Source organism: Adiantum capillus-veneris, chromosome 9 (assembly GCF_014529385.1).
Source record: "Adiantum capillus-veneris isolate H3 chromosome 9, ASM1452938v2, whole genome shotgun sequence".
NCBI classification, from domain to species: domain Eukaryota; kingdom Viridiplantae; phylum Streptophyta; class Polypodiopsida; order Polypodiales; family Pteridaceae; genus Adiantum; species Adiantum capillus-veneris.
In genome coordinates this window covers 63,805,614-63,877,702 of record NC_140939.1, presented here as the reverse complement: position 1 = coordinate 63,877,702, position 72,089 = coordinate 63,805,614, and the positions used below count along the sequence as shown (strand labels likewise).

General features: G+C 45.1%; 2 protein-coding genes across 2 annotated transcripts; both read right to left on the bottom strand.

Moving 5' to 3' along the window:
- Positions 1-13,699: 13,699 nt before the first annotated feature.
- On the bottom strand, positions 13,700-67,052 carry LOC147450579 (uncharacterized). The gene is made up of 8 exons (XM_086519756.1): positions 66,410-67,052; positions 65,823-65,901; positions 65,654-65,749; positions 21,843-21,893; positions 21,710-21,759; positions 14,437-14,508; positions 14,249-14,325; positions 13,700-14,092 (listed from the first exon to the last, which is right to left on the bottom strand). The coding sequence occupies exons 1-8, from the start codon at positions 66,908-66,910 to the stop codon at positions 14,044-14,046; spliced, it is 975 nt and encodes a 324-aa protein (XP_086375882.1). The 5' UTR covers positions 66,911-67,052; the 3' UTR covers positions 13,700-14,043.
- Positions 51,817-54,238, bottom strand: LOC147450580 (uncharacterized). Its single transcript, XM_086519755.1, has one exon. It carries the CDS (start codon positions 52,609-52,611, stop codon positions 51,820-51,822), a length of 792 nt encoding a protein of 263 aa, XP_086375881.1. The 5' UTR covers positions 52,612-54,238; the 3' UTR covers positions 51,817-51,819.
- Positions 67,053-72,089: the final 5,037 nt, after the last annotated feature.

The following is a 72,089-nucleotide window of genomic DNA, read 5'->3' as shown; positions in this document are numbered from 1 at the left end:
CAGTGCAATGGGTTGGTTGAAAAGGTGAATGGAATGATATGTAAGATCATTTCTAAGCAGGTTGCAGATCGACCAAACGACTGGGATCGTCATTTGACCGTAGCTCTATGGGCATATAGAACATCTTTCAAGGTATCCACTCAATTCACTCCTTTTCATTTGGTATATGGACAGGAGGCACTCCTTCCTATTGAGGTGGAGATTGCAAGCCTACGCATTCTCTCACGGGGAGCAAAGAGGCCAAAAGAAGCTTTGCAGGAAAGAATTTTAGATCTTCAACGCTTGATAGAGAAGAGTCCATCGACTATTACATTGCCCAAGCCACAAGCCAAAGGGACAAAATCAACAAGAAGCTCAAGGGGAAAGGATTGAAGGAAGGTATGTTGGTTCTTCGCTATGATAACCGACTTGATACTCGACTTGACAAAAAGTTTTTGCAAAGATGGGAGGGACCTTTCATGATAAAAACAAAGTTTGGGAATGGTAGTTACAGATTAGTAGATTTATCAGGAAAACTCCACAAGACTAGAGTCAATGGATGGAGATTAAAGCCCTACTTTCAACGTATCAATCCGTTGATAGGAAGTCATCTACCTACATCGTCTAAGCTCCAAATTGGCATGGCTCCCTTTGGCTTGGCAAATGCTCCACCTATTTTTAAAGCTTTGATGTGCAAAGAAGAACCAGCCTTGGAATCTCAACATACCCAAGGCAACCCTCCCATCTCCGATTTATGGGATTGAGGTAATGAAAAGCAGGTCTAATGGAGTAAAAGAGTGTATATCACTCCTTTTTTTAGAAAAATAAGAAAAGAAGAAAAAAAAGGAAGAAAAAAAAAAGAAAGAAAAGAAAAAAAGAAAAAAGAAGAAGAAAAAAAAAACTCTTTTGTTTCATCTGGGAGCATGAATGATCCTAGATGAAGGGGGAGGGCTAATATGAGTAGCGTTAAATGGTAACCTTGCATTCGCACTACATTTCTACTTAAATGTATATATTTTTTATCAAAGTTTTAACCTAGTGTTCATTCTCTCTTTCCGTAATAGCCTTTTTCCATACAAACACCTTACCCTTCTCAGATCTTTATGCATTTACATCATATTTCTCTCTTCATGCTAAATGTAAATAGTAAACTTAATTCTACTCTCCTAGTTTTTTACTGCACATTCTTTTAACTAATTACCTCTACTAATTTAAATAGCTATCTACATCCCATAATTTGTAAATAAATAATTTATGGGCACTTATCTTACCCATCTTCTCTCAAGGGTAGGGTTAACCTTGTAGGCCTTCCCTTCCCCACCACTATGTGACCCAAGTCTTGGATCATTTACTTGTGTTGGTCAACAAATCTTAAATATAATGTATATCCCCAATAAATCAAACTTTATTGGAGCCTACCTCATTTGTTTAAGGTGGATTCTCTTTTGAAAAAGCATGCTACACCTTGGATGCATGCTAAAGGGCCCCCTACAAGGAGACTTGGTTCAAAAGGTGTTTTGGATGCATCTTGAACGCCTTAGCTCGTGGGTATACTTGAGGAACACTCCAAAATCAGCTTAAACACTTTGAGAAGGTCAAATTTTCCTTTTACAGCACCCAATTCTGAGTTACAGGCTGAAAGTTATGGTGAAAACAAGGTGCTGTGGACACTGTTACTGCAGGTCAAAGTTACAATCAGGTAAACCACAAAGGTGAAAAGTTTTCTTGACTTCTCCAACATTCTAAAATACCAATGGGGAGTTAAAAACCACTTGCATGTGGAGGGGTCGGCTCAAGATGCTTCCAGAGACACAACAAACAGGATGGGGACACTCTGCAGGAGCCACTGGAGGGACATCATGGTGGGGCCCACATACATTATCAACCCTTATGGAGCCTCCACGACCTAAAAGGCTATTTTTAATGAAAAAATAAGTCCCTTATTTGCATAATTGAAGGAATGGTCAAAAGGGAACCTAACTATGGTTAATTACCTACCCTAGTCAAGTTTAACCTAACCCAAGGTCTTGTACAGCTATAAAAAGGACCTTTGGCAAGCACAAAAATACACACACCTACTCCATTGCTGCAAATAAGCTCCTCTAAGGTTAGGGAAGCCCTAATCTCTCTCTCCTCTTGTCTCCCTATCCATTTCCTAAGCTCGCTATCATAAGCGGCCCCATAGAGAGAGCATCAATATGCTATTGCTACCATTCTCTTGCAAACATTTCTCTTATCATACTCATCCCTAAATAAGGATTGTAGATTCTATATGAGATCAAGGATATCAAGTTCAATGATCTATCTCATGGTTTGATCAACAAATTGTTGCAATTGGGGTGTCGTCGTCACACTTTTGCTCTAAACGCATGTAAAATTAGTAAGCCTATCTTGGCAGCTTTTCATATTTTGTGCTCATTGGGTTGCTTGTTTGTTGAGAAAGTTTTTTGTGCACCATGGTGTCTATTTGCTTGGCTTCTCTCCTTATGTTGTGTGTAAGTAAGTCTTAGGGCTGCATAGATGGAGAAGAGCTCTCTATGCATGCCGCCTTATGTGTGTAAGTAGTCTCTTCTTTTGGAAAGAAAAGGAGTTGTCAAGTATTTGTGCATTGTGGTGTTTTGAGTTTTGAGGTTTTGTGATTGCTTTTCTTAGAAGTATATGAGCACTAATACGGTGAAGGTCAATCTTTGCATGTGAGTTTGTGCAACGTTCAAAGGGATTGCTTAAGGAGTGTGTGTTGAATGGTTGAAGGGCATTTTGTGTTGAAGCACATAAGGAAGGTGTGAGTGTGTGTGTGTGCGGTTTGTTTTGGTTTCCTTCTTTCTCCATAAAAGAGGGTGGTGCCCCTAAGAAATATGTGTGTGTAGGGTCTCACAGAGTGGTTGTCTGGTGGGAGCCTTGAGTTGAGCCCTATCTCAAAAAATCCGCTCTCAGATGGCTTAATACTTTAGCTTATACTAAGGGTTCTAATGGGAGTATTCTAGCTACTTTTTGAACATACCACTCTACAAAACTTTTTTCTTGATACCATCCAAATACTTTTGGTTTCAATAGGTGATGAATAATCTCAGTAAGTAAGCGGATTTTTTACTTAGTATATTTTTATGAACCTGGTTATTTATAGGTGGTGTTGGCTATCTTGTCGATATTTCTAAGTAATAATGGTCATCTATTAGCATGGAATGCTTAGTCCATATGGTGCTATTAAGCTTGTTTCTACTTCTACTGAAAGACATTAAACAGAACATGCCACTTTTTCTGGATTGGGATGACTACATGGTATGAGGTTAAGAAACTTTTTGATTTAGAAATGTTTTGGTGATATGGTTAACTTCTATTCACATACTGGTTGTAATTGGTTTTACTTGCTAACTTACCTGGCTAACTTATGTTGCTTACTTTGGTGATGGTGTTGGGAATCTGCAAGGTGCATTAGGACCCTGGAACAAACTAAACTAGGTTTCAGAAACGATGCACGTAGCTCTTTTTGCCAATCAGAATCATATGCTTATAGGCACGTATTAGCCCACACATGAGACGGTTCATATCTGCTTCACGCTTAGAATATGTTTTCCCCTTCACACACACACACACACACACACACACAAGGACTCAAACAAGGAGCACTCTCCCCTCATCAAAGGTTGGCTACCTTGCCCTCAATGGTCTACAAAACCTGGGTGACAAGCATTGATACCTTGCCCTCAATGGTCTACAAAACTTGGGTGACAAGCATTGGAGCATAAGAAGGCTTTCTCTACTACACACATGAACAAGGACTTGTATACAAAGCATCTTATGGAAACATTTTTCTCCCTTTAGAGGATGGTTGCCCTATCCTCTAGGGTTTGCAACACTTGGATGCTAATCATTGAAATAGTACACGAAGAAGCTCTTCTCACTTGGGCGGCCGCCCTACCCCTTACAATCTTCAACATCTGGATGACAACATAGACATTTCCCCACAAGGTTTGGTCTATTATGCAACAACTTTGGGTTAGGCTATTAGGATGAAATGACTTTGTTGCAAGAAAAAGTTTCATTAGAATATTGTGCTAAGTATATTTTTGGATATGCTTGCGAAGAGGGCGTACTTACATGTGTGGCATACTATATTCTGCAATAGATGTCAGATTCTCCACATCAACAGGTTGTATTCTAAATACCTATATGTTGTACATCATCAATAGAATTATGCTTGTGACGATTCAAACTCGGATATTTGAATGCTATACGCACTAACCTAGGTATGGATAGAATAGAAGTAGCAACCCATTTTTGGACCTAGAATCATATTCATCAGGCTTTGAAACCTCTGCCAATGGTGTTTTGAATATTTCTTGATAACTAACAAGTCATTGAGGACTATATTTTAATAGATGGGTTAACTTCAGTAGTTCGTTTTTGATAATACAATGAAACACTGTTTTTGGTGCTACTTTAAATGCTCATGGAATAGAGGTATGGTTGATCATCCACATACAATGTATAGGTATTACCCATACGCTCACCCAAATGCATTTCATTGGAAGAAGAGACAAATAAATACGCATATCAAATAGATGTTCTTACACACACACACACTCTCTCTCTCTCTCTCTCTCTCTCTCTCTCTCTCTCTCTCTCTCTCTCTCTCTCTCTCTCTCTCTCTCTCTCTCTCTCTCTCTCTCTCTCTCTCTCTCTCTCTCTCTATCTCAAGAGTATCACACACTAAATTAGGTTACCTGCACATATCAACATTGGTGCTATTTGTCCAAATATTTTTATAAAATCCTTTTAATTGTTTCTATATACATAACCATATGCAGGTTGGGTAATGGTGTGGCTTGAACCCTTGTCCACTCGTAGCTTGATGCTTGCATATTTAGATTGTGTCTTGAGAGCATGATGGTTCTCTTGGCTATTGACATTTGGCACAAAAATTTATTACAATTTGGTTTATATAGTCTGGCATTTTATTTCCTACACTTATAGTTGTGGAGCCGGAGTTGGATATGAAATCTACAGGTGCAAATTAAAGGAAAAATATGTGTATAGATTGGGAGATCCTAATTTAAATGGTTTGGAACATTGCATGAGATTGCTCTTATTGTGTGAGACACTTCGGAACATTGCATAAGCTTGCTCTTATTGTGTGAGACACTGTGTGGGAGAATATATGCCTCGAGTTTTTGTTTATGGATTTGAAAATTCATCATGATCTTATGGCTTGGGACAAACAAGGCGTGGACTAGTGGGGCCTTCCTTGGAATTACGATGGAAACTACAACATTAGCACTCGGAGATAAACCATCGTTTGGCTATTTTTTCTAATTTACAGATAGCCCTTGTAAACTCTTTGATAATTAAATATATTCACAAGTAATACAATTCGTGTCTACTCTATTTTGTCAATTGTACAAACTTATAACTGTCATTTTTTAATCTAGTTTTTGTCTATTATAAAGACTTAATTTTGTATATCTGTATACCCATTGTCTAGTCTCTAGTCCCATTGTATGGTCCAATAGTTTGTGAAATCAAACTATTGCTAGATAATCAATCTTAAACACACACATACTTGTCTCTAGCTAGCCTTTGGTCAAGCTAGAACCATACAATGGGCCTAAACTAGCTTTATGTTTCTTGACTTGACCTACCTGATCCAATGGGATGGGTTGGGGCCATGGCTGCTAATTTGTTCAAGCACATAGAGCATATAGTCTCCCTAGTTGCTTGCATATATATTGTTTGACCTATTGTACTTCGGCAAGACTCCTACCATCGGGTAGGAGAACTTTAGAGAGTGATGGGTTGGTAGGGTATTTAGTGAATTCAGGGGGTAAGATACCAACATGGAAACTCTTGGGGAGTATAGGGTCTACATGAGAAGTGAAAAGAGAATCTACCTTCCCATCACCTTCATTTACTTCACTAGTTGCAGGCTCAGAACGAGTGGCTCAACTAATAGTTTCCATTAGGTGACTAAACACACTAGCACTTGGTTGTGGGGCCAAGACGGGTACATTTTTATTCGTATTTTTTGGATATGGGGTAGGGTGTCCCTCCATCATGTCAGAATTAGAAGAAGAGTCACTAGCCACCGCAATGTGTGGGTCTTGGGTTGCACTACATTAGGTCCCAGCCGAAGGCCCGAAACTTAATGTGGGTTGATAATGGGTTCCTGTGTAATTTGAGCACTCTCTAATTGTTCAGAATCTAGCACTCATCTAGAGCGTAACTACATGTGAGGTGTGTATCCCAAAAGTGTTGACAAGTACCCTGAGAGGCCTCACCACTAGCTATTTCGGTCTTTTTGCTTGTTTTTTTTTTAAAGCCCCTTTTTAATGTGTGTGATGTGGTATGGGTCCTGTGATAGCTCAAAACAAGAATATTGATTGGAGGGATGTGGTGTCTTGTAAGCAAGCACACGGTTCTACTATCGAAAACTCTCAAAATCCCCAAAATAGTTGATTTCGACTTGGGCGTGTAGGCACAAGAGAGAAAGTTTGAAGGAAGCTAGTGGAGGAAAAATGTGAAGCCTAGAATCCACATGCTTCTTTTTTCCCTTGAAAAGTGGGGTATATATATAACATGAGACACACCGTTACTTCACTTGAAAGGAAGCTATGGAGGACCCTACTTCCTATATATATAAATCAACATCAAGACCAAGGCCGGGGCCAATGGGGCTCTTTCTTTTTCTCGCCTAGGGCCTAGTTGGAGTCGGGGGTTTTTTTTTGTCAATTCAAAATCCCCAGCCAATTGTAAGGCGTTTATGTTTTTTGGTTTTCTTTTTATAAAAAAAATTGACCTAAACAAGATCCTAAATTTACAGAAAAACTAAAATACCTTTACAAAAAAAACCATGCTTTAAAACAGATTCGCAGAAAACAAAAAATAGACAATCATTGAAATACAAATAAATAGTGAAAAAAAGGGAACAAAACAGTGCACAGCAATGAAGCAGAGCACTAATTGACCAAAAACAACACACTGTCTGATATCACCATATTCACATGTGCACACACAGACAACACACACGACTTCCCAACCTTTCTAACATGTAAAAAAATGACCTCAACACAGCATGCATGCTACGGTTGGAGCTTTGCGCAGAGCTGCTCCTCAACAATGGTGCCAAAAATGTCAATTGTGAGGAGTTTGCCCAACGCCGTGTGTGAGCCACGAGGGCTGCAGGCACACAACCTATACACATAGACAAGCTCTATGACTATAGATGGGGTGTCACTCACCTCCTACATTGCTGCCGCTGAGGGAATCTTGCGCACACCGAGAGGAAGAAGCCATCGTGCTACTGATCGCCCTCCTCACTACCGTTGTACTCCCGCTGCTCGATCGCCTACTCTCTCTCTCTCTCTCTCTCTCTCTCTCTCTCTCTCTCTCTCTCTCTCTCTCTCTCTCTCTCTCTCTCTCTCACACACACACACACACACACACACACACAAAAGAAAAAGATAAGGCAAGAGCAAGCTTCATACATTACGAATAATGCCAAAAAACTAGTTTTACAACCTTATCTATGGGTTGGGTCTATCCCTTTCACATACGGGCACCCACATTCAGTCAATTGGCACTAAATGAGTTTGGTGCACAATCTAGTGTGCCCCTCATTAACGATCGCCAGCCCTAGACTATAGACCTATGGGACCGACAAGCCCGGCCCATAATTGAATACAAATATTAATAATAATAAGGATGACACACAAAGCTAACAACGGATCACCCTCCCTTTATCGTCGCTTGCTTACCAGCTTGCCCATCAACCACATGTTGCTTACGAGACTTCCCATCGACCACAAGTTGTGGTAGATCGCTCTCTCTCTCTCTCTCTCTCTCTCTCTCTCTCTCTCTCTCTCTCTCTCTCTCTCTCTCTCTACCACACACACACATCGACCACAAGTTGTGGTAGATCGCTCTCTCTCTCTCTCTCTCTCTCTCTCTCTCTCTCTCTCTCTCTCTCTCTCTCTCTCTCTCTCTCTCTCTCTCTCTCTCTCTCTCTCTCTCTCTCTCTCTCTCTCTCTACCACACACACACACACACACACACAATCATGCGCATGCGAACAAACATAGAGTCCCATCGTCTACCGAACTTGTTGAATTGGAAACACTGCAATTAGTCCTTTTTGCCAATCAACATCATATTCTTGTAGGCACATATTTACCCACACATGAAACATTTCATATCTGCTTCATGCTTACAATATGTTTTTCCTTCACACACACACACACACACACACACACTCACTCAACATTATCTTGCCCTCAATGGTCTACAAAACTTGGGTGACAAGCATCGGAGCCGAAGAAGGCTTCCTCTGCTACACACATGAACAAGGACTTGTATAAGAAGCAGCTTATGGAAACATTCCTCTCCCTATCTCGATGAAATGACTTCGCTACAAGAAAAAGTTTCATTAGAATATTGTGCTGAGTATATTTTTATACATGCTTTCTAAATACCTATATGCCGTACATCTTATCATACAAAATGATGCTTGTGAAGATTGAAAATGTGATATTTGAATGCTTTATGCACTAACCTGGGTATGGATAGAATAGAAGTAGCAACCCATTTTAGGATCCAGAATCGTACTCATAGGGCTTTGAAACCTATGCCAGTGGTGTTTTGAATATTGGTTGATAACTAACAAGTCATTGTGGACTATTTTCACATATACTCTAATAGATGGGTTAACTTCAACAGTTCATTGGCAAAACAATGAAATACTGTTTTTGGCACTACTTTAAATGCTCATGGAATAGAGGTATGGTTGATCATCCACATACATTGTATAGGTATTATCCATAGGCTCACCCAAATGCATTTCACTGGTAGAAGAGACGAATAATACGCATATCGGATAGATGCTCTCTCTCTCTCTCTCTCTCTCTCTCTCTCTCTCTCTCTCTCTCTCTCTCTTTCTCTCTCTCTCTCTCTCTCTCTCTCTCTCTCTCAAAAGAGTATCACACACTAAAATAGGTTACCTATCAACACTGGTGCTATTCTGCAAAGATTTTTAAAGAATTCTTTTATTTGTTTCTATATACATAACCATATGCATCTTTTGGCTATTGATATTTGGGGACAAAAATTTATTACATTTTGGTTTATATAGTCTACCATTTTATTTCCTAAACTTGTGGTTGTGGAGCCAGAGTTGAATATGAAATCTACATGTGCAAATTAAAGGAAAAATATGTGTATAGATTGGGAGATCCTAATTTAAATGGTTTGGAACATTGCATGAGCTTGCTCTTATTGTTTGAGACACTGTGTGGGAGAACATGACTTGAGGCATATGCCTTGAGTTTTGTTTATGGATTTGAAAATTCATCATGATCTTATGGCTTGGGACAAAAACAAGACATGGACTAGTGGGTTTTGAGTTTTCTTTTACTAGGAGCACATTGAGCTAGTTTTTTCTTTTTAATAATAGCCTTAATCCTCAACAAAGGGTCTCTTTTGAGATGTCCGTTATTGAATTTTTTGAAATATTTTCCAAAATACAAACAAAATGCTGACCTATTTTTTTTCAAATGGAAGTCTATGAAACCATAATTTGTTCAAATTATAGCATAACTATTGCAAAATTCCACCTTATCACTCGTCGCTCTTATAAAATCCCATTCTCAAACCATAATGTGGTAAATAAGGTGTATGTACCATATAAACTTGTGTTTTTCAAGAGTAGGATCCTTTTTTTGCTAGTTTTGGCCTATCAAGTTAAACCCTAGATTTATTAGCCCAGTTGTTATAAACGAGCTAGTCTTGTCATTTTGGAGCTCCAACTTTCTTTGAGCTTAATGCACATGTCATAAAATCTAATATCTAACTATCCCAAATGATTTTCTCATACTAAACTGATCATTTAATATGGGAAGATAAAAGGGAGCAAGAGTTAGAACATTAATATGTGATGTTAGATCTATTCTCAACATGGGACCGAGAGGAGAGAGAAAGCTTATCTCAAAAAGGGTCCAAATGGAAAGAGGTCTACCAAAGAGCAATGTGAACTTAATGGAGCTTTAAAAAACCTTGGATTAAGCTTCATTAAAGCCTCCAAAGGTTAGTGTTAAAAGCCTTTAGGCCTAGGACCAAAGGGGTGACTATTGCCTATGGTAGGTATTTTAAACCTTTGTAAATGTGGACTATGGTCACCAAGTGGATGGAAGTGGCCAAGTGGATACTCCCACTTGCATGGGGCGAGCCCTCATTGTAGGGGATGAGAGAGAACACACACACATACACAGACATATAGGATACATGCCAGGCTCCTAAAAAGGTTGCCCCCAATGAAGCCTAAATCGTACTGGATGGCCTATGGCAAGGACCAATGAGAATTAAGCTTGAGTAAATTGAGCTTAAACATATTAGAAAATCTTGCTAAAAGAACCGACGATAAATGAGACCCCCCTAATTCCTATTGGTGGACAGTCTACCAAGGGGTCTAATGAGAATTAAGCAGTCCATAAGGTAGCTTAATTCCTATTGGCCAGTTGATTTAGAGGTCCAATAAGATCTAAAGGGGAAAGCTTGGACACTTGTCACAAGGCTACACACCTTGCTTGTTATCTCTCATTGGCTAAGCCTTGGCATGGACCAATAGGATGCAAGCATGAGTAATTGCATGAGGAGGGGTTGACCAAAGCAAGGGAGTCTCTCATTTTTTGCACTCAATCACACACACTCACACTTTCTCATGTGTGGAGCAAGAACTCTATCTCCTCTCCAAGCTTGAGAAGTAGAGAGCCTACACCAACACCTCTTCGCTATGGAATGCAAATCCAAGCAAGAGTCAAGCTTCAATAGCATACTCGTCTTCTCTACCATCTTCATTAATATGCTAAGCTAAGCTCTACGAGTAATCTATGGGAAGGAGAATACTTCTTTCTTGTATGTTACATCTTCTTCCTCTTCACTTTCCTCACTCCCTGCCAACTCTCTTCACCTTTGAAGTTGTTTGAGGTCTTGGGATTGAAGTTGAGGATAAGTTTATGCTATTGCAAGTAAGTTTAATTGTTGTTTTGGGCATAATATTGGTGCATGAACCTTTCCATCTTCATGGCATCAACAAGGTCTCAAGGAACACAAAGAATGTATTGTACCAAGTCTCTTTATGGGAGAACATATAATACAAAAGCCTTTTGGAGGGGGGACCGAAATCCGGTCCTCAATTGTTCTCAATTTCTCTAACTCTCTCTTTTACAAGTATTGTTCATGCCAAGCTAACTAGGTGTCATATTTATATTGCTATCTTTAATCAAGTAATCCCTCTCTATCTTCATTAGGAATTCTCTTAATGAAAAATGCTCACTACTGTCATTTTAATTCCGCTACAATCAATGTTATTAGCCTAATTCCGTTACAACACACATTGCCTAGAGTTCAAATATTGATGAGCACGGAGGAGCTACTCTTACTCTATTTTTGGCTAATCAAGTGTAAATCTTATATGTATTAGCCCGATTGGTACAGAAACTCTTGTAATTTTGGGATTCCAAAGTTCCTTCAGCATAACACATACCTAGTGCCGAGAGCTTGGAGCTTTGTGAGCACTAAGGAGCCTCTCTCTCTCTCTCTCTCTCTCTCTCTCTCTCTCTCTCTCTCTCTCACACACACACACACACACACACACACACCATTGTAAGGTTATGTATGTAGCTACTTCTTGATCCTTTATGCAAGGAACTAGATAATTTGCAATTATTTTGTCTCTCATTTTGACTATAGTTATTTCCAAGATCTTGTTTATGTCATGGATTAAGTAGTGCATAATTTTTTGTATGTCAATCTCATTTGCTTGTGCATGTGAATTTTTATCTCTCAATTGGACTAGGTTGTGCGTAATATCAAACTAAGGTTACCATCTAATTGGAGAATACATATGTCATGCAAGCGTGCACTCTTCTTTGCACGAGGGTGATGCTACATCTCACCTTGATTGAATTGAGGAGTGTTCACTATCTAGAAATCAAAAATTACGATTCTTAGGATTGAGGGAGGAACATGTTTTAGCACTTTTGGCATTAAGCAGATGAAATTCAGCTAGAAAGTTTTCCATGATAGGACTTACTCTCGAGTGTATTGTTGCACCAATAGAGCAATTTAGCTTCGACATTCTAGATATGGGCTATACTATCCTTCTTCGTTGGTTTGACAATTTATAGCTATCAAAATTGATTCTTGTTGTGAGGTTGAGTACATGGCAACTTTCACAAGTACAATTGATTTTGTATGGCTTAGACACCTTCTTGTTTCCAATTTGAGTGTTGCGTAGAAACCTACCTATGAAAAGCAAAACTCATTGATAGTTTCATAGAACCTAGTGTTCCGTGCTTGACAAAGAACAGAGATGCATTATCTCCAACTCATTAAGAGATCCTTAAGAGGGAGAAATGAGCATGAATTGTGTGTTGACATGGGACATCATGCTCACCTATCTATTTGCAAAAGCAATGCCTTGTGACCTTGTCCGCTCATAAGGACATTTGCTTCCTATCGCACGAGATTTGTGCGATCGGGACAAGATTTTTGCAAAGCTTTAAGTTTGCTTACCTTTATCATTTCCTCACACTGTTTTCGCATGCTTTTGTATAGATACAGTAGATTTTCACTCACGTATGCCCTTGGGCTTGATCTCCTTCGTCTAGTTTTGTGCGCGTCTAGTTTTATAAGAAAGGAAAGGGGATGGCAACTAGCTTGGTCACCTGGAAGTGAGCAACCAGAAATTGATATTCAATAAAAATGGGCCTCTCTCCCTCTCTCCCTCTCTCAAAGTTGGTGACCTTTGGTTCAAGGAATGCAACATATCATCCCCCTTAAGCATGAGGAGCCTTTTCCAATGCAATTACAAGGTAGCTAATAGAAACTAGTATGAAAACCATCTTCATACGACTCATGGTAGCTTGTTTCCATTACCTTTATGGCTTTTGATCAACAATTTTCAATATTATCTTCTTTTTTGTTCTAGTGAATATATCTCAACTCTTTCTAAAATTGGCAACAAAGATCTTAATTTGCCACATTATCATTGCCACAAAAAATGATCAGTAGATTGATAAGATGTCTTACATATATGCAAAGGGCTCTTCTCCATAGTGAAAGTTGCTCACAGAAGTGTAACTAGCAATGATTGTACAACTAGCCCAAACGGAGACTAGAAGGATGACGAGTGCAACATAGAAACGCCTGCACGAGTAGTTCAAGTGGTGTCTGCAAGGTTGAGACAGTGATAGTACAAGGAGGGATTTTTGCTATGCATACATGTATGCAATATATATTTGCACAGATATGAACGCACGAACTCCATGAGCTACGAAGAAAATGCATGCATGTATGCAATATATATTTGCACAGATATGAACGCACGAACTCCATGAGCTATGAAGAAAATGCATGCAATGACATACCGTCTATTTTAGCACAACACTCCCATTAATTTAATAACTCTTTCTACTTTGGCCACACTCCCTTGTAGAAGTAAACACAGATGTTGCTCTTAGCAGTTTATATTGTGATCTCAAAGTTCGACATGTACATCCACATGTAGCAAGGCTTGGAAAATTGTGAGAGCAGACTTGAGATGGCACAAAATTTACCAATCCTTGTAGGGACAAGAAATGGGGATGCCAATGGTGAGACTATCCCATGTGGCTTATGAAAATTTCCTTCACAGGAACTACTTCTGCAAAATTTCTTGTAAAACACAGACAAATTTCACATATCTATTGCATTTGTCATTTCTCTGGAAAAAGCATTCAAACCCAAAGAAGTTCAGCTATATACAAATTTGTGTGCGCGCGCGCACACAGTGTGTGTGTATAAAACAAGTAATTATGGACACTCAGCATAGAATGGAAGGAAACAAATTGAAAATAGGGCCCTTCACTAGAAATGCAAAAACTAGGAGTATTGCCATATGGAAGTGACCAGATTGCAAGTGCACAAATAACTCTTAACTCGATGACAGAAAATGTACAGAACCCTAACTGAGAACATCCTGCCAGAAGGTTGTATTGGTTAACATCTAGAAAAATGCTGTTTATATGCCACTTTATCTTACTTTTCGAGGATTGTGGTCCTTCCCATGAGCTCCTCATAAATAGTCCTGCATATTAACAGCATGAACTTTGTGAGTACACCATTTAGCAGTATGTGGAGTAATGGAACACTTTAGAGAGAGCGCAATCAATGCATGAGCATGCATATCCTTAGCATCCCAACTGCATTCCCACCAGGCCAAATCCAAAAAAGCAGCACATACCAAGCAAATGCCTGATGTAGCGCCCTCCTTCCAGCACGTGGGAGAACTCCAGCGAAAAACCCGCGTATTCCGTGCACCTAAGTGAAAAATAGCCACACAAGCATTCCAAGTGCACATATCAACTGAAAGGAGAAAATTCGAAACGTGTAAATTCTGATGCAATCAGAGTTCAGAGGATTTAAGAAAACCTGATAAACATGGCGAATTGACGAGATGATACTGCTATATTCTCTGTTCTCCAGTTGCAGCTTTGTTCGAATCTAGTATATGCAAAACATATGAATGACTATTATCATTTCAACCAACAAGCTTCCACAGATGCAGAAAACAACATAATGAAAAGTCACAATGGCCCGCATAAGAAGAGGAGAACAAGAGTGTGTGACCCACTACTCAATGTCTCTCTTTAAAAAAATTAAAAAACGAATGTCTACCATCTCTCACAATGGCCCACATATACATAAGACTATATTCAAGACAAAAATAGAAAATACATTTTCCATCATAAACTAATCAACATGCTTGATCCGATGGTCCACAATTTCTCCTAAGAGTTCCATGCTTTACTAAGGCTGTATGTAGACCCGCTTTTAACATTTTTTCGCTGTATGTGCACTGTTCACAAAGAAATAGTGGCCTTCAGCTGATGTAAAACAAAAAAGGATGATTTTCTGGCCAGACTGCTCGCTGCTGCTGCACGCTCCCCCCCCCTTGCGCCATCGCTGCCCCTCAACCCCCCTCTCTCTCTCGCCCTCGCGCTGCCCCCAGCCCCCCCCCCCCCACGCTGCTCCCCTCACCCTCGCGCTGCCTCCCCCTGCCCCCTCTCGCCCTCGCGCTGTTTCCCTCACCCAGCCCAGCCCGCCACCACTGCCCCCTGCTGCCCGCCGCCCTCACCCCTAGCTGCCCCCTAGCCCGCCCGCCCGCCCCCCCCCCCCCCCCAATTCCCTGGCTGTTTTCTCCATCGGGACTGTCTTGGAGACACCTCGTACGGCAGCATCAGTAGCTGCCAAGGCGGCTGGCATCCCTTCAGTTCGAGTTTTGGTCAGAGATACCCACACGCTCCCGAAGGTCATCCTTCTGCCTCGGGTGAGTGGGGGTTGGTTTAGACAGAGTGTGGAGTACTCGGGTCTCCCGAACCAATGCTTCATTTGCAGACAGATGGGCCACCTAGCGAAGGCCTGTCCACGGAGGAGGCCTCGACCTGCACCTCAGCCTCAGCCTCAGCCACAGCCAGCGGCACAGCGCACAAATTCTGAGCCACCCTCCAAGCCTGGGGCTCCAGCGGAGGAGGGGTGGCAGCAGGCCCGTGGCCGTCGACGCCAGGGACCACAGCGACAGCCTGGCACTCAGAGTGGCCCTCAGGTGCCTACTCAACAGCAGTGGGTTCCCACGGGGAACCGCATTGGTCCTCTTGAGCAGGAGGAGCCCCCTACGCCAGCCTCCACTTCCGCTTCACCCTCGCCAGCCACCCCACCTCCAGATTTTCCCTCTTCCTCCTCATCCCCTCCCCCGCCCTCTGCTCCCGCCCACTCCCCACCTCGCCCCCCTGTCTCTGTCGCCCCACCCCGCTTCTCTTCTCCTCCGCCCCCCCCTGCTCCTTCTCCCCCTCCTCCTGCTTCAGTACCACCATCGACTCAGGAGACTGGTCCCTCGCCGACGGCTAGGAGATCTCTTGGCAGCGCCTTTGCCACGAGTCGCCTAGCGAGAGAGGGTCAGCCATTCTTGCGGCCCCCTCTGCAGATTCAGACATCTTCCCTTGCAGCTATCCCTCGTGGTCTAACGAGCATTGACCTCCGACGCCGCTGGGATTTCTTTGATTACGGATTCACTCGCTTTCTCGGCGATTCCGCAGCAGACCACGAGACAGCCTGCTTCAGGGTCCACGCTCTGTTCCTCGCCGCTAGGGGGACGGAGGCCTTGGACTCAGCAATTGGTTTCTCCTTTCCCCTCTGTGGTAGGACCGAGACAGAGTGGTCCCTCGACTCAGTGGTGGGATGGGTGTATGAGTGGTGGGATGGTTGCATACACAGGTTCTCGAGTTCTCTCACCACATGGGAGAACTTGGAGTTACAGATTTGCTGCAGACTTTGTGGCCACTGGCCAAGTTTGCGGTGACACCCCCAGACTCAGCAAGATGTAGACACATTGTGGTGTACTTTTTTGTTGATACGCAGTGTTTGCCTTGCTATGTATACATTCATGAGGACTCCTGGTCAGAGGAGGTTGCTTTACGCACGGCTCGCTCTGCTTGGGCTTGGGCCAGGCACTCACTACAGGCTCGCCTATCTAGAGGACGCTCGGATGCGGATTACTCCCCATCCAAGCCTGCCTCGAAGATAGCCCGTCTTGCTGCTACGGCAGCATCTGTTCTCTCTCGCTCCCCATGAGGATCGTCTCGTGGAACGTGCAGGGATTAGGTGGGCCCCAGTTTCAGCGACAGCGGGGCCGATTGCGTCAAGAGCTTCAGCGTTGCCTTGTGGGAGGAGAGATTGATCTCCTTATGCTTCAGGAGCACCATTTGTCTGAGAGCCGCATTCGGCGATGTGGTCAGATTTTGCGTGGACGTTATGATACCTTTTGGTCAGCTGCTTTTGGACCTGGAGGCATCCAGGGTGGGGTATGTATGACTATTGCGGACTCATTGCAGCAGGCCATTGTGGACAGAGGGATTATTGTGCCAGGCAGGGCTCAGTGGATTACTATGCAGGTTCAGGGTGACCTTGTGGGCTTCCTGAACATCTATGCACCCAATGTGGTGAGTGCTCGTGCAGAGTTTTGGTCACAGATTGTTGAGCCTTTGCCACAGGTTGACCATTGGTGTGTAGGAGGGGACTTCAACATGTTGGAGGACCCTTCTGACAGGATCGGAGGCAGCCATGCTACTGTGCATGGAGTCGAGTTAGCAGCTTGGGAGAGGTTGTGTATGACTCTGAGGGTCTCGGATACATGGCAGCATTCTGGCTTTGTGAGGCCTCCAGAGAGTCTTGCCTTCTCTAGATCAAACCGCAGAGTGGGAGGAGTGAATCTATCGCGGATAGATCGCTTCTACACTAGTGACCACTTCAGTGACTTGGGGGGATCAGTGGGCATCCTGGCAGGGACATCCTTCTCGGACCATGCACCAGTGATCCTCACAGTGGCAGACAGGCAGAGGAGTGGGAGCACGATGCTTCGCATCCCAGAGCGGGTCTTGTTGGACTCAGCACTCAGAGAGAGGGTAGAGGCTCTCTGGACAGAGGGCATGGACAGCCAGGCTCTACCTGCAGACAGAGTGGCCTTAGGCCTAGCTCAACTTAGCCACTTTTTTCTCCAGGAGTCTCTGACTCGACGGGCTGCAACGAGAGAGGAGGAGCAGCGTCTCAGACGAGGCATTGCTTCACTACAGAGGATGCAGGAGCAGCATCCAGACAGTCCCTAGTTGGAGGAGCAGTTACAGCAGGCTCGACAGGAGCTTGCTTGCACAGAGGAGAGGCGCCATGAGTTTGCCTTTCACCGACAGGCATCTCAGTGGACTCAGGTGGGTGACAGAGTGACGGTGCCTTTTTTGAGGCAGTGGGACCTCGGCACTCGCATGCCAAGGTCAATCAGCTGAGGAGACCCGATGGGTCAGTTGTTTATGAGCCTGAGGATATGCGTGTAGTTGCTACTGACTTTTACCGTGAGCTACTGTCGGCTGAGCCCCAGTCAGAGAGAGAGGATGCATGCAGGGAGCAGGTTTGGGCGCAGATGCCTTGTCTTGTGACTGAGGAGATGCGCCAGAGGCTAGAGATACCTCTTCAGCTTGAGGAGCTGCACACGGCTCTTAGGGCCCTCCCGCGTGGTAGCTGTCCAGGTGAGGATGGGCTGACTCCCAGCTTTTTCTTGGAGTACTGGGACCTGCTTGGCCCATATCTGTGTAGTGCCTTTCAGTACATTCTACACACAGGAGTGATGCCGGATAGCATGAGTGAGGGCCTGATTTACCTCATCCCAAAGGAGGGTGGCTCCTTGGATGAGATTCGACAATGGCGCCCCATCACCATCCTCAACTCAGCCTACAAAATTCTTGCCAAGGCTCTGAGTTTGAGGATTCAACCACTTTTGGAGAGCCTTATACATGGGACTCAGACAGGTTTTGTCAAGGAACACAGTATCCTTGACAACATCTTCACTTTCTGGGAGGCTTCTGCCCTGGCACGTCTCCGTGGGGAGGACCTTGTGATTCTTCTTCTCGATTTTGAGAAGACATACGACAGAGTTGACTGGGACTTTCTAGAGGGCACGCTTCACAGGATGGGCTTCTCAGATGCTTGGATCAGAGGGGTGTCAGCTTTGTACAGACAGGCTCACAGTCAGATGCTTTTGGCAGGAGGTAGAGGTGAGCGCTTCATGCTCACACGATTGGTCAGACAGGGTTGTCCTCTTGCCCCCTTTCTCTTTCTGTTCTATGCGGAGGCGATGAGCAGATTTTTGGTGTCACAGCAGGTTGGTTTGAGGGGCTTAGCACTCCCTATACGGGGAGATGAGCTTCTGGACGCTGAGTTTGCCGACGACTCAGCCTTGTACTTAGAGGGCCAGGAGGCCAATTTACACAGATGTGGGCAGGCTTTGGAGACCTTCAGCTGTGCATCGGGTGCACTGACAATGGCTTTCTCGGTTGGCAGTGCTTCTGTGCCAGATTGGATGCCAGGAGAGGGTTTCAGGTGGATTCCTCCAGGTACTGCAGTTCGGTAGTTGGGTTGTCAGGTTGGTTTGGATTTGTCCCCCGAGCAGCAGATTGCTCCTCTTCTCCTGTCCATCAGGAGAAAGCTGTTACATTGGAGCTCAGCACGACTTTCGCTGGCTGGTAGAGTAGTAGTTGCCAACCAGGTGTTGTTGGCGACTATGTGGTACATCACTTCTTGCTGGATCTTCTCGAGTTCTTGTATCAGCCAGGTAGAGAGGCTGATCAGGAACTTCCTTTGGTCAGGTCGCGACACTCAAATTGCCCGAGCCAAGGTGGCTTGGTCGGTCATCACACTTCCTTGTTCTCAGGGAGGGCTTGGGATCATTGATCCAGCACAGCAGAGCAGAGCCCTTCTTGGGAAGTTCGTCGTCAAAGGACTTCTTCCAGGCGAGCAGCCCTGGAAGGAGTTCTTGCTGCAGAGGCTTCGTGCCAGGGTGCCTCAGTCAGGAGGCCCTTGGCAACCTTCGACCAGATGGATCTTTACAGAGTTGCGCCGAGTTGGTTTGAGCAGGAGACTGGAGGACCGATTCGCTGTGAGTTTGCTTCGTTCTTGGGAGCTCTTACGGCGTGGCCTAGAGCAGAGACAGCCGATGTGCACGGAGGAGCACCTACGGCAACCCCTCGTCTGGAACCCCATGGTTAGCACTCAGAGAAGCCACTTGGTTGGGAGTAGGCCTCATGTTTCTTGGGATCCCATGGCAGCAGGTCCAGCGCGCTCTCTAGGTGACTGGCTAGAGTTCACAGGTTTGTCAGAGGAGGTGCAGGTTGTCCAGCTACAGGGCATGAGAGGGGTTCAGAGCATGTGTCAGGACATCTCAGAGTCAGTTCCAGCTGAGTGGCTCACGCTCTCGAGCAAGTAGCACCCCGGTGGATGGGAGCCTTCACACGACTGGAGGTTCTCATTTCAGTCAAGGCTTGCTCAGAGACTATCCCAGCCCTGTTCTTCGAGCCTCAGGGTGGGGGACGATTACAACGAGTTGCAGTAGAGGCCCCGCAGGTAGCAGAGTGTTGTTTCCAGAGGATCCGAGTTGTGGGCATCTGTGGGAGGACTTGCGTCATAGACCTTGACCCAGCAGCTCTTGAGACAGGACATTGGAGGCTATGGGCTTGGGAGTGTTGTCCATTGGCACGAGTACAGTGGGATCCTGGTGAGTGGCTATGGAGGGACCTAGAGGGGCCCCTTCTCTTCTGCAGACCGCCCAGGAGTCCCTTTCTTTCAGTACACTGTTCGGCTTGGACGTCATATACTTGCAGCACAAAGAGAGGCCCGCCCCGCTGCAGCACGTCATTGGCAGGAGGAGGGCCTCAAAGTCGAGTTCTTGGCAGCTTTTTAGCAGAGGCTGTGGGACTCCAGACAGCCGAGGCGCGTCACTTTGTTCCAGTGGTTGGTTGCACACAGAGCCACAGTAGTAGGGAGCTGGCTTGTGCATAGTGGTCTCTCGGCCGCATGTACAGCCTGTGACCAGTTGGTGGAGAGTCAGCGTCACTGTCTTTGGGACTGTCCCTCAGCCCAGCAGGTGTGGCTACGAGTTCTTCGGCTGATGCCTGCCCTCTCCACGGCTCGATAGTACACTTGGGGGGCAGCGGCTTGGTCCACCCTCACGGGCCCGGCACTTCAGTTTGAGCTATCTTCCACCAGCAGGATGATAGTGATACAGGGGGGGCAACCTACACTCCAGCCTGCTACAGATCTTACTCCACAGGAGTGGTGCAGTGAGAGAGAGGAGTGTTGGGAGCTCATCAGCGGCCTAGCTCTCTGGTTCATCTGGCGGGCCCGCTGTTTCCGCATCTTTGAGGCTCGCCCTGTGCCACCAGCAGAGACTGTTCGTGACTTTTGGCTAGAGTTGATCCATACTCTCAGAGGACAGCTTAAGGGACTACAGGGCAGCTCCAACCGCATGCGGGAGCGCCGCGAGGCTTTCCTTCGACTCTGGCGCCCTGGGCCTTTCTACACCATGGTCCAGGGGGTGCGGTGCTCAAATGGCACTACTGTCCACCTGTGTGGCTCTTCCCTCCTCCCATGTCTTGATTTAGCCCCATTGTATATATGCTGTTTTTTCATTGGGTGAGTCTCCCCACCATGCTTGTTGTAGCCCTCTCCTGCAGAGGTGGATGTAGCCCTATGGGCAGTTTTCATTAACTAATAGAAGGATCTTTTTCTCGGAAAAAACAAAAAAAACAAAAAAGGATGGACGAGTCCCTATCATTAAGCATTAGTGACAGTCCACACAATGACCACCCCGCCCCCGCCCCGCTTTCCCCATTTAGTTGAAAGCCCGCCTCAGTTTTAAAGAGGATCACTCCTCTTCCATTTATAGGTATTACCTGACCCTATTTGGTACTGTTTAACCTACTGCATAATCACTAATAGTTATGTCGAGAAATTTCTCATGAATCATCTCTTTGTGCTTCCATGCATTTCAAACCCACTTTGCATGCCAATCAAAAATGCTTGCATGGAAAGCCAATCATTCTTCATCAAAAAAGGCACACGAAATAGAGAAATAAAAAAATCGACCATCAACAAGAATCCCAACTGGAATGAACGCCGCATATTGTTTAAAATGCCTTTTATATACTGTAACCAGAGTGCTCCTAAGGCTTGCAAATCATTACAAGATCTATAACAAAGCTCAAAACACATTCCAACTTGAAGGATGAAAAATTGGAAATTCTCCTTTTATTACTTTGTCGATGGATCGGCACAGTTGTGAGCTTGTGACTGTGTTTTTATCACTTGCTTGTGAGCTACTCACCACATCAGGAGGATGAGTCAGAATGGTTGCGCTTGCTCCAGCTACAGCTCCTGCAGGAAGAATAAAGTTAGGCAAAATCTAATCTTGCTGCAAGCTATAAAACGACTGAATTATGTAATTAGCGAGCTTTTACCAGCAAGAAAATTCACGGGCATATGAGGGCTCCTCCTTGAATCCTGCCATTCTGTCACATTAAACATCTGCTCAGTACTCACAGTTCAGTCTGAACTAAAAAGGCCATACATTCATGAAGAGTCAAGTAGATAGTGAAGGAACGAAGAGGAACAGATAGAGGAGACGAACACTCACGAAGTGTCACGTGCACACTGGCCTGTGTACCTCGTGGACATGCTAAACCAACTTCCACAGCCCAACAGTGTCTATAGATCCTAGGGGATTTAGTACGGTGATTTTGGGAGCCTGTTCGCAAGACATGCATGCCCGGAAGAGTCCATTAGATTAGGCTTTTGTAGTCGGAACCCTCTTGTATAAATGTTTTGTACACGTGTTTCAGGTATTGTTACATTTCGGAGGGCATCAAGAAACACCAGTATGTAGTAGCCTACGATAATTGCAATGAGTGGTCCAGTTCCCAAGTCAAATGATTTAGGTTGTGAGGTACGGGCCTCATGGTACCTCAAAATACTGTGCGCACATGCGCACATTTGAGCAAATTTGAAGGAAAAGTCAGATGACACGCTTTTTGAGGTTTGGGGCCGCACAACTCTAGGTTTTGCTCTTGTGAAGCTCAAGGCAAGTGTGCTAAACTGAAGGGCTACATTCTCACATTGTGGCCCCATGATTGACGGAATTCGAGGTCTGGCTCTCATGCACAAGGAGTGTGATGACTTGAGTGCTCTAGGTCACAAAACTCTCTAAAAGCAACTCCCCTTAGCCTCATTTGGCAGGTTTTGCTAGTGCCTTGCCATCATCCCATCTCTGGAGATTTTTTCCTAATCACCCTCCATCTCTTTGGCGTTTCCATCAGCCTGCTGGTTGCCCCCTTTGCAGCCCTTCCTCTGCAGCCTCCCCCCCCCCCCCCGGGCAGGTACAGCAGAAGTCAGCAGATATCGGGAAAATTGCAAAAACTGCAGGAAATTGCAGAAATTCAAATTTCTCAGAAATTGCAGAAATCAGCAGATATCAGGAAAATCGCAGGAAATTGTAGAAAATTCAAATTTCAGCCTTTTTCTCAGAAATTGCAGAAAGCGGGCATTTGTTGTAATTTGCAGAAATTGCAGAAATTGTACGCCATATATGCTTCATGTAGGAGAACGTGTATGCATAATGTGGAAGCACTTGTGCGTGTAGTGTGGTCTCCTTCCACCGCAAAAATCCTCTCAGCGACCAAACATGAGGAAGCAGAATGATAAGCCCGAAACCTTAGAGGATGCAGTTTAAAAGTGCAAAGAAGAGATGACCGAAATCATTAACAAGATCAACCGCAACCTATTAGGGACAATAAAAATACTTGAAAATCGCGTTTTGGCCCAAGAAAGCAAGATCATTGCAATGGGAGAATGTGTGATGGCCCAAGACGAAGAGATTGCGTCACTCAAGAAGGAGCTCGTTGAGGCACGATCACGAAACATGCTTGAAGAGGGAGAATTGCAACCCTCTGTAATAGAATAACTCAACACAATCAAAGAGCAAGTGCGAGCCATCAAAGAGGGGGAAGAGCAGCATAAAGAAATGACGACTTCTTGGGTGGACGTTATTACAAAGACTCTACAAAAAAAAGCAGATGAGGCTGAGAAATGGATTGAGGTTGCCAAGAAAGGGAAAAGCAAGGAAACGTCCACACCCACCATTATCAACCTGACACTAGAAGAGGAGCAAAGACGACGTGTACGCTCTCTATATGTGAGAATTTGCGGCCTTAAAGACAAAGATAATGTAGACGAAGAGGTAAAAGAACTCATGGCTTTGATGGGGGTTCATGAGCCGATGCACTCAAGAGCCTGGAGAGTGGGCAGCATGAAAAATGGGAGCAAGGGGGAAACCTCGAAAGAAAGGGCACTCATCCTTCGTTTTCCCTTCATGGAAGCGAAGGACTTTTTGAAGAAGAGACCAACTCTTAAGAAGAGGGGTATCTTCCTCGGGGACGACCTTACCCTCTCACAGATCGCCCATACGCACGAGGTGATGCCAGAGATTAGAGCGGCAAGGGAGAAAGGTGAGATTGCTTTTTACCGAGATGGAAGAGTGGCGTGTCACAAGACGGACACCACGTGCCAATAGAAAAGAACAAACTGAACAGACTTTTAGCACTTCAATAACAACTCAACTGAAAGACAGAGACGACACGCGACACGGAATGGCGGAATTCCACCCCAGAGAGTATTGGCCCCAAACCTTGGCGCCCCTTTCGGTATTTCTTTATATTGCATCAACCCAGTACAAGCCGGAACTCCAGACTCTGCACCTTCTCCAGGAAGCATACACCTTCTCCAGGAAGCATGCCAGAGAATGAGATATTTAAAGGCCCTTGGCTTGAAAAGCAGTTTTTCATGAAAAGCCTTTTAACTCAAAAGCATCTGGTGCAAAAGCAATGCCAAAAAGCTATCAGCGTAAATCACGAAAATCCGTACAGTTGCCACGTCATCAGCCAATGCAAAACGCGGAAATCCGTACAGCTTGCCACGTCATCATGCCAGCGCAATTTTCGAAAATCTGCCACGTCATCAGTATTTGTGTGTGTGCGGCTTTATTTGAATCCTTTATGTCACTTGGGGCCCCATCGGACGGGGTCCCCATAAGTTGGTAGGACTTCTTTTATTACTTGCTCTTCTTAGGGTTTAGGCCCCTCGGTCAACATCTGTAAGTTGGCTCCCTTCTTTAGGCTTTGACACGTCAGCAGTTTGTTACATCTCCCCTTCTTGGAAGAGAGTAATCGTCCCCGATTACAGCATATCTGCAAAACAACTCAAGTTACTCAAAAATTTCTAAGGGAGGGACAATCAGTTTGCTCTTTTTATTAAGGAGTTAGCTTCTCCTTTCTGCGCTTTTGAGTTAGCTTCTCCTTTCTGCTGTTTTGATCAAGGAGTTACCTTCTCCTTTCGTCTAGATCGGAACTCTTGATATTCCGGCGTAGTAAAATTAGCCATCACACCCAAACCGTATTAATCTTCCACGTGTGTCTTGATGTACTAAAATTACATACCCAGGCAATCTCATCCAATTAGGAATATTCAGTAGTTGGCACATCACAATGCAACACAAATGCTCACATATGCATGTTACAAGACATAGAAACATAAAGTCGCCGATGAACACTCCTCCCGCATAACCTAACAATGTCCGGGCCGAAAGATATTCAACGACTCCCTCATCACTCCTCCCGCATAACCTAAAAAGGTCCGGGCCGGGAGATATAGAGGCCTTTTACAACCAAACGCCCCCCAGACCGTAGCCTGCGTCGTTTGGAGGTGCTGAGAGTAACCACTGCTCAGACTTCTTAATACTCCTCCCGCATAACCATCCAGGTCCGGGCCGGGAATCACAACAACAATACTCCCCCCGTAAATAACCACAAGGGTCCGGGCCATGAGTAAAAACAACACTTTTCAATCATTCAATACTCCCCCCGTAAATAACCACAAGGGTCCGGGCCATGAGTATGAACAAGCATTCTCAAACATTATTTCTCACTACTCCACCCAAGAGTAAAATCACCAATCATTGAAACCAGTATTAAAACCAGAGTCAAACAATTCAATCGGCACCCAGACAGGTTCAAAACAGATACCATCCATTTCAAACAAATTCCAAACAGGATCACCAAACAAGTTCTCAAACAGATTTCAAACTTAAAAAGCAATCTCAACATCAGTCGAGCTCGAAAAGTCGACTTACTTTCCATCCTGAAACCTGCACTAAAAATTAGGGTTAGATTCTTTCCATGAGGTCGTAGCCGAGCAAAGCATGGTCCAAGCATGGTCCATCAGCTGTTGGACAGAGAGTGTTTTCTTTGGCGGCGATGGTAGTCCCAAGATAGCAATCACACTGGATCTCCAAGTTCATCTAGTCGTGAAGAGACATCTACTGGGAGACGTCGAGAAACTTCAAGTTATAATCTGCTAGGGTTTCCATGGCAAGCATTTCAAGATACCCCACTCTGCCAAAAGTTGCACTCCGAAGGAAGATGTCAGAAACCATATAACTTCGGGCAAAAGTTTTCTTGAAAGCTTGCCAAGTCCTTGGAAGTGTGCGGCTTGGTAGCTGTAGATATCAACATCTGCATGGCACTGTCTCTGAGGAAACTAGCAGCTCGAAACAAATCTTGGATCCTTCTCTTGCAAGTGATTTTAATGGCTTATGCCCTGGAAGACATGAGCGGTGAAGACGGGAGCGCGCCCGATGCGCGATGAAGTAAGGGTGGCAGTGGCTAATAAGTCCAGGTTATAGGGCGAACATACCTCAAGTAAAATTCCAATAGCTCTATCTACTCTTTTGTAGGACCAGTACGCTTTCAGAAAAACATAGGCCTGATGCTCTGATACCATTGTCACAAGACGGACACCACGTGCCAATAGAAAATAACAGACTGAACAAACTTTTAGCACTTCAATAACAACTCAACTGAAAGAGAGACGACACGCGACACGAAGTGGCGGAATTCCACCCCAGAGAGTATTGGCCCCAAACCTTGGCGCCTCTTTTATATTGCATCAACACAGTACAAGCCAGAACTCCAGACTCAGCACCTTCTCCAAGAAGCATGCCAGAGAATGAGCCCTAACCTCATATTTAAAGGCGCTTGGCCTGAAAAGCATTTTGACTCAAAAGCATCTGGTGCAAAAGCACTGCCAAAAAGCTACCAACGTAAATCAAGGAAATCCGTACAGCCTGCCACGTCATCATGTCAGCGCAATTTTCGAAAATCTGCCACGTCATCATTATTTGTGTGTGTGCGGGTCCTACTTTATTTTGATCCTTTATGTCACTTGGGGCCCCATCGGATGGGGTCCCCATAAGTTGGTAGGACTTCTTTTACTACTTGCTCTTCTTAGGGTTTAGGTCCCTCGGCCGGCATCTGTAAGTTGGCTCCCTTCTTTAGGCTTTGACACATCAGCAGTTTGTTACATGGTGATATAGGAGCCACGCTCCACATGACGGTGCGAGGCCTATGGGACCACACTCAAAGTTGCTACCTGGAATTGTAATGGATCTATGCGCCTTCATGTGGGTGCTTTTGAGGAGAGTTTTACCGGGAGAGACATCATCTTCTACTCTGAGACACATCAAGCCCCTGGGCAATCTATGCCTCACATTAGTGGATACAGATGGGAGACACCCTGTAGATAGGAGACACGATCAGAGCGTAGAGGGCGGGGCTCAGGTGTCACGTGACACATCCAACCCTATGTGTCCGTGGACAAGCTACAACGTGACCATGGTTCAGTTCAGTAAAGTCAATCTAGAATAGGAAGTGATCTGGCACTTTTGTGAGTCTGTTCACAGACCGTGCATGTCCAGACACTTAGATTAGATGCATATCCTCTGGTTGCACACAGCATGACCATCAGATTCCAGTCAAATCCCATCAATAGTACTTTTACAGTGCATAGACCTATTTTCCCTATTTTTGACATTTTTCACTTATTATTTTTAAGTGACTTTTGTTGGAAAGTAGGTAAGGCAATTTTGCTAAGTTTGTATATAAGCAAACCTAGCGCTAGCACTTTCTGGCAGAAGAGGCAGTAGGAGCATCACTCAATAGGCACCTTCTCAGCAGGACCCCCAACAGCATAGCCTAGCGTTTTTGCAACTCAGCATCAAGCTAGCGTTTTTGCGAGGACAGATTAGCCTTGGCGATTTTGCATTGCAGAGGAGCTTCGGCATTGGCAGACACAGCAGAATCACTTCACGACAACAGATTAGCCCTAGCGTTAGTGGATTTTCCCCCGACAGCAGAATTCAGCCCTAGCATTTTTGGAGCAACAGGCGACCTAGCGTTTTGCCATTCCTTGCAACGGAATACATAATAGTACCAACGTTTTCAGTTTTCAGCATTCAGTACCTGCAGTAGAAACCCCAAACCCCGCAATCTCACCTTCCCGCAACAGATCCTCGCCACACAGTCAGATCCAGCGAAGTTTGCAGATTCAGCCTGAAAAACACAGATTTCAGCATCTGCGTTTTCAGCGCGTCGTCGTCATATCGTCACCATCGACATCGTCATCGACATAGAGTCAAAATTCAGCAAATAAAAATTTGCAGACCTTAGCAGTTTCAGATTTCAGCCCGTCTTGTCGTCGTCCTCATATCGTTGTCGACATCGTCGGCAAGTCCAAGCATTGTAGAGATTTGTGCAATCATAAGTAGACCGCTCCTGCCATCGAGAGTGGGGCCTTCGGTGGAGGGTTTTACAACATCTCTGGTGTCGTATTCTCTTCTTTCTCTATCTCTCAGTCTCATGCACCTTCACGCACAGTGTCCATTCACTTTCTTTGTGTCCATTGCACTCTCTCATTAAAGAACGGAAGGCTCTCCCTTCCATAAGAACAAGGAACCTTGAGCACAGTTCGGAGCACTCATCTTGAGCAAAGTTCAAACATTCATTCCGCTGCACCTAACATTGGTATCAGAGCTTTGGCACTGTTCTGTATCACTCAAGGAAAGAACCACAAGAACCACAATTTTTTTTTTTGCTTATTGCGGTCGTGTGTAACCCAAGTCCTCTTGGGCGTGTCGAATCCTAATCGTGTTTTTGAAGAGTGACAGGAAACCCAAGAAAGAAGGGCTTGTCCAGCCTCCCCTTGTGCTCTTTTCACTCATTGAGAGCGGACCGTGCACTTAGCGGCCGGCCAATCGACGTGAGGTGGGAAAAAGCAACCTTGGTGTGAGCGCAAGGCCGCCAAGGGGTGTGCCCGTTGGAAAGAGAAGAACTCGGGTGAAGAGAAGATCCTTCTCTAACACAGATTGCAAGCGAAAGAAGAACCTCAAGACTCTCAAGAACCTCAAGACCCTCAAGACCCCCAAGACCCGCAAGAACCCAAGTTCCTCGTGAACTTAAGAACCCAAGACTTCAGTGGATGGTCATCACTCGAAGCGGAATGGATACTTCGCTTGGAGGTGATGAGCATGAGAGAGGCGAAGAAGGATTTTTCCCACCAGGAGGTTTTTCCGACCCTCCCCCTTCCCCATCTACGCCAAGGATTGCACTAACTCCTATGGAGGCTTTGGGCCAGATGTTTATGGAAAGGAAGTTAGAACACGAAGCAAGCAATGTAGAAAGAAAAGCAGAAATTGATCGTAAGTACGAAGAAAGAATGGCAGCCATAGCACGTGAACGCGACAAAAAGAGAAGCAGAATTTGATCGCAAGAACAAAGCAAGACAAGCAATGAACGACCGCCACATGAAAGAAATGTTGCGACTCTTTTCTCAAGTTCAACCACAGATACAAGAGATTCGGGAAAAGGAGACTCTCTCCATCTCTTCTTCTCCAAAGCAAGACACACAGGATTTGCATGATTATGATAAGCATGATGAATTGCATAATAATGATGAGCATGATGATTTGTATGATCAAGATGTGATTGTTCACAAGGATGATGGTTTACTTGATGCTTTTTCTAGCGAAGCTAGCCTCGTTGCAGATTCGATCGATCACGAAGAATCGATCTTGGCTTTTGAGTCGAGGTCCACAGCAAACCCCCAAGCAGATTCGATCAAACACGACGAACAGATCTTGGCTCTCGCGCCTAGGTCCAAAGAACCCTTACAGGAAGTACTTTGTGTTCGAATGATTTGTCAACACGCATTATACAAGTGTTCCATTCGTGATTGTTTCCTCTATTTTAGTCAGCGTCTTTATGTGATCCCTTTCCAAAGGCATGACATATCGCACGTTGAGCACGTTTGACTCATGAATGAGCACGAATGTATGCGGATTGTTCATGAAAAGCTGAAAAGTATGCATTCAAGGAAGTCACATTCCCTGTCTCTTCCTTGGGACGGGCACTGTCGTAGAAAGAGCACAAGAAAGTATGAGCACCAAGCATTTGCATTTCCATTGTGTTTTGCCACAGTTGATTGATATAGATTAGAAACAAAGGATTCGATCTCATTGTTTGCGTGTGTGTGCTGAACGGTTTGGCACTCCGTCTATTTGTTCATCTACATTGCATGCACAATATTTGAGGCAGACGAGATTTTCTCCGCTCACTTTACATGGAATAGATATGTTCATGTTTTTGTGTTGGAAGTGGTTTTAGGAATTTTCAGCTTTGGAGATTCTTGAAGAAAGTGGACCTACATCCATAGACAAAGTTGAAGCATTGAAGGAGCTACAGATGACTTTGTGTCGTTTTCGGTGCGGCCCAAAGAAGCAAGCGTTGCAAACCTTTATGAAGTTCAAGTATCGCACGACCCACGCATCAGAGTGGGCCGGCGAAGAGTCCCTTCCAGGATTCCGGATACTATTGGCGATCTCCCTCGACGCCATATAGTTCGGTACCAATACCTCACTTTGAAAAGGAGGGGATGTCACGTGACACATCCAACCCTATGTGTCCGAGGACAAGCTACAACATGACCAGGGTTCAATTCAGTCAAGTCAGTCTAGAATAGGAAGTGATCTGGCACTTCTGTGAGTCTGCTCATAGACCGTGCATGTCCAGACACTTAGATTAGATGCATATCCTCTGGTTGCACACAGCATGACCATCAAATTCCAGTCAGATCCCATCAGTAGCATTTTTACAGTGCATAGACCTATTTTCCCTATTTATGACATTTTTCACTTATTATTTTTAAGTGACTTTTGTTGAAAAGTGAAAAGGGCAATTTTGCTAAGTTTGTATATAAGCAAACCTAGCGCTAGCACTTTCTGGCAGAAGAGGCAGCAAGAGCATCGCTCAATAGACACCTTCTCAACAGGACACCCAACAACATGGCCTAGCGTTTTTGCAACTCAGCATCAAGCTAGCATTTTTGCAAGGACAGATCAGCCTTGGCGATTTTGCATTGCAGAGGATCTTCGGCATTGGCAAACACAGCAGAATCACTTCACAACAGCAGATCAGCCCTAGCGTTAGTGGATTTTCCCCCAGCAGCAGAATTCAGCCCTAGCATCTTTGGAGCAGCAGGCGACCTAGCGTTTTGTAGTTCCTTCGCGACAGAATCCACAGTAGTACCAGCGTTTTCAGTTTTCAGCATTCAGTACCTGCAGTAGAACCCCCAAATGTCACAAAAATACGGAAGCGAAAACTGACTATTAAATGCAATTTATATACTCAAGAGACTTTGGAGAGAAAGAGAGAAAGCTTGACACATCATTGAGGACCAGAAGATGGGTTGGTCCCCCCCCCATAAAGAGAATATCTTTATTACTAAGGGAGAATCTTTACAAGCACAGGAACGGGGCAAAAGCCCGTCCTCTATTCTTTCTTGTCCTTTTTCTTCTTCTGACTGAGAGAGTAGAAGAACTGCTCTCTGACTACTGAGAGGATCTTTCCTCTTTTGTGAGATTTTGGGAAGCTCTCGTAGGTGAGAGTCTACCTTCCACAAAACTCATCGGAAGCTCTCATAAATGAGAGTCTATCTTCCGCTAACTGTGTCTCTTTGGACATAATCATTCCTGCAATCAACCCACGAAAGAAACATGCAAAAAACACGCACACACGCTTGCTGTAATTTTCTGCACATGACCAGAAATTGTTACCTGAGCACGTTCCAATGCCGAAATGGAGGTCCTACTCGCGACGGAAACGCTCCAAACTTTGTGTATGTGTAGAGTGGGTAGAGAGGAATAAGATTATATTAAAGCTTTGCTGAAATTCACCCTAGTACAGGTGATTAGGGGCTGAAAACAGAGAATTTGCAGCACCTAGACGAGAGAGAAAGAGAGTTTACTACTACTTTACACGATGAAACTTCTCCCACAGCTGCCTACAACCATGAGAGGCCTTGTTCTAGGTGATGAGTGCTCAGAGGCTCCACATACACCAAGAGGGGGAGGGGCTGCTCTCATATAGCCAGCCAAAAGAGGGGGCGGTAGCATGGAGAGAGAGAGAGAGAGAGAGAGAGAGAGAGAGAGAGAGAGAGAGATTGCATGGGTAAGTGTGCCACTTGGCACACTTAATAATTTAAAACCATTCCACTTTTGACTTTAAAAGTCCTATGCTAATTAATGAAAATGCGCAATTAAGTGCACAATTGCACAAATAGATGCAACCAATGAAAATGTTAGCTGCTCCCTAGCACAATGCCGTACCAGCACTGCTCTGGCATTACCTGTTCGCACTTGTCCAACCATTTGGTCCAGCGTAGACAATTTAAAATAATTTAATTGACTTATCCTAAGGCCGTAAAAATAATTCAAGCCTTAAGATTATTGTTGTTCTAAGGACCCCATCTGATTCTTGTGCTTGCACTAGCGCGCGTAATTTTCTGAGCCTAAAATCTGAGGCTACTCTTTACCCCTTCATTGAAGACCTGATTTCCCAATCACTAGGGCTTCAGGGTATTTTCTGCTAGGGTCTCCTTGAGGTGCTAGATCCTGAGGCCCCAGAACCTGAGGGCGCACCTGAGGCCCCAGAACTGCTAGATCTATTCTGATGTGCACACAACTAATTAGATAATTCTTTTCTCGTAAATACATTAATTATTTACAAAGTCTGACATAGTTACATCTCTCTTGGTTCTAAACAGTTGGCCTCAACTGTAGAGCGTCAACATAACTGTGCAAGATATCTGGGTAGTCCTTAAGATCGGACTCAGTCATCCACTCTGCATCTAAAGGAGTGTAATTCTTAAACTTGACTAAATACTTTCGATGTAGGCTCCCCGACTTTAGTTGTCTCTCAAAGTGATGTATTATCTATTCAGGTTGAAGGATTTCCTCAGTCTCTTCGACTTCTAGAGGATCTTCTTGTACTGGCGCCACTGGAGGAGGTCCAACATATGGTCGGAGGAGACTTACATGAAAAGCATTATGGATGTGCCAGTGAGAAGGCAAATCCAATCTAAAAGTCACGTCATTGACTTTATCTGTAATTTTGAAAGGGCCGTAAAATCTATGGGAAAGTTTGACAACTTTCCCTTTTCCGACCCGCTTTTTCAATCTAGCTTTCTCAAAGCGAAGCAGGACATATTGTCCTTTTTCAAGATTGAGATTCCTTTTGTGCTTGTCTGCTTTTCTCTTCTGTTGCTCTTGAGTACGTAGAATTGCTTGCTTTACTTGTTGATAGGCAATATCAATATTGCGCACAAATTCATCTGCAGCGAAGATGTTTTCTTTGGTAACCATAATAGGAAGTAAGAGTGGCTTCCCATAAATAATTTCGAAGGGAGCTTTACCAGTTGAGGAATGGATGGTATTATTATATGCAAACTCAACTATCGGTAAGTACTGTTCCCATTCGGATTGTCGTTCCGAAACATAGCACTTGAGGAGGTCTAAAACAGTGGCATTAGCGATTTCGCTTTGACCATCTGTTTGAGCATGATAAACTGATGAAAAATCAAGCTTAGTTCCCAAGTTTTCGAACAATGCCTACCAAAATAGACTAGTCATGCGAGGATCTCTATCGCTGACAATAGTCTTTGGCAATCCATGGTGTTTAAAAATCTGAGCTAGAAATATTCTAGCCATATGATCAGCTTTGATCGTCTTCTTTACTGGAAGGAAATGTGCTTGCTTACTGAATCTGTCTACTATAGTCCAGATTGCATCATTTCCATTCTTAGATCGAGGAAGATCCGTAATAAAATCCATGGTAATACTTTCCCATGGCGTGTTAGGCACAGGGAGTGGTTGAAGCTTGCCATAAACTTTGTCTGTCATATTTTACTTTTTGGCAGACTAAACACTCACGTACATGTTTTTCAATGTCCGCACGGAGTGTTGGCCAAAAGAAATACCTTTCGAGGGCACTAGTGGTAGGAGCAATTCCTCGATGCCCAGCATAAAGAGAATTATGTGCTTCATCCATCACCTTCTGTCGTAAGGGCTGAGCTATGCATATTGTTTGTTGATGATAGAGCGTATTATCCCTAATGGAATAAGGTGGCCTCGAGTGACCAACTTGAAGATCTGCCCAAATTGTAGCGAAGTCCGGATCTTGAGGATACATCTCACTGAGAGATTCTAGTTCCTCATGATAAATTGTTGTTAGCACATTGATCTTTGGACGCTTGGAGAGAGCATCTGCAATTGCATTCTTTGTTCCAGAAGTGTGTAAAATCTGAAAATGGAACATTGAAAGAAAGTTGGCCCATCTCATCTGCTTTTCTGATAACTTTCTCTGTGTGAGAAAGTAGCGAAGACTTTGATGATCTGTCTTGATAATAAAGTCAGCTCCTAATAGATAATGTTTCCAAATGGAAAGAGCATGAATTACTATCATGAGCTCTTTCTCATATATGGAAGCATGCAACTCTGCATCTTTAAGGCGCCGACTTTCGTACGCTATGGCGTGACCCTCTTGGTTCAAAACTGCTCCTACATAATCTCCAAATGCATCGCAGTATACCTCGAAAGGTTTGCGAAGATCAAGGACGGTGAGAACAGGTCCGTGACTAAGTAGATACTTAAGCTTTTCAAAAGCCTGTTTTTGTCCAGAACCCCAATGGAATGGAATCCATTTCTTTGTCAGGTCATGGAGGGGACCTGCTATCGCAGCAAAGGCTCGTATGAAACACCGATAATAGGAACAGAGGCCACGGAAACTTCGTACATCATGTACTGTAGTTGGCGTAGGCCATTCTACAACTGCTTGAATCTTATCAGGGTCCATTCTCACCTGGTTGTGAGATACTATATGGCCCAAATAGTGGATTTCTTTTAAAAAGAACTCACTCTTCTTAGCATTCACAAATAATTTGTGTTTGCGTAATTCTTCAAACACTAATGCGAGATGCTTATAGTGTTCGTCTTCGGTCTCTAAGAAGATTAAGACGTCATCGAAGAAAACGCCTCTAAAGCTTCTATATGAGTGGAAGATTCCATCCACCATTCTGTTGAATGTGGCTGGTGCATTAGTGAGTCTAAAAGGCATCACTAGGAATTCATACAACCCGAAGGTTGTTCTAAATGAAGTCTTATGCACATCCTGAGGAGCTATGCGGATTTGATGATAACCGCTCTTCAAGTCTATACGACTAAAGACACTTGCTCCTTGTAACTTGTCAAGAATGTAATCAATCGGAAGGATTGGAAATCGATTCTTGATTGTGATCTTGTTTAGAGATCTATAGTCTATGCACATGCGGAATGTGCCGTCCTTTTTCTGTACTAGCAAGACAGGTGAATAATATGGAGAAGTACTAGGCCTTATTAAGCCCTTCTCCAAAAGTTCGTTAACCTGCTTGAGGATTTCCTCTTGCTGCATTAGACTAACTCGATAAGGGGGCTGATTTGGAGGAGAATTTCCTGGGATCCAATCAACTGTATAATCCTCACGTCGAGGAGGTGGGAGTTCATTTGGAAGTTCATCTGCAAAACAATCTTTAAAACTTTCTAATAACTTAAGTCTTTTTTGCTCTAAAGAGGAAGAAAATTGTGAAGCAGACACATCTCTCTCTCTCTTGCAAAAATCAAGTACGCTGAAACACACTTTTTCATTACTTTCTTGATTGCAATGTGATTGGCGATGGGGATACGCCAATTACCTACATCCGCAAGTACAAGATATTCCTTTCCTTTATGATCAAAGGATAAAGTTTTATGAACATAGTCGGGAATGGGATGCATCTTGTAGTGCCAAGGCATTCCCAAGATAACATCACACCCTTCAAGTGAAGCTAATAAGAAAGACTCTTGATCTTTGTAGCTGTCGACCTTTAAATTCAGCTTCCCTATGATTGGAGTAGAGCTAGAGTTCTGCCCTTTGAAAGCAGATTGTGCTTGAATAGAAACTCCAAAACGGTTAAGCTGTAAATTCAGATCATCGGCTAGCTTTGTAGAGATGAAGTTGTCTGTACTGCTGTCACCAGCGTGTGACTACTATCTATCCTTTTTGTTGATTTCTTTCTTATTATCTATTTACTTTCACTTTTTGGAAACACCCCTCGGGAAATCTAACTGCCCTGCATTGCATAGCTAGTGTGGAACTGTCCAGAGGGAGTCCAGGCCTGAGGGCAAGAGAGCACTAAGGTTGGACAAGGACTATGGTTAGCCAAGTGGGATCATTGACTAGCCAAAGTGGAATCCTTTGCTACAGAGGCTACATTTCAGTTCTGGATGTGGCCGCAGTGTACAAAGAGGGTCGGATGACCTAGAAAGATACAATGGCAGCATCTCCTAAAATTTAGGGAACTGCTATTTTGGGACCTGAAAATGTGTTGACGCCATTACCTCCGGAATGACAAGGGGAACATTTTCTTGCTCTGCCGTGAAGTCAACTGGGCAACCGGTTGGGAGATTTTTAGGCGGCAACCTCGAAACGGGAAAATGCTTATAAATGTGCCAAGTGGCACCTTCTGGTGCACTTTCCTCATGCAAGAGAAGGGGACGCTGATTTTAGAGAGGAGAAGGGCTCATTTTCAGCTTGTCACAGGTTAAGAGCTATGGAGTGCTTGCTTTCCCTCCTATGTACAGTGCGGTGCCAGGAGTGATGCCCTGCACGCTACACACTGCCCTCTCTCTCCCCTATGGCAGTATGTTATGCCCCTCTAGTGGGCTTTTCATTTGACCGATGTACAGTTGTGTGGGTTCATGCGCGATTGCCGAGGCAAGAGCCTCTTGCACAGGTACTGGATTAGCTAGCGGCTAATCCCCCCACAGGTACAGGTGAATTCGGAGAGGTTTCACGCCAAAAATCTCGTCCGATTCAAAGGGCAAGTTGCCCTACAGGTGCGGGAGCTCGAGGACTTGCTACGGATGCGACCGGCACGCGAAACGGAGCCCGAAACAGTGAATTACAGCCTGCTGTGTATTTTTGCAGGTTTAGGGTTTTGGCCCTAAACGGACCCTAATACCCCCAAGAGGTTCGGGGACGCAAGGGGACCACTGTACAGGCGATCTGGCGCATTTTCGGGGCTGAAAACAGAGAATTCAGCGTGCTGCAGATTCTCGCCAGGTTTTGTAAAGTGCCCGTATGCGTCGGGAAAGTCAGTCAATGTGTGGGAATACTGACTGTGAAGGGTCCTAGTACAGTTATGCTGCCGAAATCGGGCCAGAACAATTGAAATTCAGCCAAGTGTGTGCGGGGCAGCTTGTGGGGATCCACAGCGTTTATTCCCTCTTTTGAACAATAAAGAAATACCGAAAGGGGCGCCTAAGTTAGGGGCCAATCTGGTGTCGGTCTACTCATACAGGTGCAATCTAGCAGCCTGTATCCCTCTCCCCTTTGTTGTGTCTTGAAAGTACAGGTAAAATAGACGACTAATAATGGGTGAAAGCTAAATCAAGGTTTGAAGTAAAATCTACCGCCCTTTTTGGATTGAACAGGCCGGTTACAACTGCCAAGGTCAAACAGAATAAGAGCGCGTTGGTTGTTGATGCGACCCCATGCTTTGAGAAGAGCTCTTTCTTTTCCATCCTTGGTTGTATTCCCCTGTACATCTGGACTGCATTAGAAGAGGGCAAGGTGGAAAGGTACGTAAGGTACGGTACGTGTTCGGTACGTACTGTACGTAGTACTGAATGGATTGAGTGGTAAGGTACGTAAAATTCGTAAGGTTTTTTTCGAAAATGTCAAAAACCTACAATACGGTCCGTACTTGATAATAAATTCATAAGTATCGCTTCTAGGATATTAGCTCACTGTTCTACTATCCAAGGCTGTCATAAATAGACAATCCAAGGCGAGTCATCCGCATTGGCCAATAGTGCCGATGCCAGTAAGGTGCCTCAACACACGCGTCACTGTACTTGTCTTCTGTTTTCCACAATATTTGCAGGCCCAAGTACGTGTTCCTGATCCTGCTTGCCCTCCTGTATTTACCACCGCAACGACAGTGGTGTGTGCGCTCCAGACTGGGTTGGGTTTGCGAGGCATGGTGTATCTACAGATTGGTGAACAAAAACATTGATGCTATCGCGAGAAACACACGAGGTATGCGCGAGGGAGACGGGAGAGACTCGCGAGGACGAGCACTTACCTTTACCGCGCACAAGGTTGCTCTGCAGGTGAGTTTGCAGAGCTCTGTCTGCAATAAACAGGCGCCCAAACTCTCTCCGTAGTACTCTGTAGTCAATAGTTTGCAATAAACAGACGCCCAAACTCACTCTGTCTCAATAACCAGGCGGCCAAACCCCCAAAACAGAGGCGAAATTAAATCCGAAAACGCAAAGGGGAAATTCGTTTTTTTTTTTTTTTAATATAATTTTTTTTTAATACAGTATGGATCCGTACGGTACCGTACCGTACTGTACAGACGTACGGTACCGTACGGATCCGTACGTACGTACGGATCCTACCTTGGAAGAGGGTGGTTGCGGGGTTTTGGTAGGACAATCACCCTTCATATGCCCGATTTGTCCACACTTGAAGCATCTTCCTTCGCTGATGTAAGTTCTGAATTCAACAGGAGAGAGATATTTCCCTTTCTTGGGCTGATTTGGCTTTCCTTCTACTTCGGAGGCGGTTCTTTTCTTCTTTTGAGAAGGTAGGCTTCTCATGGAGAGCCTTCTGCTTGGCATGATAGGTGCTTTGCTCCATCTTCCTTGGAGTACCCTTGTCATGTATTCCATCAGCTATGCGAGCTGATTCCATAAGTATCTGCAAATTACCTCGAGGGTAAAGCTTCATAGCCTTTTGCAAGGCTTCATGCAATCCTGCTTCAAACTTGCGCATCTTCTCCGAATCGTCAATTTTCTTGAATGGAGTGACTTTCAAGAGAACATCCCAAAACCTATCCACATAGCGTGGAACAGTCTCGTTCTCTGACTGTGAGAGTCGATCCCATTCTTTCTTTACCTCTTCCTCATAGTCTGGAGGAAGAAACTGAGCGTAAAACTCCTTCTTGAAAACAGTCCAATCTTGGGGTTTGCGATTTTCTAAGATCAGGGTTAACCATCAACTGCTGGTGGTGCCTTTCAGGTACATACTGACATGGCCAAGCTTGGATCTTTCTTTAAAGTTCCCTTATGCAAATGCAACTTCCAATTGGCGGATGAAAGCCAAAGCTTTGTCATTATCACGCCGTCCATTGTAGGTGTCAAATTTTACATCTTTGTCTCCTGACTTGAATGTTTTCTGCCTGTGGTGCTTCCTCTTATGGTGCTCCTTCTTTCTATGCTTAAGACTCCTTGTGGACAAGAGTCCTTTCCCTTGAATGCACTTCTTGCTGCGACGCATCGTCAAGAAACATGTCTTCTGGAGTGACTATGTCATCCAGATCCTTCATGAAAGAAAACTGAGGAGAATCAGGAGGATCCTGCTCTTGAACCTTTGGATTAAACCGCACATGACGTTCTGGAGGTTTCCTCTGCCTCTCGTGCATGCGGGAGTGTAAGGTGCAGCGGAATGAATGTTGTTTTTTCTCAAGATTAGTGATCTATATTTGATCAAGGTTCCTTTTAGTTCTTAGGGAAGGAGAGAGCCTTCTGTCTTTATGGAGAGTGCTATGATCACGAACAAAGTGAGTGGATGTTGTGCGTGCAAGTGTATGAGACTGAGAGAAGGAGAGAAAAGAGATACGACACCCAAGAGGTTGTAAAACCCTCCTCCGAAGGCCCCACTCTCGTCCGCGGGAGTGGTCTACTTTTGATTGCACAAAGGTGTACAATGATGATGCATGGACTGATGCAAACGGGGACTATGCCGATGACGACGACGATGACCTTAGGGCTGAATTCGATGCTCTTCTAGCTGCTGTCCACAAAGGGGTAATGGCTGAGAATCTGGACCACTTTGGGGGGCTGAAAATGACTGGTTTACTGCTGTTTTTATGGCTGAAAATGACTTGTTCGTCGAGGGCTCATATGGTGATAAAAACGCTGAGGTTCTGGCTTGATCAGGCTGCGTTTTTATGGCTGCTGTCGTAGGCTGAAAACGCTGAAGGTTTGCAGGTATTAGGCTGCGTTTTTATGGCTGAAAACGCTGCCTCTTGCAGGTCTTGTGGGCGATGGCAAACGCTAGGGGTTGGGCTGCCTGTGGTAGGGAAAAACGCCAAGATGGGAGCACTTGCTGGCGATAGCTGTTGAAGGGAAAAACGCCAAGGGTGGAGGCTTGCTAGCGATCCCAAAACGCTGGCCTGATGGTGGTGGTCTCCAAGGCATGCTTGACGAGGTTCTTGTTGAGAGAGGGAGGGAGGACCTATTGCTTGGAAAGCCTGCTGTGCTCCTTGCTCATCTGCCCAATTGTGCTAACTTGGGTTTGCTTATATATTAACTTACCCAATTTGCCCTACTTAGTTCCCAACAAAAGTCACTTAATAAATAAGTGAAAAATGTTAAAAATAGGATAAAGTCACTTGAAAAATCCCCAAACCAACTCTGATGGAATCTGATGGAAATGCTTATGCTTATACGGTGTGCAACCAAAGGATATGCATCTACACTAAGTGACTGGGCATGCACGGTCTACGAAAAGACTCACAAAAGTGCCAGATCGCTTCTAATCTAAACTGACCGGATCGACATGAACCCTGTTATGGTGTAGCTTGTCCACGGACACATAGGGTTGGATGTGTCACGTGACAGGGAGGTTCCAATTAAAGGATCTTTCCTTGGTTCTGGCGCCTTTGGATTCTGCGAGATTTCTCCCGACCCCATCGGCACTTTCTCCTTTCCTTTCTCAAGAGTATGGAAAATCTTTTGGACTTCTGGATGGGAAAGAGCTTTTTGCAACTCTACCACCTGCTGTTGAAGGAGAGAGAACTCTATCTCGCGTCCTCCCATTTCTGCAGTCTGCCAAGAGTCGTCAATCCCTTAAGGAAGAATGACCTTGCTCTGATACCATTGTCACAAAAATACAGAAGCGAACACTGACTATTAAATGCAATTTATATACTCAAGAGACTTTGGAGAGAAAGAGAGAAAGCTTGACACATCATTGGGGACCAGAAGATGGGTTAGTCCCCCCCCCCCCCCATAAAGAGAATATCTTTATTACTAAGGGAGAATCTTTACAAGCACAGGAACGGGGCAAAATCCCGTCCTCTATTCTTTCTTGTCCTTTTTCTTCTTCTGACTGAGAGAGTAGAAGAACTGCTCTCTAAATACTGAGAGGATCTTTCCTATTCTGTGAGATTTTGGGAAGCTCTCGTAGGTGAGAGTCTACCTTCCACAAAACTCATCAGAAGCTCTCATAAATGAACGTCTATCTTCCGCTAACTGTGTCTCTTTGGACATAATCATTCTTGCAGTCAACCCACGAAAGAAACATACAAAACACACGCACACACACTTACTGTAATTTTCTGCACATAACCAGAGATTGTTACCTGAGCGCATTCCAATGCCGAAATGGTAGTCCTTTTCGCGACGGAAACACTCCAAACTTTGTGTATGTGTAGAGTGGGTAGAGAGGAATAAGATTATATTAAAGCTTTGCTGAAATTCACCCTAGTACAGATGATTAGGGGCTGAAAACAGAGAATTTGCAGCAGCTAAACGAGAGAGAAAGAGAGTTTTCTATTACTTTACGCGATGAAACTTCTCCCACAGCTGCCTACAACCATGAGAGGCCTTGTTCTAGGTGATGGGTGCTCAAAGGCTCCACATACACCACAAGGTGCTGCTCTCAAGCTTCAATGGAGAGCTTCACTGCGTAGAGGATGTTCAACTTAGGGGGGGTAGTGCACTGCCAACCTGGCAAGAGAGGGAGGGGCTGCTCTCATATAGCCAGCCAGAAGAGGGGGCGCTAGCATGAAGAGAGAGAGAGAGAGAGAGAGAGAGAGAGAGAGAGAGAGATTGCATGGGTAAGTGTGCCAAGTGGCACACTTACTTAATAATTTAAAAACCATTAAACTTTTGACTTTAAAATTCCTATGCTAATTAATGAAAATGTGCAATTAAGTGCACAACTGCACAAATAGATGCAACCAATGAAAATGTTAGTTGCTCCCCAGCACAACGCCGTACCAGCACTGCTCTGGCATTACCTGTTCGCACTTGTCCAACCATTTGGTCCAGCGTAGACAATTTAAAATAATTTAATTGACTTATCCTAAGGCCGTAAAAATAATTCACGCCTTACGATTACTGTTGTTCTAAGGACCCCATCTGATTCATGTGCTTGCACTAGCGCGCGTAATTTTCTGAGCCTAAAATCTGAGGCTACTGTTTATCCCTTCATTGAAGACCCGATTTCCCAATCACTAGGGCTTCAGGGTATTTTCTGCTAGGGTCTCCTTGAGATAATCTAGCCCAAACTTGGGCGTACCTGAGGCCCCAAAACTGCTAGATCTATTCTGATGTGCACACAACTAATTAGATAATTCTTTTCTCGTAAACACATCAATTATTTACAAAGTCTGACATAGTTACACCAAACCCCGTAGATCTCACCTTCCCGCAGCAAATCCTCGCCACACGATCAGATCCAGCGAAGTTTGCAGATTCAGCCCCGAAAACACAGATTTCAGCATCTGCATTTTCAGCGCGTCGTCATCGTATCATCACCATCGACATCATCACCGACAAAGAGTCAGAATTCAGCAAATAAAGGTTTGCAGATTTCAGCCCTTAGGAGTTTCAGATTTCAGCCCGTCTCATCGTCGTCCTCATCGTCGTCAACATTGTCGGCAAGTCCAAGCATTGTAGAGATTTGTGCAATCATAAGTAGACCGCTCCTGCCATCGAGAGTGGGGCCTTCTGAGGAGAGTTTTACAACATCTCTGGTGTCGTATTCTCTTCTTTCTGTATCTCTCAATCTCATGCACATTCACGCACAGTGTCCATTCACTTTGTTTGTGTCCATTGCACTCTCTATTAAAGAACGGAAGGCTCTCCCTTCCATAAGAACAAGGAACCTTGAGCACAGTTCGGAGCACTCATCTTGAGCAAAGTTCAAACATTCATTCCGCTGCACCTTACATCAGGAGGAGTGGCAGTGTTATTCAGGGAGGAGTTGCAACCATTGATACATATAGCCCGCAGGGATGAGCAAGCTAGGTACATGTGGGTGAGATTGAGAGAAGAGACAGGCAGATATCTTTACATTGCTATTTGCTACTTTCCCCGGAGTATGCACCTCCCAGAGGACAGTCTCCCTTCTCTATTTTGGATGATGACATATGGGAGTTCTCTAGAATGATTTCAATGCTAGGACTTCCCATCATCAGACAGTATTTTATGATACTTCAGAGGAGATGCTGAGAGAGTTGGATGTTGCAAGGACGGGCCTATCCAGACTATCACAAGATGGGGAACATACTGAGTATGGACGGCACTTGATAGACATGGGGGGTGCACATGGATTCGCCATCTTGAATGGCCTACAAAGATTTCCCGCTGCAGGAGGTTTCACATGCTTTCCACACAAACATGGAGCGAGCACAGTGGATTATGTCATGGCGCAGCCGAATCTCATCTCTAGTATCCAGGATCTCACAGTTGGGCCCAGACTTGTTAGGGTGGCAGTGGATCATGCTCTTGTGTCGTTGACCATCTCTTTCCAGTTCAGTGTAGCACACAGGCCACGAGTAGCAGCCCCTACTCGCTACACCTTCACACGGGAGACGGATTTTGTATACATAGACATGATCTACAGACGCCTATCACTGAGAAGCCAAGGCGACCTCTGGAGGAGCTTACTACTATACTTACACAGACATTACATGATGTAGCAGCAGAGGCATACCCACACACCCAGCCTGAGCAAAGACGTCGTTCAGGGAGCATGCCTCAGAACAGCTAGTATGATGAGGAATGCCGCCAGACTAGAGCTGGACTTCAAAGGGAGGTGCTTTTGGGGGACTTCAATCACACACAGTCATAGATTGACTTCCGACGCCTAGTGCAGCGGAAGAAGAGGACATTTTTGGCTCGACTAGAGCAGGATCTATACCAGCCATTCTTGAGTCAGAACTCACATGAGGCATGGCGGCTCTTTCATGAGCAGTCCCCCCCCATAACCTCTACAAAGAGTTGGGGTCAGTACACGTTATCTTTGTACAAAGTTCTTGGAAAGCCGCCCCTTCCCGACCCCCCTGATCCATGCCCACACACATGTGCTTTTTTCATCGCTGAGATGGTGAAGAAGGCCATTGAAAGGATGAGGATTGGGAGAGCATATCATCATGATGGCTTAGTTGTTGAGCATTTCATGCATGCCAGAGATCTACTAGCAGAGCTTCTAGCAGTTATGTTTAACCGTGTCATGTGTGAGGGCTTGCCTAACACTTGGAGCCTATCTATGATTGTACCTATCTTCAAGTCAGGAGACCCTATGGAGCCTGGAAATTATCACACTATGATGATTGGACACACATTGGCACGGTTGTACGCATCCATTCTTGAGCAACAACTGAGTAGATGAGCAAAGAGGGAGGGAATGTGTGCAGCTGGGCAAGCACGGTTCAGGAGAGGTTTTTCTACTCTTGACCATATCTTGACACTCAGGGCCATCATTGAGGAGGGCAGATCCCATGGGAGACGGATCTATTGTAGCTTTGTGGACTTCCGCAAAGCTTTTGACACAGTACCCAGAGCTAGATTGATGTGCAGATTACAGGAGATGGGAGTACCCGCAGAGCTCATTTGGGGGATCGTGGCATTGTACAGATCAGTAGTACACCATGTACGCACCTCTGAGGGTCTATCTACACCGGTTCACTTCACTATTGGGGTGAAGCAGGGCTGCCCGCTCTCTCCTACTCTATTTGGTATGTATGTAAATGAGGTTTTTGACTACATTGAGAGAGATGGTGATAGAGGTGCACCGCTGGTAGGGACATGGATTCCGCTATTGTTATATGCTGATGATATTGTGTTGATTTGCAAGGACACTTGGATGCTTAGGTTTGCCCATGAAAGTGGTTTGTCTGTCAACCTTGGTACAACCAAGGTCATGGTATTTAATACCACCCCACAGTGGATCAGGAGGTTAGCGCACGCATTTACATACGGCCGGGCGACATTGGAGTATACAAATGCTTACACTTACCTTGGAGTGGTTTTTAGTGGACCAGCATTTTCATTGAGGAGAGCAGCAGAGACTAGATTGACCAGAGCCCATGCGGCATTGGGTAGATTGGAGAGGATTTCACAAGTTCATTTTCAAGAGCCTCGGACGAAGCTCTGGCTCTTTGACACTCTAGTGGCTTTTGCATTGCTCTATCGAGCTGATATGGGGGCCTTCATTGGATCATCACGGGAGGAAGGTCGCACTGATAGATGGGGGGGCATGGAGAAGCCTCTGGTCTCTATGATCTCGCGGCTCATTAGAGCCAAGGCTTCAGTACCATACAACGAAACGCTCCCCAGGCATTGCTCTGCGTCGTTCCAAGGTTCAAACAATATTTCTAACTTCTCCACCCGGGAGTAAAATCACCAATCAATGAAACCAGTATTAAAACCAGAGTCAAACAATTCAAATCAGCACCAAGACAGGTTCAAAACAAATACCATCCATTTCAAACAAATTCCAAACAGGATCACCAAACAAGTTCTCAAACAGATTTCAAACTTAAAAAGCAATCTCAACATCAATCGAGCTCGAAAAGTCGACTGACTTTCCATTCTGGAACCTGCACCAAAAATTAGGGTTAGGTTCATCCCATAGGGTCGTAGCCGAGCACAGCATGGTCCATCAGCTCTTGGACAAACAGTGTTTCTTTGGCGGCAATGGTAGTCCCAAGATAGCAATCGCACTGGATCTCCAAGGTCATCTGCTCATGAAGAGAAATCTACTGAGAGATGTAGAGAAATTTCAAGTTACAATCTGCTAGGGTTTCCATGGCAAGCCTTTTAGGATACCTCCCTCTGCCAGAAGTTGCACTCCGAAGGAAGAGTTCAGAAACCATATAACTTCGGGCAAAATTTTTCTTGAAAGCTTGCCAAGTCCTTGGAAGTGTGCGGCTTGGTAGCTGTAGACATCAACATTTGCATGGCACTACTTCTGAGAAAAACAGTGACTTGAAACAAATCTGGATCCTTCTCTTGCAAGTGATCTTAATTGGCTTATGCCCTATAAGACATGAGCGGTGAAGACGGGAGCGCGCCCGATGCGCGATGAAGTAAGGGTGGGAGTGGCTAATAAGTCCGGGTTGGAGTGCGAAGATACCTCAAATAAAATTCCAATAACTTTGTCTGCTTTTTTGTAGGACCGGTATGCTTTCAAAAAAGCACACGCCTAATGCTCTAATACCACTGTCACAAGACGGGCACACGTGCCAATAGAAAAGAACAGACTGAACATACTTTTAACACTTCAATAACAACTGAACTGAAAGAGAGAGACGACATGCGACACGGAGTGGCGGAATTCCACACCACAAAGTATTGGCCCCAAACCTTGGCGCCCCTTTCTGTATTTTTTTATATTGCATTAACACAATACAAGCTGGTACTCCAGACTCTGCACCTTCTCCAGGAAGCATGCCAGAGAATGAGCCCTAACCTCATGTTTAAAGGCCCTAGGCCTCAAAAGCAGTTTACAGTAAAAAGCCTTCAAACTCAAACGCATCTGGTCCAAAAGCAAAGCCAAAAAGCTGCCAACGTAAATCACGAAAATCCGTACAACTGCCACGTCATCAACCAGCGCAAAACGTGGAAACCTGTACAGTCTGCCACGTCATCATGTCAGCACAATTTTTGAAAATCTGCCATGTCATCAATATTTGTGTGTGCAGGTCATGCTTTATTTTAATCCTTTATGTCACTTGGGGCCCCATCGGACGGGGTCCCCATAAGTAGGTAGGACTTCTTCTTCTGTTACTTGTTCTTCTTAGGATTTAGGCCCCTCAGCCGTCAGCTCCGTTCTTCACTAGGTCGACACGTCAGCAGTTTGTTACAGCTACGTCCCTGCCGAGTGCTGCTAGAACTGCCTCTACTAGTGGTCCCATGCGATCGGGTGTGATCTCGAGCCACGCCGCCAATTCAGGTGAAATGAAGTTGGCCTTGGCTCCTCCATCAAAGAAGATCAGGGCTTCTTGATCTTTTACTTTGCCCCAAGCTCGGCAAAGTTCTTTACTCTGAGCTCTCGTCCATCGTGTTAGGGTCAGTACCCACGCAATCTGGAACCAGTCCTGTTTTCATCTTGCCTTTTCGTCCACGTTCCTCGGCTTCTCTCGAACTCTCAGGGCTTTCATCGTCCTTGTCGTTCTATTCTTTTGGTGCCTTTTTAGGGCACTTCGCGGAGATATGCCCTGTTTCCCCACATTTCCCCGCATCCAAAGCACTTCCCCTCTTTGATGTAAAGAGCTCTCTCTTGAGAAGTGAGTTTGGGTCGTGCATCCTTTTCTTTCTTTTTTGGGTTGCTCTTCCTCTTTCTACTTTCATTTTTCTAAGTCTGTTCGGTCCTTTGCATCATGATTTCATCTGTCGAGTAGGTCAAACTGCCCGAGTGAATGGCAAAACCCCGTTTCACACGACTCCTTAGTTCCTGAATGGAAGCTAACTTTTGTTCTAAGCAGTGATCTCGGATCTCTATAGGAAGACCCAAGGTAAACCGCTCAATCTGTTCTTTGAACAAGATCTTAAAGGAAGAGGCGGGTAGAAAAGAGCTCCAGAATCTCTCGCAATAAGCGTCCACTATATCCTTCTTGGTCATTTGAAGATGGTTTCAAGCAATTCATATGTCGCGTTCATACTCTCAAGTCAGCCAAGAAGAAATAAAAAGCCTTTTGAATTTCCGCCATTTAATTGGTGCTGTCTTGTTTAATAGAAGCGTGGACCACCAAGTTCGAGCATTTCCCTTAAAGTAAGAGGTAGCCCTCCGAATCTTGGAGTGCTCTGAGTAACGCCCTCCAGAGAAAGCTGTGTCAAACTGTTGTATGAAAGACAAAGCCTTCGAAGCATCTCTATAACCAAAAAATGTGTCAAATTTAATTGACTGTTCACCTTCCTTAAACTCTCAAACTTTCTTGCTTTTATCTTCCAGAAAGTCATACTAGTTAGCTTTATAAAAATCCTCCTTCTTTGCATAAAAGCTGTTATCGTCAAAGTCCGAACTATCTGAAGACGAGTCCTCTGTAGAACTGTCAACCACGGGGCGAGATTTAGGCTTCTTTGCCTTTTTCTTGCCCTTTCCGAAGCTTTGCTTTTTGCTTCGCTTTTTGCCTTTTCTATCTTCTTCACTCAAGTCAGAGGAGCTAGAAGAACTGTCAAAAGAAGAAGAAGAAGAAGAACTGGGTACTCCTTTAAATCGAACACGCTTCTTCTGTTTTCTTGCCGACACAAATGTAGACTCACGACCCAAATAACCCGGAAAGTCAGCGCCTTTCTTCTGCTTTTTGTTGCGCTTTTCTGCTTTGTTCTGCGCGTCAAAAAGTTAAGCAATTAGTGCATCAACCACCTCTTCTAATTCTTGCTCTGTATACATCCTTGGAGTAGGAGGTTTCTTCAGGGCTGGTTTGAGGGGTGGTTCTGTGGTCTGCCGCCACTATGCATGCACCTCGTCGAAGGAGGTCTGGCTCATAAATTTTGCAAATTTCGGATCCTTCGCAAAATTTAGCATCATCTTTGTTGCATCGCCGATCAATCGACGACGCTCCATCTCTTCGATCTCCGCCTGAGTAGGCCAAGGCGGGTCGTACTCCTCGCGTGAATCTTCATTGTGATCTCTTCCCGCATCCCCGGATACAAAGGAAGTCGATTGATCTCCGTCTGAAGCCATAAGTGCCGCGTAAAAAGGATCGGATTTCCCGTAGAAGAGAAATCGGTCGTGCTTTGATACCACTGTAACAAACTTGGACACTCCAAGTCGAGATTCTGCCGCGACACAACAAGAATTCACTTCAAAACAGTTCACAATTCACAATTGATTTGACACTGGCCCGGTGGAGTTCCGTGCCTAGAGATATTGGCCCCAAAGACTGGCACCCCTTTCGGTATTTCTTTTTGTATTAATCTGTTGCAAAAGTACAAAGCTCTCACTCTCAGACTCTGCATCCAGATGCTCTGAGAAGTGGGAAGCCTGCCCACTTATTTAAAGTTTTACAAGGGATGCCAAAAGCAGAGCCCAAAAGCTTCCAAATCAAAAGCTGTCTCTCTGTCACAAGCTCTCTCTTGAGAGAATAAAGCAAAAGCTCTCTCTCTCTCTCTCTCTCTCTCTCTCTCTCTCTCTCTCTCTCTCTCTCTTTAACGAGAGAACCATGATTGTATATGAGTATAGAACCCCCAAGAGTGCCAATGTGGCCTACTCTTAGGATATACAAACTGTGCATGTACAAAGCATGGAACAATGTCTCATGCTAAACTAGAGGTATGTCATGGTGGTGCGTGTGATGAAGCGTGGCGGGGACTACTCCCATCTGATGTGCCCTTCTATAATGCTGAAGAACAATGAGGATCTGCCCCACTGTCTAAGAAATGTATGATGTCTATCCCTAGCTGATCTGGACTGAGGCACGGACTCGTCAAACTGGGATCTGAGAGTACGAATAATATCCAGCCAAATCATAGCCAGGGTATTCTGTGGCTCCAAAGTCATATGACTCGGAACATGGAGGCAACGTGCCCGCCAAATGTTCCAAACCGATATGGAGACCACCACTGCAAAAACCACATCTCTGCGCCAGTCCTCTGCCTGAGCTGCCACTGCTGGGATCGTATCTAATGTGCCACGAAGGTAACCAGAACCTGTAAGCATGAAGCAAGAATATGAATCCTCACCCTCAAAGAAGAGATGTGGCCCCACATACGGTAACAACCAGACCACAGCACCCCAAGTGAGGAAGCCAAACTGCTGTCCTGCTCTGCTGAGAAGCAGTGCAATCGCTCTCCAAATATGATAAGCACTCCGACAGGACCATAGACAGTGAATCGGAGACTCTGGTGTCTGCAGGATGCATCTAATACAAGTGGGATCGTGACCCATCGCTGCTCCCCAAGTGCCCACAGCTAACCAGCATGAGCAATCACCCACAAGCACAGAACCATCTTGCGTGCAATGCGTAATCTCCAAATCCACACCCAAAACCGATGCAAAAAAGCATGTGACAGCCCAAAATGCAGCCATAGACCCAGTCTCGTGGGTCTGTGAGTCTGTCTTGCTGCGTCTACCAATCCGAGCTGTGTACTCAAAGAATGACACTGTGCCCTGGTCAGTGTCCATCGCAGGCCAGCACCACTCCCCAGGATCCCAAGCAACCTGCGATAAGGGACGACCCTCCCATATCCACAGCCTCCAACTAGGAGCCATATCCACTGAGAAGTATGGATCCACCTCTCTCCTCCTCCCACAGGACCCAACAATGCGAATGGGTGTCCATGTATGTTGCTGAATCTCCTGAAAGGAGGCCGTGTGGGAGAACTGCAATCTGATGGGACCAAGGGTCCTGTCCTGCTCCACTGGGACAAAAAACATCCTAAGTGATGAGCTCTGCACGCAGATGGGATGTCCCTAACCGTCAAAGACAGCCACCCAGCCTCTATGCACGGGTATAATATGGTCACCTCTAATAGCTCTGTCCCATAGCTCTGGAATAGCAGTATCAAGCTCTGCCATACGTGTCGTGACCCCTCTGCCAATATGATACTCATCTGCCAAGAAATCCGCAGACACGTGTCTGGCCTCTGACCAAGTAAGCAAGGAGGCGGCAGGACCACTATCCCATATGGCCCAATCAATATGAGTCCGCATACCCAGCTGACGTCCCTCCTCATCCAACACATAGGAATTCCAGATAAGGGGCTGTCTCTCAATCTCCTGTAAAAAGGATGGAGGACGTCACACCAACCCCTGTCTCATGGAATTCCAAATCTGCAATATAGAGCGTAAAAAAGGGGAGACATGCCTGATCTGCAAGGGAGCATCACTGAAGATGAATCTAATCCCCTCCTCCTAGGATGCCCATCTCTGGTGCCAAAAAACGAGGTGTCACTGTATGTAAAACAGATCTGAAGAGTACCTTCCAAGTTTCATTGCCCGGAAATAGTCCTCGGACAATAAACTTGGTCAGTAAAGCTCTGCACTGCATCTCAGGATCTATGATACCAAGACCACCCTTCTCCTTAGGCATAATGATCGTCCACCAAGCAATACGCGCCCTAGTATCAGCGGACCCATCTGAGCCACCCCAAAGAAAGTTACGAATCAAGCGACGTAACCTCTTCATGACGCCCAAATGAAGCATCCAGCAAGAAGCAATATACCATACCAACACCAGCAAAACCTGATTCGCAACAAGTACTCTCCCAGCGAGAGAAAGGTGCTGCGAGGACCAATGACAGTTTCCGTCTGAGAGACAGAAACACCGGCATAAACTGCTGCTCTGAGGATACATCCAGACCAACCTGAAAACCCAAGTACTGGCACGTTTGACCAGGCTGCAGCCAAGTAAAACCATCCTCTACACCCCATGTCGGAATGTCATCAGAGGCCACCAAAATCCCGTATGATTTAGACCAGTTGATGCAAGCACCACTGGCTAAGCAATACACATCCAAGACCTCCTGCATGGCTCTCAAATACTCAAGTACATACTACACCATAAGCAGGGTGTCATCAGCAAACTCCTGATCAACCAAATCTCTCGCCCCAGCAACCGGAAGAACCACTCCTCCAATGTCTGCATGCTGAGATCTAATATAATCCCAAAAGTGCCTCACCCACAAATAGATACATGTATACAGCCAAGGGACATCCCTGCCTAACCAACCGAGAAAGGTCAAAGTAGTCACCAATGTAACCTCCTATGGTAATAGCACTCCTCGCTGATCTATAGAGTGCAGAAACCCCAGTGATCCAACCTTGGGGGAACCCCATATGCAATAAGATCAACTCTGTCATATGCTTTCTCAAAATCCAGAAAAAGCAAAGCTAGGGGGGTGCCAGTCGCCAACGCCCACTCCACAGCCTGATGATAGGAGAAAAGGTTATCCAGGTTACGTCTATCCTGGATAAAAGCCGTCTGAGACCCATCAATCAAACCCGGTAATAGAGGCCTTACTCTTGCTGCCAACAGCTTGGCCAATATCTTGTACATCGTAGGTAGTAGGGTGATTGGCCTCCACTGTCGCAAGGAAGTACAATCACCCCCCTTGGGTATAAAAGAAATCAAGCCAGAGCACAATGATGAAGGCATCCGACCTGACACAAAAAACTGCTAGCAACCTGCTATTAAAGGCCCAGAAACAGCCTTCCAATGCGTCTGAAAGAACTGTCTAGTAAGACCATCATCCCCTGGGCAAGGGGTAGGATCCAAATCCGCAATAGCAGTCTGCAACTCCTCTAGAGTAAAAGGAAGCATCAAAGCATGACACATATCTGTTGTGACCGAGCGTCTAGTATCAGACCATACTCTCTGTCTCGCCTCTCGAATGGCAGGTGTGGTAGTCTCTGCAGTGAAAAGCTCTCTATAGTAAGAGGTGGCAACCCTCATCACTGAATCTGGGTCCGTCTGCAAGCAACCGTGCTCATCTAAGACAGCCCAAAGTGTCGTACCAGGAGGTCTCTCTCTATGAGTGGCGAAAAATGATGCATTCATCCTGTCACCCAAGGCAATCCATCGTGCAGCCTTCGAGTGACTCCAAAACTCTCCTCTCCTCTCCTGAATCAAGCAGACCTCCTCCAGGATCTCCGCCTGGCGCCCCGCTAAGAACTCGTCACCCGGATAAAACTGTAACAATCGCTGTGTGCTGATCAAAGGGGCTAGTAAAGATCTCCGTCTCTGCTCAAGGTCTCTGCCGCTGGGCATGGTCCCCTCTCTACACAATACACTAGACTGACGGATACAATCAGCTAGGAAATCCCACTGGAAATCCTCCATCTGTGTGCATTGAGAGGTCGGGTCAGCGTGCCATATCCGTGAAATCTCCTCAGTCAAATCTGCATCAGAAAGTATCCTATCTGGGATCCTGCAACCCCTCCTCTCTGCAAGAGGCCTCCGAAAAGCCATCAAAATAGAAGCAGGATAATAATCAGACAAAGATGTACCACCCCAAATGCATGTAGATCCTCCAAGAGAGGAAGCCCACTGGCCCACAAAATCTGTCCAATCGCTCTAACAATCTGTCACTCTGCCTCCGTGAACCCCAAGAGAACTGCAGGAGTGAGGCAATCGCGCAAAAGATGGAATGTGCCAAGCATCCACCGCGTGAAAATGCAACAAGAATCTCTCCCAAGCAGTCTGCTCTGATGCTGCAATCGAAGTGAGAATCGGAGGCTGATCAGCTGCCTGAAAATCCTTGGCTGACTCAATGTTGTTGAAATCCCCTCCAACAATCCAAGAGTCAACGACATGAAGAGCAGAATTCAATCGCGTCCAAAATGCAGACCTAGCACGCGCCGTGGTCGGGGCTTAAATACATAAGAAACCAATGATTGAATCTCCAATCCGCAAAGTAACATACATGGCCCTGCCAGGGATCAAAATGCCATGCGTAATGATAGAGCTGACATAGCGTGCACTCACAGATATGCACACACCACAACTATTCTAATGCTCCCCAATGGCAGGCGACCAGAAGGTCCGAGAGCCAACCCCCAGCAAATGTCCAAAAGGGCGTGCTAACTTGTGCTCCTGAAGCATCAAAATATCAACCGGCTTGTTGACAGCAGCTCGAAGCTCCGTGCCAACCCTGGCCTGTCTCTTCCTTGTAAACCTAGCTGACCTTAATCCATTTACATTCCATGATAGCACATGCAAATCCATGAGAAACAGAAAAAGGTAGACAACACTGTCTCCGCAACCAAAAATCTGACATATCCACAAGGCTGATACATATATATATCCAGGATGTGATCATCCAGTACTATCATAACCACAAGGCTGGTACATATCTCGATCCACATAGCCATCAAGTACTCCACATAGTCAACATTTCTGTCTCTTGGAGGATGAGCCCCCAGAGTCATCTTTGGGAGGAAGACAACGTATCTTCTTCCCAACCACATAATTGCGAACATCTGCAAGCCACTGACTAATCACTTTCTGCTCACAGTGCATTTCCTGTGCGGCATTTTTTACACACCAAATCCTCATAGAGGAAGACATGGAATAATCATCCCGCAAGTACAACACACTGGGCAAACAAAAGCAACATTCTCTGTTAAGCCACTCTAAGGCCGCATAGCACTGCGGAAATATCTGCAACAAACAAGCAGCAGCTCCTGCATCTCCCAACCAATCCTGCAACTCTAGTAGAGTAACAGCATAGACAAAATCTAACACACGCCCCTCTGACCAAGTCTCCTTACCCGTGAAATGTAAGAAGAAGGATCTCATAGGGCCTGTCCTGCCACCCACCAACTGACAAGAGGAGCTGCTCCGCTTAAGTCTCTGCACCATGTAAACTCTGACCATAAAGGGGCCAAGCTCAGGGCTGCTGTTCTCGGCTCTATCCACATCCCACTCTGGAGGACAGAAGCTGAGAAAATCTCTAGAAACACAAGGATGGGTAGGGAGTCTGGGGACAGGAGTGGGCGGCAAAAGCGCAAGCTGTAGGGAGGAAGCACTAGCTGGGGCCTCCGCTGGCGGTGGAGGTGGAGGTGGAGGGGGAAGCACAACGTCCACCTGCATGTCGACTGGTAAAGGAGCTGGAGCCTGACTGCCCCAAGGAGCAGATGCTGTTGGTAGTGGCGGGAAGTGGCTATAGTCACTGAGTTGGGGTCTAGCCACTGCTCTCTGTTGCTGGTCAGGAGGCGGTGTAGCCTATACAGAAGAGACCTCCGGTGACGCACTCCTGGTCTGTGCGACAGATGGAACAGGAAGCTCGTGACGATCTCTCCGTTGAAAGGTCTACCTGCGCCCAAGCCTGCGCCATCCATCAGTGCCTTGGCCAGTCGGAACAGGCTGCTGATGAGTGGCCTCTGTAGTCGGGTGCTGCGAGGTCGCTCCTACTGAGGATGGGTGGCAGCAACTCTGTCTCTGAGCAAGCTGAGTGGGACACGCACAAGCCAAATGACCCATCTCGTGGCATCTGAGACACTGACCTGGTTTCCCGGTAACCTCCAGCCTCTAGGTAAAATGGGACTCTCCTCTACCTCTGATAAGGATGGTCTCCGGGATCTCTGATGAGCCAAAGAGCTGAACACGTGGTGGTCCTCTTGAAATACGTATGGATCCAGGAACCACAACTCCAAAATCTGAAGCTAAGGCCTGAAAGAAATCCTCCTGTACAAACTGTCGCAGTAGAGAGGGAAATGACAAGGTCAAGGGATACCGCGGAGCAATCTGCCGGGACTCGAACTCGTCCTCGATGAACTGTGGGTACCACTGCATAATATAGAAGGCTCTGCCTCCAGAAACAATGAGTACACGCGAACAAAGCACAATAACTGAGGCCTGGTCCGATAACTGAGCCATAAAGATGCCTCAACCGAGGCATGTGACCTCCACAACTCTACCCTGGTGGGTCCCGAGAGCAATCTGAAGAAAGTCTCTGAGAGAAGCTCTGGAGAGAGAGGCGCCACTGACACGGCCAACAACTGCTCGCTCACGTAAGAAACTGGTGGCTACATCCACTCTATTCATGATCTGATCGGGAACCACAAACGGGCGAACAGGTGGTGGGGGAGTCTTCTGGTGGTGACTCAATACCGGTGTAGAAGCTATACTGCTAAGTGGATCCAGAGGAGACAGAGAAGATGGATGTAAGCAAGTGCTGGAGGATGCAACTCGGAGCAGAAGTGTCATGTATCCAAACAAGGGGAACTCTGTCTCAACCAACAGGCTGAGTGTTCGAAGAATCACAGAGGGCTCTGTGAGATACTTCCGCAGAAGAGAGCCAGAAGAAGACGAGAAGCAGCAGATGTGAGGATGGTGAAGTGGGTGGCCGAGACGAGAGAGGCCACTAGCTACGGGCTTCATGTCTGCACCTTCCAAGGCGCCCGTCTCTCTCTCTCTCTCTCTCTCTCTCTCTCTCTCTCTCTCTCTCTCTCTCTTTTTTTTCTTTTTTTTTGGAAAAGTCAGGGCTGTATATTACTGAGTACAATATAATCCCCAGCGGATGCCAAAATAGCCTATCACGTGGGGTGTACAAGCTGAATGTAAGAATGAGAGCCACTATAGTGACAACTCGACTAGAACAATCTCATGGTGGTCGGTGTGATGAGTGGAGGAGAAACCACCGAGGAGGGGCACAATGCCATGTAATCTGGCCACCTCTAAGTGTGAAGAAGAGTGGGAATCGGGCCCAACGCCGAAGGAAGGCAAATCGACGAGCCTCGGCTACTCGAGATGTACCTGAGGAAGAATCCCACTGCCAAATCAGTGTGTGAATGGTAGTGAGGGTATCCTGGAGGAGCTGTGGAGCCGCACTGAGAATGTGAAGACAACGAGCTCTCCAAACATTCCCTAGTGTAATGCTAGTGATGACTGAGAAAACTTCATCACATGTCTGAGGATCCCCCTGCCAAGCAATCTGTGGTAGCATAGCCACAGTCCCTCGCCGATAACCAGTCGAGGTAAGCATAAGGGTTGGATCTGTGTCTGAGCCCTCGTAGAAAAGATGCGGTCCGGGCATCAGCATCAACCATGAGACAGATCCCCAAGTGAGAAATCCATGTTGAACACCCGCTCTGCTAAGTAAAAAGCAAACTGCAAGCCACACTACATGAGAAGTTGAGCATGACCAAAGACTGTGTGCAGGTGACTCAAGTAGTCGCAAAGGACAGCGAGTACATAGCGGATCATGACCCATAGTAGCTAGCCAAGTCCCAACTGGAAGTCCTGCATGTGCAATCATCCACATGAAAAAAGAAATACGACGAGCCGCATGAAAATCCCAGATGGCTGACCAAAACTGCTGTAGATAAGCATGGGAGAGACCTGAATGTAACCAGAAACGCATACGAGTGGGCTGCTCTGGTTGCTGTCTCATCAATACTAACCTTCCAATCTCTCTCTCTCTCTCTCTCTCTCTCTCTCTCTCTCTCTCTCTCTCTCTCTCTCTCTCTCAAATTGCGTAGCCAAAATAAAGCAAAGCCACGCAAAAAGCTGCCAATTTTCCGTACGCAAAATCTGCCACGTCAGCAGTACGGAATTCCGTGATATGCGCCACAATTTGCGGGCCTGTCTGTACGGTGCCTGCCACATCAGCATCACAACGGGTGGGGGTTCTTGCAAGTGTGTGTGTGTGTGTGTGTGTGTGTGTGTGTGTGTGTACTGGGCAGCCAGCAGCCACGTCACCAGTTTGTGACATCTCCAGCTTACGGAGGATGGTTTTGTGATCAGACCAGGATACATGGATACTCATCTATCCCACGGGATACGATGTGCTCTCGGTCAGATACGCACATCCTCACATCAGCTAGAGATCGAGACAGGTAGACTTAGAGGAGTACCTGCTGAGTCCAGGATTTGTCAGGTGTGTCAGATAGAGCCCGAGAGAGCTACATTACATATGTCACTGCCCGCTTTCACTGTCTATTCAGAGAGGGTTTTGGACCACTTTCTAGAGTAATGAGATACCAGGATCAGAAATGCCTCGGACTATACTTACTAGAGCTTCGCAGACACAGAGAGGTCCTCTTGAAGAGAGGCGCAATGAGAGAGAACCAGCGACGACGGCAGATTACAGATTTCTTTCAGTCACAGACAGAGGAGTTCGAGAAATCCCCCACAACGTTGCAGCACCAGAGGCATACTGCTTGATCGGGCAATAGAGTTGGGACGGTCCTGTGGCCCACAGATGAGATGGCCCTCCCGACATCAATGCAGATTGCGATAGAGGATCCATACCATACTGGCGCGACATAGCCTATAGGAGCCGTCCTGACAGAGTGCTTACCGTGGACATTGAACCCATTGTATCAGCCCACCCCCCCCTTCCCCCTTTTGTATCAGCTTTCACCCCACCCCTACCCACTATTTTCTTTTCAATTCTTTGTACTTTTTGTACCCAGACGGGGTATTAGATTCGCCACATGTAACCTTTTGGTCTCATAGGTCATTTTGGCCTATTGAAGACATTAATTTACATTTCATCTCTCTCCTTTTTTTTGGCAAGAAAGGGGGTTGTATTCTGTGTACATAAGAGACCTCTAGAGATGTACAATGCCCTATCACCCAGAGGAAGTATAGAAGTGGGCGAACAAGGTGTGAACTATATATACATCAAAGTGGCCTAGATGATGAGTGTAAAAGGAACCATTGTGGGGGTGTGTAATGCTATGTGATGAGGCCATGATCTTGACGGAAAAGAACTAACGATCTAGCCCATTTGTGAAGAAAGACGCATTGACACTACTCCGCTGCCCTGGAGGAGCCGGCTGAGGAATCCCATTGACTGCAAAGAGTATGTAGCAACTTTGTCCAAATGGCTGTCAAAACGGTGGACGTAAGAATGTGTGCACAGCGAGCCTTCCACTTGGTTTAGAGCGTGAAGCTGCATATCATGGTGAGAACTCTTTCTCGGTGGCAGAAATCCAACTCATGACCTGTATCAGGTATCATCTGTAGAGTACCTGGTCTATATCCTAAGGGAGTAATCAAGAAGACCGGATATGTCGGCAAGTCTTGAAAAAAGGTATGTGACCTCGGAAATTACAAAATCCTTGCAACTACCCCCCACGTCACAAACCCATCATGAATGCCACTCTAATCAACAAACAAACTTCCATCCACACTGGCTGCGCATATGAGCAAACCCAAAAACAATGCCTCAAAGACTCTGGCTCCAAAGTACATCTCTGACAAGTTGGATCATGACCAATGACTGTCGACCAAGTGCCTACAGGCAATCCAGCATGTGCTATCATCCACATCAAAAAACATATCATGCGGCTGATTTGGAGGGTCCAGATGCAAGACCAAAACTGTCGCTTGAAAGCTGGGAGGATGCGCTCATCCTGCCACACCTCTTGATTGGCGTGAACGATGAGGTGGATGTCACGTTCGCGAAGGACACCTCCTCCTAAGAGAGACTGCGTACTCAAAAAAGGATAGAGAAGCGTCGTCATCATTCAACGAAGGCCAGTGCCACTCTCCAGGATCCAACTGAAGAAGGGGCTTCGCCTACCAAATCCATAGTCTCCAAAGTAGAGCCTCCTCAACCATGAAAACAGGGTCGACACATGATCTCCTCTGAAAAGAGCCAACCACTCTAACAGGCTGCCAATGGGCAGTCAGTGAGAGTTACCAAGGAACGCGGGTGCAGGGGTCTGAAACACTGGAACGACGTTCCGGGACTTGGGGTTGACGTGGAACGTCCTGGAACGGGCAGGCGTTCTGACAGGCAGGGTCAAACCGGAACGGATTGGTTGGAACGGACCTGTCACGTGCGCACTGCACTTGCGCCACATGGACAAGCTACTGCTATGGTCTAGTGTCAGTCTTAGCTTAGGACCTAGCTTGGCACCCTTGTGAGCCTCTACCAGGACATGCATGTCCAGGCCGGTCATAGTTGCATACCCTCACTTGCACAGTTGAGTCACTTAAGCATATAGGGATATGAGCACTCACTTAAGTCATTTATTAATAAGTGACTTTGACATGACATTTATTAAAAGTAGGTAGGGCAAATGGCTAAGGGACCTATAAAAGAAACCCACTGAGCACAGGTAGAAGATAGAGGAGCAGTAGAAGAGCCTCTCAGTAGTACCAGCACTTGGGCAGCCATCAGCCAACGTGTTCTCCAGACTCCAACAGCCATCAGCGTTTTCAGCCCTATGATCGCCATCAGATTTCAGCCCTCATCATTTTCAGCATAGCCTCGTCTTGGTTGTAGTCCTTGCCACATTACCACCAGCATTTCAAATTTCAGCCATCTTCATCTTCAGCGTTTTTAGTTTTCAGCCCATCGTCGTCCCCGGCGATAGCAATCAGCCCACAGCCTCGTCTTCATAGTCGTCGTTATCGTTGCATTGTACCAAGTACCTCCAACAATACCCATTAGCACCTCGGCAGCACTGCAATATAAGTACCCTTGTCGTCGTCGTCGTCGCGGTATCTCAGCATCTAGCCCCCCTTGCATTTTGGCTTAGCTCCTGCCTAGCTCAGCATAGGGATCATCAGGACCTGAAGGCTTCGTGTCCTTAGCACCCAAGTACCTTCAGTACCCGCAATAACCTTCAGCACTTCAGCAGTACCAAGCATCTACATCAAGTACCTATTAACATCTCAACATCTCATAATTTAGCATCATTGTATGAGCATTTTGTGCAAGTAATAAAGCAAGTACTTGCTCTGGCAACAGAGCAAGAAGGCCCTTGAGGGTGGTTGGGACCCGATATGCAAAGTCGTCTCTCTTTCTCTTTCTGTCTCTTTCATTCAGTTCAGTTCAGTTCTTTTGAGTGAAGTAAAGTAACCTTGTGCTTGTGCAAAGTACTGGATCCAAGCTAAATCCTTAAACACTTCTGTTGCACCTAACACGTGCTCATGAGAAGAAAAATCAGTAATTTCAACCATTAGCGATCGAAAATTACATAAAATAAAGGTTATCCGACTTAGACCAATCCATAGGTGTAGAAGAACCGATCGTTCCGTTTGATCATGTCCGGTTTTGTCCCGTCCGGCAGTTTTCGGCCAACGTGCAGTTTGATTGGGCAACAGCGTGTTTGACCGTTTGACTGCGCAATTTTTGGGAGACTTTTCGGCATTGGATACTCCCACATTGGATACCATTAGGCTTCTCTCTCTCTCTCTCTCTCTCTCTCTCTCTCTCTCTCTCTCTCTCTCTCTCTCTCTCTCTCTCTTAATCTATATAAGGATGCCCTCTTTCTCTTCTTCTCCATTAAGTTTCAACCCAAGGCTCTAGTCATTGTTAAGCTCTCTCATGAGTCATGAGAGATTGCAATTTGCTCTACCCTCTCAAGCTCTCCATTCCTCCCTCATAGCTCTCAAGCAATCATCCTCTTGAGCCTTCATGAAGCTCTAGCCTCTCAATTACAAGCAAGCTCTCCATGAAGCTTGCCTCTTGAGTCTTCCTCTATCACACCTCCTCTCTCCATTACCGAAAATTCTCAAGCTCTCCATTGCATAAACCTCTCAAGCTCTCCATTGCATAAACCTCTCAAGCTCTACATCTCTCAAGTGTTCTATCATGCCTCCCCCTCTTCATGAAGCTTTTGAAAAGCATTGCCGCTCCTAAGAGAGGGTGAGGGAAAAACGCAACGTTTGTAGGTGGACTTGCAAGTATTGTCCCAAGATCATGACCTCCTCCACCACTCGACTCATCATCCACTTGACGAAAATGGGAGGTGAAGCCGGTCCATGCCCCAATATACCCGACGACATTTTGGAAGAGTGCAAGAGGAAGTATCTCCCTTTGAAAACATGCAAGGTGGGGATGAAGAGAGCCCAAGAGGAGATAGTGGCGCCCGACATTGATGTTACCGACTCGGAGGAGGATATGAGCGGCCCTTGTCACAAGACGGGCACCACCTGCCATTAGAAAAGAACAGACTGAACAAACTGAACATATTTAAAGGCCCTAGGCCCCAAAAGCAGTTTATAGTAAAAAGCCTTCAAACTCAAAAGCATTTGGTCCAAAAGCAAAGCCAAAAAGCTGCCAATGTAAAATCCAAAATTCCGTACAGTTGCCACGTCAGCAATCAGCGCAAAACGCGGAAATCCGTACAGCATGCCACGTCATCAATCAATGTGATTTTCGAAAATCTGCCACGTCATCAACCAGCTTCACGATTTCCTCTGTGTGTTGTGAGTCCTGCTTTATTTTAATTCTTTATGTCACTTGGGGCCCCATCGGACGGGGTCCCCATAAGTTGGTAGGACTTCTTCTTCTGTTACTTGTTCTTCTTAGGGTTTAGGCCCCTCGGCCGACATCTTCAAGTTGGCTCCCTTCTTCAGGGCTTTGACACATCAGCAGTTTGTTACAGCCCTTCTCCCTCTACCTCCATTGCAACCGGTGACGCGACAGCAAGCTCAGAGGCTACCACGAAGAAGAAGGCGGCAAGTGCTAGTAGCTGTTCCTCCAAAGCAAGCAATCGGTGGGTTTGAGCTCCAGTCCATTGTCTTTCCTCATAGAGAGAAAAAGGCTTGCGGACATTGAGATTGCACACACCATCATTGAGTGTAATCTTGCTTTCAACATCCTTCGACTAGAGCAATGGAAGAGGATGGTGAAAGCTATTGCGACCGTCATTCCATGTGAAGGGTGGATGGGTCCATCCTATGCGGACATGCGCACCAAGAAGCTTGATGAAGAGCGGACAAGAATCGACAAATCCCTTGAGCCCGTGCGAGCCGGATGGGCAAAATATGGGTGCTCCATTCTCTCCGATGGGTGGAGTGATCGTAAGAAGAGGGGCATCATTAACATACTCGTGTCATGCCCTCTTGGCACCTACTTCTTGTGAGCGGTTGATGCGGGAGCAAGATGCAAGAAGGTCACGCGAAAATTCATCTACAAGCACATCAAGGCGGCAATAGAAGAGGTGAGTTTAAGGTGTCCCCTTTCTTGTGCAATGTGCATTGTGTAGTATGTATTACTACTTTTCACCCTCTTGATAAGTGTTCTAAATTTCTCTCTTTCATGTAGGTCGGGCCCGAAAATGTGGTGCAAGTAATCACCTATAATGCATCCAATTACACTACCATGAGCCGACTACTTGAGGCCGAATACCAGGACATTGTATGGACCCCTTGTGCCTCCCAATGCCTCGATGTTTTCATGGAACACATAGGAGAACTAGAATGAGTGAAGGCCATTCTCGCCCAAGCCCTCACTATGGTCAACTTTATCAATGCCAAGGTGAGAGAACTTACAATTTTTCGCACGTACTCCGACAAGGAGTTGAAGAAACCCTCGGCAACACGATTTGACTCCATGTGGCTTCTTCTTGAGCGCCTCTACGATGTCCAAAACAAAGTGCAAAAAACCATGGAGTCCAATGAGTTCAAGCAAGGGTGTGAAGGAGAGAACCAACCAACCTCACAAGAGGCAAAGGCCATCCAACAACTTTCCCTCGAAGAAAAATTTTGGGAAGAGGTGAAGGGTCTTGTGGTAGCCATCTTGCCTATCTACAAAGTGCTCCGAATGACCGACATGGAGGGATCTACCATAGGACTTCTTCACCACTTCATGGACGAGGCATACAAGGAAATAAAGGCATCAAGTATTCTTGATGGTCCACTCGATGGGACACATTAGATCCTTTGCACTTCATTCTCAAGTTGACAATATGTTTTTTCTTATTTGCACTATGCCTCACATCTCTCTCTTTTTTTTGTAGTGATGTCTTTAGAGATTCCCCCAAGAGGGATGACATCCTCTTTCTTTTCCAAAAGAGGTGGGATTTTATGAAGAGGACCATTCACCAAATTGCGGCTCTCTTGCATCCGGCCTACAAGAAGACGGATCTTTTCACAAACCAAATGCTACAAGAAGAAAGCCGCAACTTCCTTCCCAAGGCCCTCTTTGAAGATCATCACAGCGCATTCCTTCGAGAGCTAATTAACTATGGAGACCAAAGAGGCACGGCCTTTACTCCCACCGTATGTTGGGAGAGGGAATCCTTGGTGAAGCCTCTTTTTTGGTGGGAGAGCTTCGGATACCAATTGCCTCACCTTCAAAGAGTTGCATTAAGGATTCTTGGACAAGTAAACCCTCTTAAACCTCAGGCCTTGGCACACTCTCTCTCTCTCTCTCTCTCTCTCTCTCTCTCTCTCTCTCTCTCTCTCTCTCTCTCTCTCTCTCCACATTCTAATTTCTCGAATCTCTCTTACTCATGATTCATGAATTATATTAGATACTATCTCTTGAATATAATATATGATTGATAATCCGGTGCATGCGAGCGAAATTGGTCTGCATACTCGCTTATCCACACCAAAATTCGCAACAAACTACCAACAAAGCCATTGGAGCAGCTCATCTATTGTCGCTCCAATCTCCGAATGTTGCGCTCCATGCATGAGATGCCTATGACTAGACAAGTAAACCCTCTTTCTACGCACTTGCTTCTTGACTCATATGGGCTATGGCTTTGCATTCCAATTTACATGTGCTAACTTTGTCTTGACTCTTTTCTATAACTTGTCAAATAGGTCAATGTTGATGATTGTAAGCTCTCAATTGAGACTCTCAAAAGAGTCAACAAAGAGCGTGATATGACGGAGGAGCAAATTTTCCGTGAGCTCTACATGGAGCTAGAGGAGATTGACCGTTGGGTTTCACGCACACAATCACGCAAGAGGGTCATTGTGCGTGGAGTCCCTACGCCTTCAGCTACAAGAGGTAGAGGTGTAAGAGCTTCCCATGCTCGTGGTTGTGACCGTGGCCGTGGGTGTGGGTATGGTAGAGCATCAACAACACCTATAGAGGCACAGACACAGACTGAGATTGAGATGGAGGCTGCTACTCCTACAACCTATGTGCGGCGAGGCTTGGGAAGCGGCTCGATTAGGGCGGCCTCCGTTTTGGAGGATGTGCCTATTCGTAGATCCAACACTATAGAGCCTAGATAGCCAGAGTATGACGAGGAGGGAAATCTCCTTAGTGAGGGAGATTATGACACACCACAATCCGATTCATGTGACGATGAAGATGACATTGACGAGCATAGCTCACAAGAGGAATCATGATGATGAGAGGGGAGGAAGCTCTTAGACTTTAGTGTCTCCCGTATCTTTTTTGCCCCTACTTCCACTTTTTGCACCATTGAGGTTTAGAATGACTACTTTTTTGTATCATCTCGATTATCAAACCTCAACTTAGCTTTTTGATTTATGACATATGTAATGTGAATCTCGGTTCATGCCCATTGTGTCTCATTGTCTTGACTCTGGACTCTTGAGTGTTGGCACTTGCCACTTGCAAGTTGCCTTCTTGTCCAATGTGATAATCAATTGTCTGATTGTCTCAAGTGTAGAATCTAGGCTTAAGAATTGCGTGTTTTTATTTTTGAACGTATGTAACCATGTCATACGACATAAAATTTTCTAGTTCGATGAGTACTGTACGTGGACAAAACGTACGTGACCGTAAGAGACTACCTTGATAGGTGTGCACATGGTCCTTTCTGCAGCCAAGCCAGCTCAAATACCATGAAACGAATACAGAGAGAGGATCTCCGGGCTACACCGACCGCCTATGGACACGCGTCAGACTAACCTCCCGACCATAGCCACCATCCGGCGACTCTCCTATGTTGGGGTAACGTCCGAGGATGTACTATGTAGGCGTGCACCTGTAAGACCGAGCATCCCAAACCACCCGGTCTCACCTCCTCGAGGTGACCTCGCGCACTCCTAGCCTCACGTGCTAACCACCAGCACTCTGCCAATGGAGGTCAATAGTTACAAATGAGGCCTTTGCCTCCTTTTATAAAGTGACCGGCCACACTGGCCGGGTTCACATAACGTCCGTCCGGACACTAGACGCCCATCCCGCCGGTGTCAAAGACTAGATCCCCTCTTTTGTAAGCGGGACATAATGGGAACCTTCCCGATTGCCTACACCTTGCAGACAATGGTTGTGCTCATTTGCAATCAGAGGGTATGCAACTACCCTAAAGTGCCTAGACATGCACGTCCTATGTATAGGCTCACAAGGGTGCCATAACACTTCCTAAGCTGTCCTAAACCCCAAAAATAGGAGTTAGCTTGTCCACATGCACATAGGGTTAGATGTGCACGTGACACTAATTTTTGCACATTCTCAGCAGCCACCTCAAGCAATTGGACTAGCTTCTTAAGACTCTAAAAGTTCCTCCTAGATTGGTCGAGTTCAGAGCTATCCAGTTCTCTCTCCTTTGACGGTGGCCATGGCACATTTTACTCTCTTTAGAAAAAGGTTTTCCCCCGTCCGTTTTCAATCTTCAGAGTTTTTCAAACATACCCTTGTGGCTCAGTTGTATTCACCTTTTACAATCCTCAGCCCAAGGCTTGCCCCTCCAGTTTTGCACAACAGTTTTGTACTTGCCCCTCCAGGATTGGTACCATTTGCACACCTTGAGGGAACTTTCAAGCAATAGAACACATCCTCTTTTCTGTGAAAAAAAAGAGACACGCACAAAGACAGAGAAAGAGAGAGGACCTGAAATGGTTCTCCGTGTGGTGCTGTATAAAAGCAAATACAATCCAGAGTATGGTGCATCTCTTAGGATAGTTGGGACCAAACCACTGTACAAGCCTGTCAAGAAAGCATAATATTTCAGTTTTAAGTGGAATCGTGCTGAAACACATGGTAAGGAATTAGAACGTACCTTTGAGTCCTTCAGTGTGAGCGATGAGGACTAAAGCTTTCATTGTATTTGGATATCGGACACCTGATATTGCCTCATACTGCAATCCCCTGCAATGCTCTCTTAATAAGTATGTTGAAATCCTCCAGCAATAACTGCATGCATGCACTGGCTCTCAAATAAAATTTTCCCAGAAGACGCGTTGATGTGCAAGACATCCGATGTCTGTTTTTCAGGTGTTGGTAAGAATCCCTACCTATGCATGAATACAAGAGAAGCAACAAATGCATGTATGCAATAGCTAAGATATTTGCCAAAGAAGATGTGTATATGTACAAGCCTTCAAATGTCCATATGTCAAGACGTTGGTAAGAAAAGCTATCTGTGCATGTGATGGGCACTTGGAGTCAAAAAACCAGAAAAATCATCCAGAAATGTGCACAGTGCAAGTAATCTATGCATGTCGTGTATGCAAAGCACATGTCATTTTTCGCATTGCAATATCATGCACTTCCTGTGTGAAACTTTATTGAGCCAATAACCCCATGTCCATACACTGCACAAATGCAGGTGTTTATGTCAACATATAGCAGAAAGACAAACTGTACCTCCATGCGGGTTTTGAGCACTGTTATGGGGCAAACAACGAATGCAGCAATTGACCTAGTGATGGCACCAGCAGCAAGAACGACTGATGTAGGGAGCTTTTTGTGCAGATTTTCAGTCGTGGAAGAGGCGGCAAGGTTACCAGTGGAGAGAATTGATAAGATCGGGTTGAGCATGGAGAAATAGAGGCCAGCACCTAGCCCAACTCGAAGGAAGGCCGGAGTAGTACCAGCCCACAAGCCAGATATGCCTTGTCTGGCAAAGATGAGGCGAACAGATTCACGAATTCCAGGGGGAGGCGAGGTATGGGAGCCCTGTATGTGGGTTTTGACAACATCAAAAGGCTGTAATAGCACTGTAGTTGCGGCACCTGCAATCCCTCCTGCTAAAAAGCTTTTGCCGACTGCCTGCACTTGCTTTCTTTGTGTCTGTGTTTTGTTATTTTCTACAGCTGCTCCATCTTGTTGGGTTGATAGCGATGATGAGACCCCTCCGTCCACCATCTCTTCAGCACCTCCCGTCGCGCCAACCTATTCTAGAACTTCTACGTAAAACGAATCAAACGTGATCCATCGTACTCGTTCACCTGGTGGTCGAGCTCGATACAACTAGGTCTCTGTGCGATAAAAAGAATCGATTATCAAACGTGGTCCATCGTACTAGGCCTAATAGATAGCCCTCAGCACTATTTGACACGCTATGAAGTAGGTCTATGTGCTATTAAAAAAAGCAAATGTGGTCCATCGTGGTAGGCCCTCAACATTATTTGACACGCTATATTGAATGAAGTGCAAGTGGTGGGATCGACAACGTTGAAGTGAAGCTCGTTTTTCGTGAAGTTCGGACGTCGTTCGATTTGTTCGTGCCTACTTTTTTTGTCCGTGTTTACTTTTTTCGATGGTCTAGTTTACTTTATAAGGAAGTGGAGTGGCCCCGGGGACAAGAAACCCCATGCAAGCACGTGGTTAGACCATTGGGTTGTTGTGTGTGAGGTCCAGAGTTCAAATCACGGGCTTGAGGCCGGGTGGGTCATTGCGTTGACTTTTTGGCAATCATTTCTCTTTCTCAAGATTCGTGCACAGTAGCATTCGTCGTCGATCCCATCGATCCCGAGTCATTAAGACTCATGTTAGATAGTGTCATGGGTGGTCGGCCTCTATGCGATAGAGAGAGGAGGGAGAGATACCACGCATCTTCAAAATGTGTTTTGTGTTGCCTAGTGGCGCAAGATTGGTACGTGCAAAGAAAAACCCCACCATTTTCTTTTTGCTACCCCCCCCCCACCCCCCGCGGGCACAAAGAGTGGATTGCCACGCTAAAGAAGACAAAATGAAGGCTCCACAAGCGCAACAAACCAATGAATTGCGAATGTGGATTTGTATTCTATGGTGGTAACATTTCGTTTATGTCGGCACCTCGCCTCTCTTCCATCGGCGTCGTCTGAACCAAAGCATGCAGGGTGCATATTACCTCTCTCCTCTTCCACCGCGTCATTTGAACCCGGCCTAACATAGAAGTTTGTTGCATTATGTTTGTGTATGAGAGATTGAGAGATGGGTATTTTGAAGAAAACAGAGATTGTAGCCTCGTATGCCTTCAAGAAATAAAGTTTGTTGGATCGTAGCCTTGTACGCTTTGAGAATTTCATATTGAGACCTAACATAGGACATCATAATGGTAGCAAAACTATGCATAGATGTGTCTTTATCAAAAGCATATGAAGATTGACATCAAGCATCTAGTGAAATGAATATGTTATTAATGCAATATACAATATGCGGTGACGAACCAGAAAAAATGAAGTGTGTATATATGTATTAAACACATATGACGATTAACATTGAGCATCTAGTAGTGAGGAAAACATATGGCTAAAGGATGCAATGGAAAATTGAAGAAACTAAAAGCAATGGCCAACTGCAAAAATTGAAGTGCACTACTGACGTGGTAATCAAATACGTGAGGCATGTGTAATCAAATTTACATTTGGACAAGTCTAAATTACTTGAAAAATAACAAAAGGTTGTTTTGATTACTTAAAGATATTTTAGAGTGATCAAAATGAAAAATTTTCATTAAGCGAGTGATTTTTTTCTATCTGGCCTAGAGAGAATATCAAGAGAAAAAATGTCCATATCTAACTTAGAATGAGTTACGGAGTAAGCAGGAATGATAAGTTCGGAGCTAAAATGATTAAAAAAACCATAGAACATTCACAAGCTACTAAGATTTGGTTAGAGTGTTCTGATTTGGCATCAAAGCAACTTGAAAATGACCTTGAAATGATAATTTTAATGTCTGAAAAGTCCCTGGTAAAATGGAGGAATTGATACGAGGATGTCAATTAGTTCAAGGAATGCCCATTATAATGTGAAAATTTATTTTAAAACTTTGGCATAATTGTTTGGAATCAAATCGGATTCAATGGCCTCTGAACCTTGATTCAAGTATCCCAAGAGCAATATGGAAACGACAGAGGAATGCCATTTAAAAAAGAGATGTGAGCTAGTTTGAACATGACCTAGTAAACTTTTTTCCAAATATCTCACGATAGAGAGCCGATCTCTAAAACGGCCTAACCTTGAACTAAAAATGACAGTATCTACAACTTTTGTACTGGACATTTTTTTAACAGACAAGTGAAAGAGGGTGAAAACCAAAAAATATTGTTGTACATAATGCTAATCACAGTTTGCAGAGTAAGGCTTCTCCCTCCCAAACAAGCTCACTCCTCTCTACAATTAGTTGAAAATACCTCCAAGAGACATAGCAAACAGAATATTTATTGCTAAATGGGGAGCTTTTATGTATCTAGTAATGCCATTTGGATTTTGCAATGCTTTAGTAACATTTCAAAGGTGCATGATGGAAATTTTTAGGGAATTCTTTCACTAGTTTTTGGTGGATGATTTTACTGTATACTCAATAGAGGAAATGCATATGTTAATTCTAGAACACAAACTCAAATGTAATAAACAAGCCAAATCACCATCTACAATATCTGAATTGAGCTCTTTTCTTGGATGTGTTAATTTCTATAGGAGGTTTGTCCATATATTTGCAGAAAAGGCACTACCTCTATATGAATTATCCGAGAAGGGTATGAAGTATGTTTGGTCGTCCGAATGTGAAGCAGCTTTTAGGTCATTGAAGATAACAATCATCACTAAAACAATACTTTGACAACCCAATTGGGAAGTGATTTTTCATGTGCATGTCAACGCATCTAGAATGGAAATGGTGGCCATATTATCACAACCTAAAGGAAGATTGTATTATCCTGAATATTTTGCAAGTTGTAGCTCAGAGCACGGATACTCTACCACATAGACAAAAGCCTTGGGAATGGGTTTTAATGCAACCAAATTCAAACATTATCTGCTAGGATAAGTTTCATTTCTATGTGGATCACCAAGCTTTATTGTATCTGATCAGCAAGTTGGCCATCCATGGAAGGTTGATCAAATGGATTATGTTTTTATTGGAGTTTGAAATTAAAATATTTAATAAACTTGGAAAAATGCACTATGGGGCTATTTTTTTTTCTCAAAGCACTTTAAGAATTTTGTCAACATCACTAAGGGGTGAACTTGTGGATGCTGAGTTATTTTCAACCACATTAGCAAAATAGTTGGATCCTAAATGGCAAGAGATTTATGACTCTTGCAATAAGGGAGTTGACTGGAAGACTAGTCTCAGGTTAGTAAGAAAGTACTTATACTCAAAAGCTTGAAATTCACACTAATTGGAGGACGTTTATATAGACTGGATATAGATGGTGTGTTGAGGAGATGTGTGCCAATTCTTCACGCCAGAATACATGTTATCAGTGAAGATCATACTAGGAGCTTTGCAGGACATTTCTATACTAATAGCTCGTAAGAAAATCTTATAAGCTAGATTATGGTGGCAGCATATGATGGCATAATTTTTTTGCAAGACGTGATATTTGTCAAAGGATGGGTTGACCGACTACGACACCCTTAACTACCATCCAACCGTTATAGTATTCATGAAGTGATTAGACTTCATAGGACCTTCAAAAAGTTGACACTTAGAACAAACAAGTACATAGTCATGTGGCAACAGGCAATGTGAGCAAGTGGGTTGAAGTCAAAAAGCTCGAACAAGAAATTAGTGCTAAACAAAATGGTTGAGCTTCAACAGAAAGTTGAAGAGTATGAGGTAACTTTGAAACAAAAGCAAAAAAAGAATAGACCAGCTGCCAATTGCCCACAATAGGGAGAATAAATGATAGATACATTTATTGATCATTAGTGGACATCGCTAATTTAGAAGGAACACTAACTTTGAATATAGAAAATCTATATCATTTATTGGCAAACATGAAAGGAAATTATCAAAGCCATGGCATCACAATATACGACTACATTGTCTAATGAATCAATTATTGAGCATCTACATGCAAATACAGATACTGACAATTAGTCAGACCAGGATATCAAACCTTTGAGCAAGAAGTCTAGAGAGAAGAAGGGAATAAAGCTGATGATAAAGAAGAGGATAATCTTACTAACTGTGAAATTGATGTACTCCATAAGAAAGATGACGATGATGATGATAGTGATGATAATAATGATGATCATGCCAAGGGGGAGCACTTGCAAATTGCAAAGAAAATATTGGATGTCAAAGTATGTGCTGGCAATAACTAACAATTGATAATCTAAAAGAAGGCTTTGACTGAAAAAGGTAGTTTTTCCTTGACACTGAACAAGGAAAAACAGTTTTTGAAGTCATATACCACGTTCTTCAGCAGGTCTTCATTTATCATGTTCTCCATCATTTGCCTCACTGCTAGTTGTATCCAATTGACAAGAAAAACCTCTAAATTGACATAAATGGCATACACATCCAATGTGAAGCTTTGGAGAGTTGTTGAGGAAGAATGGATATATGCAAGTGCACGCCATTTCAAGCAACCAAAAGACAAGAATGTGCCTTTGGACACGTTGCGAACTAAAAACCACACGGAGTATTTGTGTGTACTCCAAATCGATCGCTTGCAAAGCCACCAAGATCACCACCACTTCACCTTGAAGGCTACAATTACCTTTATTGACAAGGCTATTTTGAAAAGCATCCTCGGCAGCTCACTAATTTGCTGTAGCATTTTGATATGCTAGTCAAAAGGTGAAGCACTCTATGCAATGGCATTTTGATGTGCTATTTGTTGACAAGCCTTACTCTTTAGCAGCATTTTTAGAGGCTTTGTTTGTAGCTCTGCAGCACAAGCACAAAGGAAGCATTTTAAAATGCTCTAACTGCACCACCTTTTTCCAAGCAGCACCGTTGTACAAGCTTCACCAAAACATGCAAAGTGTTTTGATATTCTCTTGAAAGCACTCTCCAAAACACAACATTTTAAAACACCTTGTAAAATTGTCCACATGTGCCTACGTACTGGAATGCCTTGATTTGTTGCAACACATGCCAACACCCTCTTGGGCTTTGCAATTGTCAACGAGAATGGCTCTATTTGTTGCCGATGAGCCTCCTAACTAGCGACATCTTGAGTTGTTGCTGCAATCACCTTCTTCACTACGTGAGCTTGCCCTGTAGGACGAGAGCACTTGTGCTCAGATACCACTTGTAAGGAGATGGCTAGGGTGGATAATAGCATGAGGAACCATGGCGGCCTTGAGTGTGCAGAGGAGGGAA

Bases quoted from the DNA above. Each gene is read 5' to 3' on its own strand.
- LOC147450580 (XM_086519755.1), bottom strand. From the start codon at position 52,611: ATGGCTTTTCGGAGGCCTCTTGCAGAGAGGAGGGGTTGCAGGATCCCA.
- LOC147450579 (XM_086519756.1), bottom strand. From the start codon at position 66,910: ATGGTGGACGGAGGGGTCTCATCATCGCTATCAACCCAACAAGATGGA. The intron at 65,750-65,822 runs GTACGTTCTAAT...CTTTCTTGACAG, and splicing joins TCACACTGAAGGACTCAAAG to GCTTGTACAGTGGTTTGGTC. The intron at 21,760-21,842 runs GTAAAAGCTCGC...TTCTTCCTGCAG, and splicing joins GCCCGTGAATTTTCTTGCTG to GAGCTGTAGCTGGAGCAAGC.